A 72,089-nucleotide genomic window follows, 5' to 3' on the forward strand; every position below is an offset into this window, starting at 1 on the left:
TTTTTTTTTTACTCCTGCCTTAGTACCTAGCCACTGTGCCTGAGCAGAGGAGCCCTGCACCAGGACTGCAGTACCAGTATGGGCCTGTAGGTGTCGCCCTCTATCAAGCCAGGACCTGCTGGAGCGCAGCAAGCCAGTGATTCCCTTCTAGGTTAGAATTAACCATTGAAATCATAACTTGTTATACAGTGCACATGTCTGAGTATCTGCTTATCTTGTCTTGCCTGAGTTTGGCGCAGTAAAGAAGACGAGTTTATTCTGCAGCGGATTCCTAGACATGACTGAAAGTCACATAAGCATGTCCACCTTCACTGCCTCGCTAATTGTAATTACCAGGAGAACGTGCATCAGGATCGGCTGTGAGGGATTTGCGCTCCGCCATGTGGAACATTGCATCCCGTGCCCACCGCTATCGACTATTTGTACAGGGAAAGCCGCGGCGTATTAATCGCCTATAGGTTTCGGGTTCCGCCCCCTGATCCTGCAGCTGGACCTCCGCTTACTGATTGCAGCTAATGAATAGATCCTTGTGTGAGCGGACGGCGTTTTCCTCTACGGCGGAACAAATGTTTATGTTCTGATACGGGAGTGAGTGATATATGACGCGGCGTCGTGGAGCCGACAGCTGGCGTGACCGATGCTCAGGGTATGCGAGCGGACGTCGTGACCAGTCGCTGCTGAGCCACAGGTGAGGGGTGCCCGCCTGGGGGACGCTGCATGTGGGAGCGGGGGTGCTTGGCGCAGGGCCTGGAGCGGATCGGGGTGCCTGTATCGGGGTGCCGGAAGCGATCGGGAGTGCGGGCAGTCTCCATCGCAGCTGGGGACCGGCGGCACGCTCGGCAGCCCCACATGTTATACATAGCGAGACGGGTGTACAAGCCACCCTGCCTACCTAATCACCGTAGCGACGAGCCCGACGCAGCCGATCCCCCGATCCTCCAGTGACGCACGCCCTTCTCTGGCACCAACCCACAAGGCGATTCGAAATCGTTCGAACCGACAAGTGGGGGGAGGAGGGCCAGGGTTAAATAGTGAACGCCCCGCCTCCCCTCACACAAATGCGGCACTCTTAATTGCCTACCACTTGTCGATAAAAGCCTTTGAAACGTATGAAGTGCGTGTAATTAAATTTCACTACATCACAGAAACAACTGAAACAAAGATCTAAAAGCAGTTTAGCAGCAAACTTTGTGAAAACTAATATTTGTGTCATTCTCAAAACTTTTGGCCACGACTGTATATGAATTCAGTATAAATCATACATGTTCATAAGAAAATAAAATGTATATTAACTGTAACTTAAAAGTACATTTTAGCTAAAGCAGGAATAAAAAAATAAAAAAAGTTAAATAAAATAAGAAAACAAACACAGTCACATCATACAATTGAACCATCAGTCTAGATGGACGTTCCTCCATAGTTTTATATTTTTCCCTTTTTTCCTGACCTCTAATGACCGAATCCACTTGAGTTCTGACATGATGAGGGTTATAGCTGTGGTGTGATGGAATAGCTCAAGTCGTTATGGATGGACACTCTGGTTCTGGTTTGCCAGTGGTAATATTTGATGACGGTGATTATCAGATACATGGTCCCCCGGTCGATGTTATTCACATGTGACCCCATAAAGGATTTCTGGGTATTTTAGGGACTGTAATCACAGAATTTTTAGCTTGGCGGCTATGTCATGCCAGATTTTCCGTCCACTCCAATACTCTGAGATAAAATGAAGCATAGTCTCTTCCTGCTGAATACCTAAGGGACACATGCGATGTTACACACTGAGGAGTTTTAGATTCCCCTGACAAACAGTTTTCCCTGCAACGAGAGCCAGACTATATCACAGAACTTAGGGGGCAGCCTTGGTCCATTGAGAAACCTTAGACCAGGGGAGGGCTGGCAGCCTTAGTCCTGGGGGGCAAATCCAGTCAAGTGGCCCATTTTTAGCCCCGCCCATTATTAAAAGCCCCTCCTACATTTAATAGGCCACTCCCAACACACACTGTACAGCTGACATTCTATAGTTGAGGCCTGTCTACACATCATACGAAGAGGGGAGGACCTGTCCTGGCTGCACTGCCTGCTTATACAACAAGCTACAGCCAGGAAGCTCCTCCGCTCTCCTCCCTCCCCAGATCCTGCTTAAGGCTTGTGGTTCCCCCCCACCATCTGCCACCCGCCCGTGGCCTGCTGCCCCCTTTCGTCATCCTCACCCAGCTCTGAATCCTCCTTCTGCAAATGGCAGGGGGAGGAGCCGGAGCATCTCCTCCCCTACATAGCGCCACATACCTCTTACATCCAGTGATGTCACCTTTGTTGTAGACGTTCTTTTTCCTCATCTTCTCCATTCAGACCAGACCGCCATGATGATTTTTCAGCCATCTCCCGTCTCTGCAGAGATTGAGAAACAGACATTAGTTTCCTGCCACCCCCAATACTATACTGCAGAAACAGTACCCCTGGGAATACTACTACCACACAGATAGTGCCCCCTTAAACAATTATTGGCACACAGTGCTCTAAAAAATAACTGCGCCCAGACACTAATAGTATAAAGATAATGTCCCCCAAAAATAATTGTGCTAAGCTGATACTGTGCTAGGGTGCCCCCAAAGTAACAGTGCCCCCCAAAATCCCACCAATAGAAATAATTATCTGCCAGAGCACACTTAGTAGTAATAATGCCCCAATAGTGCCCTAGTAATCATGTTCCTCATAGCCCCCCAGTAGTAGTAAAGCTCACCATAATACCCCCTAGTAGTACTAATTTTCCCTATAATATGACAGTACATGAAATACCCCCGCTTAGTGCCCGCAGTTGAGCTAATGTCCCCATAATGTATGCCAGTATAAAATACCCCTATATAGTGCCCCAGTAAATGCACTCATACTGCTCCTCTCCCCCTTCCCCATAGTGTCCCCCATAATATGCCAGTAAAAAAATGCCCCTTAGTACCCCCAGCAGATGCCCCTATAGTGCTCCTCTCCCCCACAATGTGCCAGTAAAAAAATTTCCCTTCTTAGTGCCACCATATGCCCCAATAGTGCTCCACTCCCCCATAGTGCCCCCAAATAATGCCCCATAGTGCCGCTCTCCCCTATAGTGCCTGCCATAATGTGCCAGTAAAAAATGCCCCCTTAGTGCTACCAAATGCCATAGTGCCCCCCATAATGTTCCAATACAAAAGGCCCCTTTAGAGCCCCCACTTCCCCATAGTGCCCCCAAATAATGCCCCTATAGTAACCCCAGATGCCCCATAGTGCTGCTCTCCCCTATAGTGCCCCCCAGAATGTGCCAATAATTAAAAAAAAGCCCCTTTAGAGCCCCCAGATACCCCCATAGTGCTCCTGTCCCCCATGGTGCCCCCCCATAATGTGCCAGCAAGAAATGCCCCCATAGTGCCAGCTCCCCCTCCATAGTACAAGCCCCCCATAGTGCCAGGCCCCCCATAGTGGCAGCCCCCCCATAGTGCCAGCCCCCTTATAGTGCCAGCTCCTACCCCATAGTGCCACCCCCCCCCCCATAGTGCCAGCCCCCTTATAGTGCCAGCCCCTTTATAGTGTCAGCCCCCCCATAGTGCCACTTCACCCATAGTGCCAGCCCCCTTATAGTGCCAGCTCCCCCATAGTGCCAGCCCCCCCCGTAGTGCCAGCCCCCCCATAGTGCCATCTCCTACCCCATAGTGCCAGCCCCCCCCATAGTGCCAGCCCCCTTATAGTGCCAGCCCCTTTATAGTGTCAGCCCCCCCCATAGTGCCAGCCCCCTTATAGTGCCAGCCCCTTTATAGTGTCAGCCCCTTTATAGTGTCAGCCCCCCCCATAGTGCCACTTCACCCATAGTGCCAGCCCCCTTATAGTGCCAGCTCCCCCATAGTGCCAGCCCCCCCCGTGGTGCCAGCCCCCCCCATAGTGCCAGCTCCCCTATAGTGCAAGCCCCCCCATAGTGCCAGCTCCTACCCCATAGTGCCAGCCCCCCCCCATAGTGCCAGCCCCCTTATAGTGCCAGTCCCCCATAGTGTCAGCCCCCCCCATAGTTCCAGCCCCCCATAGTGCCAGCCGCCCCATAGTGCCAGCTGCCCCATAGTGCCAGCCCTATAGTGCCCCCCCCCCATAGTGCTAGCTCCCCCAAAGTGCCAGATTCCCCACCTTAGTGCCAAATCCCCCCATAGTGCCAAATCCCCCCCATAGTGCCAGATCCCCCCCCCCATAGTGCCAGCCCCCCTATAGTGCCAGCCCCCCCATAGTGCCAGCTCCTCCCCCATAGTGCCAGCCCCCTTATAGTGACAGCCCCCCATAGTGTCAGACCCCCATAGTGTCAGCCCCCCTATAGTACCAGCCCCCCCATAGTGCCAGCCCCCCCATAGTGCCAGCTCCCCCATAGTTCCAGCCCCCCCTATAGTGCCAGCTCCCCCTATAGTGCCCCCCCATAGTGCTAGCTCCCCCAAAGTGCCAGATCCCCCCCCCATAGTGCCAGATCCCCCCATAGTGCCAGCCCCCCTTATAGTGCCAGATCCCCCCCAATAGTGCCAGCCCCCTGCAAAGAAGAAAAAAAAAACAACACTAATACTTACCTCCATCAGCAGCGATGCAGCCTCTTCTGGCCTGTGTCCCTGCTGTGTGCTGGCTCAGGCGTCGCAATGATAATGACGTCATTGCTCTGCCTGAGCCGGCCTCTGATAGGCTGCAGGCATTAGTGCCTGCGGCCTATCAGAAGAACAGGGGAGGGACACGCCTCTCCCTCCCCTGCCCCACAGCACACAGCACGGCCGCAATGACATCCAGGGCCGCGCCGCCTGTGGTGATGATCGGCGGTGCGGCCCTGAAGAATAAAAAAAAAAAAAAAAAAAAAAAATTTTTTTTTTTTAAGACGGTCGGCCCAGTGGCCGTTTATTTCGGGCGGCCTGGGGGGCAATTGCCTCCCTGCCCCCCGGCCCAGCCCGCCCCTGCCTTAGACTGTCCTGAAAGGTTGTGGTTGGACAGTCTGTAAGTGCTAGCTGTAAACATACTGTGGAGATATTTCCTGGTTTTACTCTCAATGAAAGACTTGTCTATATCCCATTTCTTCAGACATCTTATGCCATAGTCCAGGTACTGGGGGAGGTAGTCACGAGTCAATCGGTCCCTCTTGAGACTGACGCCTCGCACCCAAGATTCTGCAAAAGGCAATATCCAATCCCTGATACTATTCACCTACAGGGGACTGTTGTTTGTGTCCAGGTCACCAAAATTAACTTTAAGAAACATGGAGTCAAAGAAAACCCTTGGATTTAACATATCCAGCCCGCCCTTTCTCCTCTGTAGGTAAGTGATCCCTCTTTTTACTGGGTTCAACCTGTTCCCCCATAACAGCTGGAAAAACAGGCTACCAAAGCCTTGCAAAAATATAAAGTAAAATAAACAAAAAATATATATAAAAAATCAAAATCAAGAGTTCACCACTGCGTTTCCTGATGTCAGAGCGGCTTCGCTGACCTCCGTGTGATGCAGGTAAAATCACAATAACCAGTCTTTATACAAAAAGGTGGTCGTGCTGCCACGTATACGTCCCCGTTCACAAGCTCATGAGAAGCGGCAATCTTCTTTGACACAACCAGCACACCTGAGTCCCGTGGATAGTAGCCTTTCCTCAAAGCAACCTTCCTACGGAATCAAAGTTTCGGGTACATAGCGAAGGGCCGCACAGTTGAGTAAATGGAACTTTTTTTATTATTCTCACAAATAAAATCGTGATTAACACGCCTTATAAAAGCTTACAATCAGGTCCATAAGGTCCATAAATTCAATGCCTGACCTAGGTTTCGCTGATAAGGCTTCCTCAGGGGCGATCGTGCCACCTTTCTCTACACACTGCGTTATATAGGGTTAATCCTATTTTGTGGTAAAAATTTATTACATTTTGCTTCACCATATACTAAAAGCCATAACTTTTTTTTTTTTTTTTTACCAATGTAGATTTGCAATGTAGATGTGTAGGGGCTTTTTTTTTGCAGGACGGGCTGTAGTTTTTATTGGTATCATTTGGGTTACATATAACTTGTTATTTATTTTTTTTTGGAGGTGAGGTGACAAAAACATCAATTCCATCATTGTTTTTTGCATTATTTTTTTTACGGCGTTCACCGCGTGGAATTTGTGACATGATACTTTTATACATCAGGTGATACCAATTATGTGTATTTTTTTTATTTTTTTCATGTTTTAATGACATAAATGAACGTATATTAGAAAAAACATTTTTTAAAATTTTTATAAATTTTTATTTTTATTTTTTAACCCATGGATGCCTCGGGCAGCTACTTTTACAGGTGATGAGGGTGTTCACTTTGTGTTGTATCCCTCCAAACCTTAAAATGTTCCATTGGGGATTCAACCTACAGCACGAACAATGTCCACACCTGCGGTTCCCTTTCGGTCCCCAATTCTCCAACCATGTGATAGGTTTCTTCTTTAGGAATCTGCTGTGGACTAACTTTTCCCTCAAGATGTGGCATCTCCTGAAAGCTATAATCGGTGCCACGTTTTTTATCTCCCTTAATGATTTGTCTCTTTCAAGTATGGACCAGTTGTCCTTAATGACCTTCTTGATATGAGAGGCCATGGGTCCATACTTGAAAGAGAAGACAAAGGGATGGGAACCCTCATCAGGCACTACTCTCTCTGTCTGCACACTCCCAGTGGGTACAGGGCAGATTTGGGGTTTAATGTGATCGGCCTTCTTCATGGCCTGATTCAGTAGTCTAAGGGGGTACCCCCTGGCCAGTAGTCTATTCTTTAGCTCCAAAGCCTGCCGGTTGCAATCAACCTCAAACCTATTGATCAGTTTTAATCGGACAAACTGGCCATAGGGTACCGCTCTCTTGACACTGGGTGCATGGTAACTGGAGAAATGTAGAAGCGAGTTGGTGGCCGTCGGCTTACGATAGCACTCGGTCACCAGCTCGCCATCTCTCACGGAGATCTCAACGTCTAGAAATTCCAGGCGGTCACCACCAAATTTATACGTGAACAGAATGTTCATGTTGTTCACCTGGTTAAGATACTGTACAGAATTGGTAAACTCCACCTCTGTCCCTGTCAATACTATGAGCACATCATCGATGTATCTCAAGTATGTGTGGATACATGAAAGAAAGGGATTGGAGAGTGCATACACATACCTGTCCTCGAATCTTGCTAAATACAAATTCGCAAACGTACATGATACCGGCGTACCCATGGCGGTACCGCATTTTTGCCTGTACCAAGCATCCCCAAACCTGAAGGCATTGTGCAAATGGATCTTACGTGCAGACGCAATGGGACCCCTGGGGTTAAACGACAAAATCTATATGGGGGTATTCCTATAGGGACCCGATCTCTCCTACCAACAAGTTTCATATATAATTGAAAAATTATGGTACTTTTTTAAAGTTGTGTGTTATTGTTTGTCTTTCAATTGTGACACGGTTTACTCTGACGCACAGGGGTAGGCGCCGGGCCGGTGCAGTACCTGTTGGGCGCAGGTAATATCGCGTCACAGGCTGAATCTCTTAAAAGAGCAGGTGAAGGGTTCACTTGATTAAGGGCCAGATGAAGCACTAAGGTGCGAAACGGCCGTCGCCTTTTCAGCTGGTATACACTTGTATATGTTGTCCGCTCTCTACCGAAAATAAAGGGAAGATTGTTACAGCGCAAAGTGGTGAGTGCCGTCCATTTGTCTCTACTTGTACAGTCGTGGCCAAAAGTTTTGAGAATTACATAAATATTTAAAATTGGAAAAGTTGCTGCTTAAGTTTTTATAATAGCAATTTGCATATACTCCAGAATGTTATGAAGAGTGATCAGATGAATTGCATAGTCCTTCTTTGCCATGAAAATTAACTTAATCCCAAAAAAAACTTTCCACTGCATTTCATTGCTGTCATTAAAGGACCTGCTGAGATCATTTCAGTAATCGTCTTGTTAACTCAGGTGAGAATGTTGACGAGCACAAGGCTGGAGATCATTATGTCAGGCTGATTGGGTTAAAATGGCAGACTTGACATGTTAAAAGAAGGGTGATGCTTGAAATCATTGTTCTTCCATTGTTAACCATGGTGACCTGCAAAGGAAATGCGTGCAGCCATCATTGCGTTGCATAAAAATGGCTTCACAGGTAAGGATATTGTGGCTACTAAGATTGCACCTCAATCAACAATTTATAGGATCATCAAGAACTTCAAGGAAAGAGGTTAAATTCTTGTTAAGAAGGCTTCAGGGCGTCCAAGAAAGTCCAGCAAGCACCAGGATCGTCTCCTAAAGAGGATTCAGCTGCGGGATCGGAGTGCCACCAGTGCAGAGCTTGCTCAGGAATGGCAGCAGGCAGGTGTGAGCGCATCTGCACGCACAGTGAGGCGAAGACTTTTGGAAGATGGCCTGGTGTCAAGAAGGGCAGCAAAGAAGCCACTTCTCTCCAAAAAAAACATCAGGGACAGATTGATCTTCTGCAGAAAGTATGGTGAATGGACTGCTGAGGACTGGGGCAAAGTCATATTCTCCGATGAAGCCTCTTTCCGATTGTTTGGGGCATCTGAAAAAAAAGGCTTGTCCGGAGAAGAAAAGGTGAGCGCTACCATCAGTCCTGTGTCATGCCAACAGTAAAGCATCCTGAGACCATTCATGTGTGGGGTTGCTTCTCATCCAAGGGAGTGGGCTCACTCACAATTTTGCCCAAAAACACAGCCATGAATAAAGAATGGTACCAAAACACCCTCCAACAGCAACATCTTCCAACAATCCAACAACAGTTTGGTGAAGAACAATGCATTTTCCAGCACGATGGAGCACCGTGCCATAAGGCAAAAGTGATAACTAAGTGGCTTGGGGACCAAAACATTGACATTTTGGGTCTATGGCCTGTAAACTCCCCAGATCTTAATCCCATTGAGAACTTGTGGTCAATCCTCAAGAGGCGGGTGGACAAACAAAAACCCACTAATTCTGACAAACTCCAAGAAGTGATTATGAAAGAATGGGTTGCTATCAGTCAGGAATTGGCCCAGAAGTTGATTGAGAGCATGCCCAGTCGGATTGCAGAGGTCCTGAAAAAGAAGGGCCAACACTGCAAATACTGACTCTTTGCATAAATGTAATTGTCTATAAAAGCCTTTGAAACATATGAAGTACGTGTAATTATATTTCACTACATCACAGAAACAACTGAAACAAAGATCAAAAAGCAGTTTAGCAGCAAACTTTGTGAAAACTAATATTTGTGTCATTCTCAAAACTTTTGGCCACGACTGTATATGAATTCAGTATAAATCATACATGTTCATAAGAAAATAAAATGTATATTACCTGTAACTTAAAAGTACATTTTAGCTAAAGCAGGAATAAAAAAATAAAAAAAGTTAAATAAAATAAGAAAACAAACACAGTCACATCATACAATTGAACCATCAGTCTAGATGGACGTTCCTCCATAGTTTTTATATTTTTCCCTTTTTTCCTGACCTCTAATGACCGAATCCACTTGAGTTCTGACATGATTAGGGTTATAGCTGTGGTGTGATGGAATAGCTCAAGTCGTTATGGATGGACACTCTGGTTCTGGTTTGCCAGTGGTAATATTTGATGACGGTGATTATCAGATACATGGTCCCCCGGTCGATGTTATTCACATGTGACCCCATAAAGGATTTCTGGGTATTTTAGGGACTGTAATCACAGAATTTTTAGCTTGGCGGCTATGTCATGCCAGATTTTCCGTCCACTCCAATACTCTGAGATAAAATGAAGCATAGTCTCTTCCTGCTGAATACCTAAGGGACACATGCGATGTTACACACTGAGGAGTTTTAGATTCCCCTGACAAACAGTTTTCCCTGCAACGAGAGCCAGACTATATCACAGAACTTAGGGGGCAGCCTTGGTCCATTGAGAAACCTTAGACTGTCCTGAAAGGTTGTGGTTGGACAGTCTGTAAGTGCTAGCTGTAAACATACTGTGGAGATATTTCCTGGTTTTACTCTCAATGAAAGACTTGTCTATATCCCATTTCTTCAGACATCTTATGCCATAGTCCAGGTACTGGGGGAGGTAGTCACGAGTCAATCGGTCCCTCTTGAGACTGACGCCTCGCACCCAAGATTCTGCAAAAGGCAATATCCAATCCCTGATACTATTCACCTACAGGGGACTGTTGTTTGTGTCCAGGTCCCAAAAATTAACTTTAAGAAACATGGAGTCAAAGAAAACCCTTGGATTTAACATATCCAGCCCGCCCTTTCTCCTCTGTAGGTAAGTGATCCCTCTTTTTACTGGGTTCAACCTGTTCCCCCATAACAGCTGGAAAAACAGGCTACCAAAGCCTTGCAAAAATATAAAGTAAAATAAACAAAAAATATATATAAAAAATCAAAATCAAGAGTTCACCACTGCGTTTCCTGATGTCAGAGCGGCTTCGCTGACCTCCGTGTGATGCAGGTAAAATCACAATAACCAGTCTTTATACAAAAAGGTGGTCGTGCTGCCACGTATACGTCCCCGTTCACAAGCTCATGAGAAGCGGCAATCTTCTTTGACACAACCAGCACACCTGAGTCCCGTGGATAGTAGCCTTTCCTCAAAGCAACCTTCCTACGGAATCAAAGTTTCGGGTACATAGCGAAGGGCCGCACAGTTGAGTAAATGGAACTTTTTTTATTATTCTCACAAATAAAATCGTGATTAACACGCCTTATAAAAGCTTACAATCAGGTCCATAAGGTCCATAAATTCAATGCCTGACCTAGGTTTCGCTGATAAGGCTTCCTCAGGGGCGATCGTGCCACCTTTCTCTACACACTGCGTTATATAGGGTTAATCCTATTTTGTGGTAAAAATTTATTACATTTTGCTTCACCATATACTAAAAGCCATAACTTTTTTTTTTTTTTTTTACCAATGTAGATTTGCAATGTAGATGTGTAGGGGCTTTTTTTTTGCAGGACGGGCTGTAGTTTTTATTGGTATCATTTGGGTTACATATAACTTGTTATTTATTTTTTTGTGGAGGTGAGGTGACAAAAACAGCAATTCCATCATTGTTTTTTGCATTATTTTTTTTACGGCGTTCACCGCGTGGAATTTGTGACATGATACTTTTATACATCAGGTGATACCAATTATGTGTATTTTTTTTTATTTTTTTCATGTTTTAATGACATAAATGAACGGATATTAGAAAAAACATTTTTTTAAATTTTTATAAACATTTTTATTTCTTTTTTAACCCATGGATGCCTCAGGCAGCTACTGACCGCGACATCTATGGGGTTAAACGGCCGAGTACAGATTTCGGCCGTAGCAGCAGAATATCAGCTATAAATTACAGCTGGCTCCGTTCCTGAGCCTCTGCTATCAATGCTAGCACAGAGGAGCAGGGGGCATCGGGGAAGGGTAAAAATGGCGGCATCTGGGGGCATTATCAGGGGCACTGGGGAAAATAAATCACTGGGGCCACGGATATGATCAGGGGCACGGCAGCACACAGGGGGTCTTACCCGATTTTAGGCTGCAATCTCGAGAGTGGAGATCCCAGCCTGAAACTGGCATTTTAACTCTGAAGTGATCCGATCGGTTAGCCTGCAGAGACTAACCAATCAAAGCGTTTGCCGACAAGGGACCACTTTGATTGGTCCCTTGCCGGCTTCCCCGGTGTCTCTGCTCTCTTGGAGAGTGGAGACTCCAGGGCAGTGACACTTTATAGTGTCACTGCCCTGGTAAGCAGTTTGGACGTGACTGTTCGTCCAAATGCACTAAATCACCTGTGATTTGGACATACAGTTACGTCCAAATGTGCAAAGAGATTATAAGATATCCATGATGCTTGATGTTTTATTCTATTATTTTTTTTAATTCAATTTAAGGCTCATTGTATGAGGCTTAAAAAGTCAGTGCATATACATTAACTTTTTTAGTTTAATTAGTTTGAATGGATAGGTAAGCACTCGTGGAGCAGGCACAATATTTAATATAGGGTATAGGTACAATAAAATGGAATAAAATACATTTTAAAATATACTAAAATAGAATAAAACTCGAACACACTGTAAAACTAGATGGGAATAAGGTGCAAATTCACGTTACAACAGATAATGTCCTTTTCAACTGATATCAGTGTTGAATGGCCGGCATCTGCATCCTTTGATGTAACGTTACATCCGAAAAATCGTGAAATAAATCTCAAGTTGCAATAGTCTTATATTCAATTGGTATATAACAAGTCAGTGGTTGCTACTAGTGTGCATTCCAATGTATTTTCGGGTGGGTAGTTACTTATATTGGCGGCAACCTTTACAATTGGATATAACGTTGCATCCACCAAAATCGCATCCGAAGGGGGCAGAAATGATTATATTGCCGCACTATGATGGTGTTATGCGGATAATCGATTGCTCACTGAGCACTCACCCCACCTGTTCGCATATCGCATATCTTTGAAAATTCGCATTAAAACCGATTTTGCCTCTTTTTCGAAATCCATTAATCCAGGATTTATCTAAGACCAAATGGCTCTCCTTGGAATCTGGGATCTAAGCACACAGAGTATAACCACTGAGGAAGAGGTCAGCAAGACTTCGAAACGCGTCTGGTGCTGGATACCGATGCTATGAAAGATTCCACAAACAATTGAAGCGTGGCCATGCGACTTTAACTCTACGATTATCTAAAGATACGATCTTTCAATAATCTGAACAGCAAAGGCAAGGAGAGACCTGAATCGGTGAACCTGTACTCCAACTCTCGCGAGAACTCCATGCAGAGTGAGACAGAGAGGCATTGAAGGCAATTGTAAGAAAGATTTCACCGGAACACAGGTACAAATCCACCCTGAGAATATACACTGGAGCGCACACCAGCCAGTGTGAAGACTACACATCAACAGGTGGGGTGAGTGCTCAGTGAGCAATCGATTATCCCCATAACACCATCATAGTGCGGCAATATAATTATTTATGCCCCCTTCGGATGCGATTTTGGTGGATGCAACGTTATATCCAAACGTAAAGGTTGCCGCCAATATAAGTAACTACCCACCCGAAAATACATTGGAATGCACACTAGTTAGTGTGAAGATCGCTTACCAACAGGTTAGGCGGGGGTCTAGTAGCAACCACTGACTTGTTATATACCAATTGAATATAGGACTATTGCAACTTGCGATTTTTTTCGCGATTTTTCGGATGTAACGTTACATCAAAGGATGCAGATGCCAGCCATTCAACACTGATATCAGTTGAAAAGGACATTATCTGTTGTAACGTGAATTTGCACCTTATTCCCAGTTAGTTTTACAGTGTGTTCGAGTTTTATTCTATTTTAGTATATTTTAGAGTGTATTTTATTCCATTTTATTGTACCTATACCCTATATTAAATATTGTGCCTGTGCTTACCTATCCATTCAAATTTGTTTAGTGTTTATGTATCGAATAGGGTGATTCAATCTTAGGTTTAAGCAGTAGCACCTATCCATAGCTATAGGGGGGTGAGCCACTCTATCGACTTCCTTTCAAAAAAATTTAATTTAATTAGTTTTTAATTTTGGGTAAAATGCAAAAATGGTGTACTAATTCTTATAAATAATACATGTATTGTATTGGTAGGTACTGTTGCGATGATAAAATAGAAACAAAGCCTTCAATAGACCCTTGATTGTCTACCCAAACAACATATAGGCTCTGCTCAGGTGATAGGGAGACAGGGAGTGTTTCCCTTCATCTTAGTAAATTATCTGATCTGAACCTTTAGAAGCGGTCTGCATCTTTGGACTATTGTGCACTGTCTGCCAACATGACAAGTGTGCTCTTTATGATGTGATATTATGTTATCAAGTAATGAAGAAGTTGTAATTCATTCTGAAAAACCCACAGTTCAGGGTAACACATTGTGACATCACAACACATTTTTCTAAAATGTCAACTCCTGACATCTGTGCCAACCTTATCATCAGTAATGTTGCATATACAATGGCTAACAAGGTCAAAACTACACAGCTTTTAGAGCAAATTTTGATTTCATTAGATATTCTCTAGTGTTCTTCTGAGGTCTGAACAATAATATGAAGCATTTAGGAAGAAACATGCAGATGACAAGAGCCCAACTGGAGGCAAGGATACCAAAAATTTCCATTGCTATGGTGTATTTGCCTTGGGCACTTAAAGAGGCTGGAATATAAGATATCCAGACACTAAGGAAGGCCATCATGCTGAATGTAATAAACTGGGCTTCATTGAAGGTATCAGGAAGTCTACGAGCCAAGAAGGCAACAATAAAACTTATAGTGGCTAGAAGGAAGAGATAACCTAACATGATCCAGAAGGCAATGGGTGAGCCTTCATTGCACTCAGCAATGATAATGGATTGCACTTGAAAGTTATATTGTGGGAATGGAGGGGTGAGAGATAGCCAGGTAATGCAAAATATCAACTGAATTGAAAAACACATAGCAATAATCAAGTAGGTTACTTGAGGACTTGCCCATTTCTTCAAACTAGTTCCTGGTCTGGTAGCCATGAATACAAAGACAACCAAAATGGTTTTAGCTAAGATGCAGGAGATGCATAACGTGAAAACTAGGCCAAATGCAACTTGGCGCAATAGACATTTTTCAGATATAGGGTAACCAATGAAAACTAAGGAACAGAGGAAACACAAGGACAAAGATGTCAGAAGAAGACAACTTAAAGACAAGTTGTTGGCTTTAACTATTGGGCTGTTTTTATGCTTGATGAACAGTCTCAAAATCAAACTAGGGATTAAAGATGATGCAGTGCTGGAAATCATCAAGGTGGTACCCAATGGTTCTTCAAAGGACAGATAGTCTATAGGCTTTTGAAGGCACTGGGATTTCTGAGGATTTGGCCACCTGTCCTTTGGACATTTGAAGCAATCAACGGCATCTGAAACATACAATCAACAAGCCAGAATTCAGGGCAAACCGTCTAAAGTTCTACAGGAATTAGTTCAAAGTTTTAAAATTATAATGTCAAAGTACCCTGTTGTCAGTTTTTAAAAAATATATAATATAGTGTAGGGATTTGTCCCGATGGTAGCCCTCAGATAAGAACACAGCAGCAGCCATTTAGCGGGGAAAGCAAAAGAGTTGTCTTTTATTCTTGACAAAACAGTAAGGCAGTAAACGGCAGTGACCGGCTTGCTCTAGCCGCCCTTAAAGAAACAAAGTCCTGTTTCTATAATACAACACAGGTATGGTATCGCACAGTACCATAACCCCATGGGCTGTATGTGGACCTCGCTTTGTCCTCAGTCTTACAGGCACTGCAACTCCAGCTCAGACTCTAATCCAACACAGCACTCCACAGAGCTCCACTGTCAGAGAGGTAATCACCACCACCTGACACTCCTGGCTGTTTTTTAGGCCAGTCAAGACCCAGCCTGGAACGTGGGGAGTAGTCACCCACCCAGCACTATAACTACTCGCAAAAAGAGCCGTCCCAGATCAGCTATTCACAGCTATACTAAATAAACAAAGTGTCAACCACCTACTGCCGCTGACACATCTGAAATACTGGCTCCTACTTCACCGAGGCCAGGAACCTCGGTGACACATATCTACCATCAATGATGGTCCCTTTTGCCTTCCTACAATTGGTACATATTCAGACAATTTAATAGAGTATTATTCTAGTACATTAACTTATTCCATATGTCCTTTGACTTTTGATTAAGGGGATACCTACTGTTCCATTGATAGGCTCATGAAGCCAATATGGGGCCTTTGGAGAGAAGCATGGTTGGAATTAACACTATTAATATTAGCAGGAACCAGTGTAGGACTCCCCTTTCTACAAAAACTACATTGTTAGTATGCAATGGGGTGGGGAACTGGCATAAGGGCTATAATGAATCTCCTCTATATCTCCACTTGAGCAGCCAGATTGACCCTACTTTTCACCAGGAACCAGGAAGGTGTGGACATTCAGGTTCTAGGCCTCAGAGCTACTTCTCTCGGTGACAGCTAAAACTAATGAATATGAAACAAACTGCAAAACAAATTTCAGCAGGTAAATTGGTATGGTGGGGCCCCTGAAAAAGAAATCAGGGAAGTCTATGAAAGGTTCCAATGGAAATTAACACACTGCCTAAAGATATCAACCGTGAGAATGAAAACCCACCTGCATCATATAATCAGAAAAAACACATTTCATGTAGATAAGGAACCACAAGGAGGAAAATCAAGGGGTGAGTGATATATAGGTCAAAAATCAACTCACGGTCACCTGACCAAAGCTCCTTTTAGGGGTCCTATCTATATGTTAAAACTTAAACCTTTATTATTTAATTTTAGAACCCAATAAATTTTCGGACTAAGGCCTCTTTCACACTTGCGTTGTTGGGATCCGGCATGCACTTCCGTTGCCGGAGGTGCCTGCCGGATCCGGAAAAACGCAAGTGTACTGAAAGCATTTGAAGACGGAGCCGTCTTCCAAATGCTTTCAGTGTTACTATGGCACCCAGGACGCTATTAAAGTCCTGGTTGCCATAGTAGGAGCGGGGAGCGGGGGAGCGGTATACTTACAGTCCGTGCGGCTCCCGGGGCGCTCCAGAATGACGTCAGAGCGCCCCATGCGCATGGATGACATGATCCATGCGATCACGTGATCCATGCGCTTGGGGCGCCCTGACGTCACTCTGGAGCGCCCGGGGAGCCGCACGGACGGTAAGTACACTGCTCCCCCGCTCCCCACTACACTTACCATGGCTGTCAGGACTTTAGCGTCCCGGCAGCCATGGTAACCACTCTGAAAAAGCTAAATGTCGGCTCCGGCAATGCGCCGAAACGACGTTTAGCTTAAGGCCGGATCCGGATCAATGCCTTCCAATGGGCATTAATTCCGGATCCGGCCTTGCGGCAAGTGTTCCGGATTTTTGGCCGGAGCAAAAAGCGCAGCATGCTGCGGTATTTTCTCCGGCCAACAAACGTTCCATACCGGAACTGAAGACATCCTGATGCATCCTGAACGGATTACTCTCCATTCAGAATGCATTAGGATAATCCTGATCAGGATTCTTCCGGCATAGAGCCCCGACGACGGAACTCTATGCCGGAAGACAATAACGCAGGTGTGAAAGAGCCCTACGTCAGTTAATTTATGTCTTTTTGGTGCGCTGTCGCTTGCTCTACATTCTATTTACGAGGTGGTTAACCTCATGGATACTCTGTGGCCATGTATCACCACAGGTTAGCAGGTGTGTTTTCAATGGTGAATTACCCCAACTCCCTTGACGAAGCCGCATTTTAGACAGGTTACAGTATAAGGCAAGATTCACAACCAGTAGGGTCGCAATCATTGTCGCAGGTTAGCAGGTGTGCTTTCAATGGTGAATTATTTGGTGTAGTATAGGAGTTTCTATTGTAAATATATGAGATGTATTCCTATATCCCTATGCGACAGACATTCATCATTCCCTCACACGCTAGGAGATCAGGCAGTTTGCCTCCGAACATTTTCACAATATGTATTGAGCTGAACAATGATTGCGACCCTACTGGTTGTGGATCTTGCCTTATACTGCAACCTGTCTAAAATGCGGCTTCGTCAGGGGAGTTGGGGTAATTCACCATTGAAAACACACCTGCTAACCTGTGGTGATACATGGCCACAGAGTATCCATGAGGTTAACCACAATGTAGAGCGAGCGACAGCACCCCAAAAAAGACATAAATTAACTGACTTAGCCCGAAACTGCAACCGGATATTTTTAAATTACCTTATAGTATTGGTTTCTCTGAGTATTTTGGTTTTAAAAGTAAATAATAAAGGTTAAAGTTTAACATATAGATAGGACCCCTAAAAGGAGTTTTTGGTCAGGTGACCATGGTTTGATTTTAGTTACAATCTCCTGAGGGCCCTATAGGGACAAAAATCTGGTTCTTTGAAATTTAGGTCAAGGAACATGGCTTTTTCTCAAGAACATTAGAATGGAGATACAGATATTGGTAATAGAAGAAAATTCCATGTGTTTATGATTTGCTTGACTCACCAGTATAATTTGAGATCTCTCCTTGTGAACAACCAACACATTCAAAACAACAAACAGGTTGTCCTTTTATATGAGCTTTTCTGAATCCTGGTGGACAACTTTCACTGCAGACAGAGGGAGGAACCTGGGAAATGATCATATCATTTAAAACATTTTTGAAGATACTATGATCTTTTAACATTTAACTAGTATTAGTGCCCAAAATGTCAACTTCAGATAAAGGCTGGATATGCCACAGAGGTAGCCCATTAGGTGCTATGAGGCCTATATCTTCATGAGGATTATTTATTTTCCAATACTCTCTGTGGCACACCAGAGGCTTATCCTTGACCCCATTCACAGCAATGCTAGCAAACAAGTTTGAGGATAATACTACCCTACTTTTTCTACAAGATGGGAAGGAGGTGGTTGATATCAACGAGCAACCACGTGTCCTGTAGCACCAGCTTTAACAGGGCACTTAATTTAGTCTTTTTGTCATGCATGGGATGACATTGATAGGTAACAATATTAAATTGATCATTCAGTTCCCAATTAAAATTTCGCAATAAATGCATCATTCATAGTTAAAAAAAACGGGTGCCCTCTATTTAATCCTTCTGGCCCAGTTTTTCTGATTCTCAAACCACTCTTTACTTCTGTAAAATGATGACCAACTTGTTGAACTACTCAATGTACACAGTGCTTTGGACTCCCGAGGCACCCCTTACCACAAACACACATAGACAGAGGTGGAAGGTGTCTCAGACTACCAAAGCACATCGTACACAGAGTAGCTTGAGAAGCTGGTGGCCATTTTACAGAAGTAAAGAGAGGACTACAAATCAGAGCAACTAGACCACAATGATTGAATAGGAGAGCACCAGGTATTTTTTAATACGCATTGTGCATGTATTGTGAAATTTTCATTGTGAACCAGAGGGTCTCCATCACTATTAATGTATTTCATGTATTTTTCCAGCAGAAATACCTAGAAAAGATCAGTATTATCAGTGTGAATAAGAAACTGTAGGATTGATCTCCAGGTTTGATTGATTAGCAAGACATGCCATAACAAATTTATAAATCAAAGATCTACCTGTTAACTCAATATTTATCTTGGATGCCTTTTTTTTCCATACCTGGTGGTCTTTTGTCGCCCATACTAGGGCACTTGAGTTGATGGTAAACACCTGGCCATCTGGAGCAGTCGTATCGTAACTCCCAACTCTGACCTGGAGCAAGGTTCCTTCTGGGCTTAATTGCCAGTTCACAATGTCGTAGACTGCTGGAGGGTCCCCATTCTCATCAAAGTAGAATTGTTTCCCACTGTTCAGAGTCATTCTTACCCTTTTCAAATAGCGTAAAAGCTGGAAAAGGTGGAAAATGTCAGAATCATCTTTCATCTCATGACTGTAGTTATTATAGTTAAAATGTTCCAATATCATATTATTACAAAATAATAAAAAATAAAGGTAATAATTTCAAGCCAATAATGAAAATTCAGGTATGGTTTAGAATAATAAAACTTTTTCAAAAATTCGATTTGACTGTTTGCTGAACTTCGACAAGAAATTTGCTTCATTACAAATTACTTTGTAACTAATCGCATTCCATTGTACTGTATGTAGCAGGCGCAATGACGGGAAACGGTGATCACGCTGCCTCCCCTCATTTAACCCCTCAGATGCCGCATTTAATGCTGATCGCAACATCTGAGTGTCACATTCAGCCTATCAAGGGGTTATCAGGGATTAAAAGAAAAAACTACATACCCACCTCATCTATTTGATCTCTGAGAAGCCATTGTGCCCATCTTGATTGAAGAAAACACGCCAATTCTCTCTCCCGCTGACAGGTTGACGTCATCACGCCTGCCCAGCGTGATGGACATGGTGACATCACACGTCAGCACACTTGAATTGCTGCATTTTCTTCAATCAAGATGGACACGACTGCCATTTCAGGTAAAATGGATTTCTTAACACAAACTGCCAAGAAATTTGCAGTCCTGGTGAATAAAATTTTTCCTGAAATTCAAATAAAATTCCACTTTGTGAACTTCTACTCGCTCAATACTAAATAAAACAATTGAGGAAGTATTGTATGTGAGCAGTTTCACCATTGGAGACAGGGGATGACTGGGAACTTAAGGTGGCCCTGGAAAAAAATAAAAATAAGTGGCCCTATGTTGTAGGTGGGCAACAAAAGTAGGCGGGGTCAGCAATACCATAGCGCAATATACCATCCCAGCTAAACAATATACCGCAGAACAGCACAATACACTGATCAGAAAGCTGTGCATCTGCCCCAAAATCTGTGGTGGCCATCAATAGATGCTACTACTTCTAAAGTTGTCTCTGATTAAGATACGGTGCAGGGGGCTTAGCAGTTGAGATGCGGATCATAGCAGTTGAATTTAGTAGGGCATGTGCGGTTACTGGTGGAATACATGAGTACCTGATTCTCACAGCATTAATTATCATTGGCAATTTCTTATATACCCAGCCAACGACAGAGAGGAGGTTTGGGCTGCCCCTGAGGCATCGGCCCACCAGGAAATTTTTTATAAAAAAATAAATTACAAAAACAGAGGAGCGTGCTTTCTACACCCGTGCAACAAAATCGTGCCACACAAAAAACGTGCACTAGGTACGGTCCATCGCAGGCCCTCTTCCAAAGAAGAAGAGCCCTCCCATAAACCTTTCCCAGTCCCTCTGGGCCAGAAGGCTCCCACAAGGGACCGAGACAAAACAGGCAACCCCCAACTGAAGCCAGGGGTACACCCAGGCAACCCTCAGCCAAAGCCAAGGGTACACCAAGTCTGTGCTCCGGCTTCCACCTAGGCTGCCACCCAAGGTGTCGTCACGGAGTTTTAACTACTAGGCTGGGGGGTACCCATAAGGTCGCCATACCCAAGAAATCTTACTGACAAACAAACGTGGAAAGTGGACACACAGTGAACAAAAAATAAATAAATAGTGGATGAGTGCTTAGGCTCAGCCCGTACATCCGGCTGGAATTATAAAAATTCCTCCTCCTTACGCCAGGCCTGGCAGCCGGGCAAAGAATAGAGGTGTGTGCGCTCAAAATGTGAGAAAGTGAAGTGCGTGAAAATGTGCCATCACTCAGTGGGCTCCCACCCCCAGTGAGTTTAGGCACCCCAGGGCCACCACTCCTGGGGCACTTCTGCACCTCGGGCTTTCAAACATCTCAGCCCTTGGTCACCTAGCATAGGGGACTAATGGCCTAAGGCATCGGTGTGAGGAAACTTATAGGCCATATAGGCTCCTCTGGAATTCTGGGCAGAAAGGGATGCAAATGAGCTCTTATCAAGCTCTGCCTCTAATGCCACCAGATGTAAGGCAGCTATTCTATAAGTCAAAGTCCGACCCTTTAAATAGGCCTTAAGACATGACTCAGAGAGGTTTAAGCCATCAATTTTTTGTCAGGTATGGCTGGAATGCTTGTTCTTGTTCCCCTACTTCTAGGGCTGCTTGTATAAGGTCTCATATGCAGGAATAAAATCATTTCATAATAGAAAAAAAATCCCAATGTATTACTATTAGTGTGCCAAAGTATATTGAAGTGGAATTTGATCGGAATTTTCAGGAAAAATTCTATTTGCTGTGAAGCTGAATTTCCTCGCCCTTCGTGGTGATGAAACAATTTTCCCTGAAATGGCGTTAAAAACAAAACAAAAAACATACTCATCTAATCCATTTGCGTGCAAAGAGGCTGACGTGGCCATCTTGAACGAAGATACCATGTGGCCTCGTGACTACATAACTACATAACGTCACTATGCAAGATTTTACAAGGTGTCTTCAATCAAGATGACCATTTTGCCCTTCAGTGTTAATCTCATACGCTGCGATCTGTGATGAACGCAACATCTGAGAGAAATGCGCTTTGTGACGAAGAAATTCAGCACAAAGTAAATTTCCTTGTGAAATTCGGCGAAGCAGTAGAATCAAATTTTACCATGATCATGTGTCTGTATATGTGAGGAATAGAAGTTATGGAAACAAGATATACAGTTGACCACTGGAAGCAGCACTAAGCTCTGAAAACATTGATCACCAGTAGAAACACTGGACTATTGTCTACATAGAATATAATATTACACTGCCTAGCTATTAGGGGATGTATATTACACTTGTACATACAGATGTGGTTTTCCTTTCGTCTTATCGCAAGAAATATCACTTCAAGTGGCAACAGATGGCCAGTTTTGGAGAGAAAATAAAACAAAAGTTCAAGCTAAAAGAAATATAAAATGTATTATTATTATTAATAATAATAATAATAATAATAATTTCAATAATAATAAGCCATTGTTCAATTTCACTCTCCTGTTGAAAAGTGCCACATACGGCAGCTCTTGACCCTTGAAAAATGCATATACTTTGTTTCATACATATACAGTGGGAGCAAAGTTATAAACTTGTCAACAAATTGATAAAAAAAATGTTTATACATAATATCACCATGAGGAGCTTACTGACTCATGTCTTGAGCCTTGTTCTATCAATCTAACTTTCATTCATTGTGCTGATGAATTTTCTCTAGATTTTTGCATTGTTGCCATTGATTACTATTACATCGAGATAAAGCCTCGACAATGTATCTTATTCGCTCTTAGCATTGTTTTACCTGCCATGGTTTGAAATTCCGAATATCTATACACATGCCTCTCTGCAATAATAATGTATTATCCCTGCATCTTCTAAGCTCTTCCAGAGCTTTGGCTAAAACATGAACTGCAAGGTAAACTTTGTTGGTAGTCCTTAAGTTAGAAACATCAATGTAGCTGTTCTGGACACTACGTAGAGTTTCTGTCCCGCTGCATTGTTTTTGTAGACCCTCTAAAGAACTTATATGAGTTAGGTTGTCTATAAGGGTACAACCAAATGTGTCTTTCCAAAACAAGTTTGCTGAAGTCTGTCCTAAAGACATTAATGGATGGACTTTAGAAATAAATTCTTGAAATTCCGGAATCATACCACTGAAAAAGGACAATCCAATGGTACCAGGTAGAAGCTGTGAAAATTTCTTATACGAAAATAGGGTTGATGTGGACCATCCTTCACTAGCTACAAAGCTTTTCCCTGAAATGTTCTGCTTGATCATTTCTTCCAAAATGGGAGCCAGGTCAAGTTCAGTGGAAAAAATAATCACCACCTTTACAGTTGATTCCTTTATTGTCTTCACTACATGTGGAGCATTTCGGTCTGCTTGACTTATTAAAATATTTTCTGTGAAAGCCACACAAGCTCCTGCTTTGGTTATCTCATGCTTGACCACCTGTATTCCCTGCTGCCCATAATCATTATCAACAGCCACAAGACCTACCCAAGTCCATCCAAAATACAACACAAGCTTGGCCAGACCTTGGGACTGAAAGATATCATTAGGAACTGTTCTGAAGAAAGATGGAAATTTTGTCCTGTCACTCAGAAGACGACTAGTAGAAAAATGACTGATCTGAAAAGAAAAAGAGAAATCATTATTAAACTCATGTGTTTAGGGTAAGTGGTACCAATCTCAGTCCTACCTGAGGATATTTGTACAGTCCCAAGATGTGAGCTAGAAGAATGGAGTGAGTAGAGACAGCAGGTCCAATGAAACCAGAAAGAAGATTATCCTGGACACATCTGTAGTTAGGGATGGCTGTGCTGGATCCAGTCAGTATTTGTAAGGCACCCCTTAAATCAAAATGAAGCACATTGCAAGAGTCATAGACCTGGAACCCCACTGTCATGTTGGGTAGAATATTGATGTTATTGTTTATCTCTTGCACGGCAAAGATCAGAACTTGGATTTGCTGATAAGTTTCTAGGTGAAACCTTAAAACAAGAGGATAAATAACATTTGAATATTATAACTGTGTTAGATCCCCCCTTGTGAATCATATGTACTGACTGAAGACAGAGATGACTGTCCACCACATCAAAACCAGAAAGTTGGATCTGTAATTTATAATTTAGCTCAAATTACAAAATACAGATAAGATTCATAAAGAAACAGATGTACAGAAGCAGAGGATGACAGGTCATGTGTATCAATGCCAAAATAATTCAGCTTTATAGATTTAAAAGGGGTCCACAATGTTCTATGAACTTCCCATTCCTTTATTATTATTTATACAACACTCTTCTTGAGACTTTAATCTGAAAAGTATTAATTTCTACTGTATATCACAGCTACATATGTACATACTTGGGCCAATGGGGAGTTAACTGACTGAACCAAAGGTGCATGGGGTATGAGAGAAAATTTGAGACCCTAATGATTGCCAAGCAGTGGATCTTATCTCCAGACCCTAGTAAACCCCCAACATAATGGCCCCTTGGCTGTTACATACAGTACTTATTAGACCTGATATTTTATTAGACAACAACCATTGTGATATCATGACATGTTCTTTAGAGTTACTCAAGTTACCACAGTCTGCAAGCATTGTAAGTTCTCTTCTTACGCCTTTGTATGGTTCTTCCATGAAACATGCTAGCCTCAAAAGTGACCACATAACTGGTAGAGAACCAACAGAGGAAATTCTACGGAAAATATTTACATCATTTTAGAAACATCATTTACATTGTACAGGTAGTCATCGGTGGTCTTTGTTGAAAAGAAACACGTTGGTAAACCTTGTCCAAATGAAGAGGCAACATGGCTCCGAACATAATATCTCCACTTTGTGATAAGCTTTCCAACTGCTTGACGTCCAACCTACAACTATGATCATTAGAATGAAAAACTGGAATGAGTTGGCAAAAGACCATGGTCCACATGACTTTTGGTAAAGTGATTGTCATCCTTTCAAGAGTGGTGAAGATCCCTGTGGATGGAATTATTCAAAGGAAGATCAATAAAGGCAAGTGATGGAAGAGTGATAATCCATGATATATCACCTGGTACTTACAATGTTAAGACTCTTCCTTGTCATATTCCAGACACTTATTACTGTATCTCCTGTAAAACAGTTCAGCTTTATCTGCACAATCACTGCTGACCTCCTTATATTTCTTCCTTATAATTGCACAATTCCCTTTTAGTGAAACTTCTCAAACGCTCCCATGAGAAAATATTAATGCATTGTGCAGATGGGTCCTCCATTACATGTTTTCATATGCATATTATGGGTATTTATGACTACACACTCTTCTATCCCACTTCTATTCCATATCTCTAAATTCTATATTTTATTTTGTGTGACATTTTCCAGCAAGTTTATTTCTAACAGTTCTCCGATTTTTTTTCTATTGATCCTCTATTGTCTTTGTACCAGATATGTAGCACCAACGATATCTCTTTTTCTTCTCCCATGATCCAAACTTGCATGTTGTTGTGAGAAATGGAAACAGTGATGGAAATGAATATAATCCAAGATATTCTGTACTTCTATGGCCTCATTACAGGTCATTGAGCCAGTCAAGACTTGCCTCCTCTTAGATTTAGCTTCTGGTGTACATGCATTTCGTTTTTGTTGCTATCATGTCATACCTTAGAGCTTTGTTTTCTACTTAAGTTTTTCTTAAATGGGTGTAAACAGGCTAAAACAAAGCATATGATGGGATGTTTGAAACATGATCTGGATGGAAGCAGAAATTCTAAATAGTGATATACTGTATTAGAAAGTAGAACAACATGGCATTAGGGTACTATGGGTAAAACTAAATCCTAAAAACCCCTTTAAGTGTAGAGTAGTGTTGGACAACTCAAAGTTGATGAAGTGGACTTTGATCTAAATTTCAGGAAAAATTTTATTCGCCGTGAAGCTGAATTTCTTTGTGCTTCATGGTAACGAATCAATTCTCCCTAAATTAGCGATAAAAAAAATTATACTCACCTCATCTATTTTCTTGTGAAGAGTCAGCTGCAGCCATCTTGATTGAAGATCCAGCACCAAATCTTGTGAATGGTGACGTATGATGTCACCACGCCGGCCAGTATGATGACATCATCACACACAGTGTAAGATTTCTCACTGGATCTTCAATCAAGATGACCGTGGCGGACTATTCGCGTTCAAATGAATAAGGTGAGTATTTAAGCCCTCAATGGTCTGTATGCCGCGATCAGTGATGAAAGCTGCATCTGAGGGGTTTAATGACGAGGGGCGGCACAATCGTTAAACCCATCATTGAGTCCCCGCTACTCACAAAGAAATGTGCTTTGCGACAAATTTTTGAGAATTCTTGGTGCACTGTAGCCCTCCTTGCATTTACATTACAAGAAAAATTTCTCGTTAACAGCAGCACCAATCACCATAATAAAGCATTAGATCTGCAGGATCAACCCAAGCAGACACACCAACTGATTTGATGGGGTTGATTCTGCTGATCTGTGCTCTTTAATTCTATGGGAGATTAAAAAAAAATGCCAAGTGAACCTCCCAGTTATTTATATAATCATTATAATTGAGACCCCTGTTCATGAGATCATTATTGATTCCAGTAGTTAGACTTGTAAAACATATATGACAGATATCACATAAATGAATATAATGGGGGAAGCCACCACTGATAACAATGGCCACACAAATTAAAAAGTCACAGTTCAAACAATAAAAATGTTCATTTGTGGGGTCTGAAGAAAGATAGAACCTCTGTACAGTCAGAGATGGATGAAGGTGGCTAGAGTCACCAGGTGAACACCAAGAAATTGCCAACGGCTAATTATATTCAGTTCACTGAAACCAAATAACCATATACTATAGAGTCACATATATAGGTTGCCACGACGGCTGGCTATAGGAGTACGCTATCTGTGTGGGCACAATGGGAACTCCCACATCTAAAAAGGGCACAATAAATGTCCGGGAACCCAAGAATTGCAATCACCCCAAATGTTATAGTAGTATTATTTAGACATTTGTTTTATGTATGGAGTATTTATTTGGTCACTCTATGTTGGTATATTGGTATCATTTAGTCACAGTATAGGCAATGCTTCCTATTTCATATTCCTTAGAACACAGGTGAAACTGATTAGAAGTACCCAACATGTATACAGAAGTAATAGCTCTCACTTTTACAGTAGAAATGTCACACTAATGGAAGCCTGCTCAAAGAGACTTGGCATAAGAACAAAAAATTAAAGCAACAAACCTCAACTAGAACTTGGGACTTCCCAAAAATGAAAATAGTTGTCTGTTAATATAACGTTTATCCCTATTATAGTCATGCTTAGTCAATGTTATCGACCTGAAGACTCCTTCTAAAAGGGGTATTCTAGCATAAAGCATCTATCACTTATTCAATAAATGATAGATTGGTGAGGATCCGACTGCTGGGATTCCCATCAATTGCCAGTATGAGGTATTCTTGTATCCCTTTCCTCCAAAATGCTAGGAGAGTAGAAATGGTGCCATATTCAACCATATGTCCTACCACTTCATTAAAAGTCTAGGGAAGCAGCTGAGAAATGTGTTAAACTGCTTCCCCACAGTGCCACAGACTTTTAATGTAACTGAAAGGTACATGCTTGACCACCACGTGGACATTGCTGGCGATACCGATTTATGATTTATCACATATCCAAAAGAAAGAGTACAAATGCTTAATGCAGGAATATCCCCTTAAAGAGTTTCTCCAGGGCTATATTATTAATGGTCATCAACATTATGGTCCCAGACAACCAATTCAAATCTTACCCAGGGTATAGGTGGTAAAGGCTCCCTTCTGCAATACTCAGCTGGAGTCTCCAAGATTATAACTTTGATGGCCTATCCTTAGAAAAGGCCATCAACAGTATAGATCCAGGATAGTTATTGTCCTGGCTGAGATCGGAACCCCCTCCATCTAGTATTTATCACTTATCCAGTGAGATAGATGGTAAATGCTACAGGCTGGAATACCAATTTTTTGTGTATTCCAATGGTAAAAATGTTTGAAATCCCATATAATGGCTCATTGTGGTCATTGAGGTCTGAGGTCTCCAGGCTCTAGAGGTCTCCAGTTCCTTTGACAGTCAAATTGACTGTTTCACTTCACGAGTTATGACATTTTATAATTTTAAAAGTTTTCTTTTTAATATATTCAACAATAAAAAATTACAAAGAGGTCCTTTATTAAGTCTTAATCTCTGTCTTTCTTCATGATATTAACTTTGGAGTTTAAACTTGGTTGGAACAGTATTATAAAACATTTGGGGAAAAACATGCAGATTACCAAAGCCCAACTAGATGCCAATATGGCAAAGATTTCCATGGCAACTGTGTATTTGCCCTGAGCACTGAGAGAGGCTGGGATATATGAAATCCAGACACTGAGGAAAGCCAGCATGCTGAAGGTAATGAATTGGGTCTCATTGAAGCTGTCAGGTAGTCTACGAGCCAAGAATGCTACTATGAAACTAATGGTGGCCAGAAGAAAGAGATAACCCAACATGGTCCAGAAGGCAATGGGTGAACCCTCGTTACATTCAACTATGATGACTATAAACTGGGTATGGGTGCTGTATTGTGGGAATGGAGGTGCAAGGAGCAACCAAGTGAGGCACAAGGCAAACTGTAACAGGAATCCAATAAAAACTATCATGTAAGATCCTTGAGGTGTTGCCCATTTCCGTAAACTGGTGCCTGGTTTTGTTGCCATAAATGCAAGCACCACTATGACGGTTTTGGCTAAAATGCAGGAGATGCATAGAGCAAAGACCATGCCAAATATAGCCTGACGTAGCAAACATTTCTCAGGCTGGGGGTAACCAATGAAAGCTAAAGAGCTGAGAAAACCAAAGGACAAGGACACCAAAAGGAGACAACTCAGGGAGTAATTATTGGCTTTAACAATTGGGCTGGATTTATATTGAACAAAAAGTATCAAAATAAAATCGGGGGCCAGAGAAGATAAAACACTAATAGCAGTCAAGGATGTTCCAAGTGGATCTTCATAAGAGAGGTACTCTATGGACTTTGGAAAACATCTGGACTTCTCTTGATTTGGCAGCTGATCCCATGGACACGTGATACAGTCAACAGAATCTGTAAGATAAGCAACATGGTCTGTGGGTGATGACAAATGAAAAACTCAAATCTGCTGCAGCTTACATGGTTACATAGATCCACAGTAGGTCTATCAAGTTCAATCTTATTATACTTAAAAACCCCAGTTGATCTAGAAAAAGGCAAAGCCATAATTTAAATGGCAGAGACACTATTACCATAGAGTGGAAAAAAAAATACTTCCTGACCCTTGTGGGAATTGGAAAGATCCATAGATGAATATTCCATGGAATCAGCATTTCAATTGTATTACTTACATTAAAAAGTATAGTCACAAAATGTCAACACCTTAGTGACATCTGTATATGGTTTGTTAGTGTTCGAATAGGGGACTTCATCTGGTGCATCTCTTTTTCATGGTGGAGCTTCAGAAAAAGAGTTTTGTGCTATGCACTGTACAATACTGATACCTTAGCTAATGCTGACGGGCTCAAGACATGGTTTGTAAGATGTTTGACACAAGAAAGGGATACCTTCTGTCAGCCCGTTGATTCTCCACAACTTAAAGGATAACTTTTTTTTTGCTAAAGTGTAGGGCAAGTTATAGGTAACAATTTTGCAATAGACTTTATTTAGCCAAAACGTTTATTTTTTGTAGAAAACTGGGGCTGAAATGGCCCTTAGCAGCACTCTTCAAAAGAGCGTTGCTAAGGGCCATCCGTCCATTAGAAAAGACGGGCAAAATTGTTACCTATCACTTGCCCTACATTTTAGCAAAAAAATAAAAAATAAAAATATGACAGTTATCCTTTAATTGCAGATGGGTTAACATGTCAGATGGGGGCTAACAAAGGTCCCCAGATGTGTCATGAGCTTCTGCCTATTAGAATTTGACAGAGACATCCCCTTAAAAATTGCTTGTCAGGTTAATATTGACAAGTAGGGATAAGCGGAACCGAATTTCAGGATAAATTTGATTCGCCACAAAGTCGAATTCTCTAGAGCTTCATGGTAGGGAATCGATTTAACCTGAAAAAGTACTTTCCTGCTCCATTTGCTCACGATGGACTGCCCGTCACCATCTTGCTTGAAGATCTCGGCTCGGGATGCGCGAGATTTCACGGCAGACCTTCAAGCAAGATGACAGCCGCCGGCCCATTGCGGTCGAATGGATCAGGTAATTATAATTGTAATTTATTTTACATTTTACACTCTTTTATTTATGAACATAACCGCTGCATCTGAGGGGTACAATGATGGGGAGTGGCGCAATCGCTAAACTAATTAATCACAAACCCAATTATTTTTTCTTTATTCGGCGAAGCAGCCTTATTGAATGTTCCAATATATTGCATATCTCTACGGACAAGCATTAATGCTGTGGATACTAGTGTATGTATTCTAAAACATTATGTAAGTGGCCAAGCACTCACTGCTGTAAGTTCCCCAAATGGACAAAAAAGTTAAACTAGGGATGATACATTTTAATAAAGTATTTGGTACGGCAATATTTGTACCAATCCATAGAATAACAGCAATTTGTTATGTTTACCTCACGTTAACTAGAGAAAAAGCACAGCGCAAAAAAACTATGTCACAATTTCTAGGTGTCTTGCATCCCAAATTCCTAAAATATAATAAAAAATAATGCAGTGTCTCCACTGCAAGTGGTTTAAGCATTATTTCTTGTATTGTGTGTACCCCGTAAGTTGTGCATTGAGAAGGAGGTTCCCTAGTGGTTGGACAGGGCTGGCACCACCCCTTCCTCTCTAGGAGGAAGTGACACAAAAACTAGTAATGAGCGGCAGGGGCAATATTTAAATTCATGATATTTAAAGAACATTTTGTAAAAAATTCATCATATATTCGCAAATTCGAGAAGTGCTGATATTTGCGATTAATATTTGCGATTTGAATATTCGCGCCCAACACTAACCACAACTCCTCCCTACATTATTACTTCTACTCTCTCTCTGCATCTCCATTGGGTCACTGCAATAGTATGTGCCCCAACATGTTGCCGATAAATATAAAAAAATGAAAATGCGATGACTCAAAATAAAAAGTTAGATGGGACCCCCACCAATCACGATAGAATGCCTCATACCTCAAAATGAATGGTGTGTTGGGTCAAGCATGCGCTGTGCAATTTCATTCATTCTCTATCTGACTTCCAGTGTTTGTGGAGTACAGAGCTTGGCTATTTCTGGCAGACCAAAAGAAGATAAATGTAGCAGCACCATGAACACTGGACCAGATACTCCGTTAATTTCAGGGTACAAGGCTCCCTTTCTTGTGATTGGTGGGAGTCCCAGCAGTTAAATCTCCACTTATTTGATAGTTATCACTTATCTAATGGATAGGAGGTAACTAATTATAACTGGAAAAATTTTTTGAGGCTTACATGTGTTCTACTGTCGAGTTATTGTGCACATTTCTGAGAAGATATCATGGTTGGTGAGGTTGGAGAAGAAAATAGTTTGTAGAAATTCTTTCTCCTTTAGTTGCTACCTTTCCACAAAGAATAGTTGTGTAGAAAATTACATACAGGGTACCTGTTTTATTAGTGATCTCTCCATGAGGACAAGGAACACACTCAAAGCAGCACACAGGTTCTCCTCTTCGAACTGCTTTCCAAAATCCTTGTGGACAGCTTTGACTACATACCGACAAAGGGACCTGGAAAGTGGAGATAGATGATAGATAGATAGATAGATAGATAGATAGATAGATAGATAGATAGATAGATAGAGTAGATAGTCTTCTGCAACTACTATTTGGAACTAAAACAGTCTCACCTGACTATCTTCTGTTGCCCACCTTAACAAACTTGCATTTATGATAAAGAATTGACCAGCGGCTGCTGCGGTGTCATAACTGCCAACCTTGACCTGTTGTATGCCGCTGTCTGGGCTCATCTGCCAGTTCACAATGTCATAGACTGCCGGAGGGTCTCCATTCTGATCAAAGTAAAGCTCTCTGCCACCATTTAGTTTCAACCTTGCTTTCTTTATATAGTAGAGAAGCTTCAAAGGAAAGAAACTAAATTAGAAGACTTAGATGATATAGATTATATAGACATTATTGTACCTACGGTATAAGGTACACGGAGATAGCAGTTTTACTAGAGTGCTTGTGTCTGAGGGGACCCATAGGCCATGCAAGAGGACAACAGTACTATAAATGACACATGGAAAGTGGAGGACCTGTTACAGATTTGCATGCAATCAAGTTATGTCTTTTATCAACAGAAAATGCCTAATAAAGCTGAGAGGTTTGTACAATATGAGAATTGGAAAAAAAAAAAGGTGTGTGGACGAGCACTCTACCAATTGACACACATTTATTTGAGAAATTGATATGATTAGCTAGCAATATAAAATTGATAATACAATTCAATAAAATAGTACAATAAAATACAATGATACAGCCACAATGGGGTGAATGGTTATACTCAATGGTATACAATGTACAATGATCCTATGACCAAAGTGATATAAAGGCCTATATGTCCATAGGAATCCAATGAGGCCCTAATAGGTAGGAATAGTGTAAGTATAACTCCACAAGTTCCGGCAGTCTACCAGTATTAGTGTATCAGGTATTAGTCCCGTAACATACAGTGTTGTTGATAGAATAGAAATGGACTTGCCGGCTTTTTAGCCGCTTACCTCCCCTTCGTATATAACTTCAGTCCTGCGGTTTGTTCAGACTGGATAAGTGGGGCTCGTCAGTGCGGCGTCTCCCGTCACTGTATTCAATGACCGGGCTTACCTCTTCATGTGGATAATGTGCTTTGTTCTTGCAGTGCGGGTACAGCACGTGGAACGTCCCGGTTAGTATGAAGGGCCGGCGTCTCACAATGCTATGCGTTGGTATCCGCGTCGGATACTTGCGGAGTGACACTTACGTCACTTCCTGTGGATTCCGGTAGTGACGATTATTGCGTCCGATGATTCCAAGCTGCAATTTTCGAATATTTGGTATTGCAGATATCAAAGTCCTTTTTGCATGGCCATGCAATTGAAGAGGTATCGACAGGTATATGGCGTGAAACCCAGACGCGTTTCGGGAGTTGTCACTCTCCCTTCCTCAGTGGTTGCGCCATACCTGTCTAAACACGCCTTATATACTTCTCTAGGTTATCTTCAAAGACTGGAACGGACCTCTGGATTTGTTCCTTCCATTTCTGCACAATTTAATGTCTGAGACTTCTAGTTTTCACAGTCTGTTGTTTATTGTATATATATCTCAATTTTAGGTATCGGAAAGTCTCAGATCACCTTTCAATCATTGATATGTATAATAAATTTCCCTTTCTTGCAAATATCAAAAGAGAAAAAACGTAACAAAATTCCATTCAATATATACCCCATTGATGGATGCATCCTATTATTTAAAACCAGAGTAGTAGTTTATACTAAATAATTTATGCTAAATAAAATATTTTAATAAATATAAATATATAAAATGTATAAGTAAAAATGAAATGGAAATGGATGTGGATAATTCAAAAAGGTGTATCGGTATAGTGGGTCTATATCACAATATAATGGATATTAATCAAAATCTAAATTACCGATAGCGGATATAAATCCATTATTCCTATCGTCAATATCGCAATACATGCCCAAGCACATGTGATATGCCCAAGCACATAAAGACCTGCATAAAAACCTGCAGTGACACCAAGGCAGGCGGCACTATTGACTCCATTAATAGAGTAAATGATAGGGTCAATGGGGGACCTCCATTTGAGAACGGCCACAGTATAAAGACATAGTTTGGCCTATAACCCTACATCAAATAGAGGGCATCCTCACAGAAAGCCAAAGAGTTCCAACTCTGAATTTAGTCCCGACGGTAATAAACTCCCAAATTCGTATATTCGTCGGGACTCCCTTCTGGACATGTGTTTAATATAATTGCCTCCTCTCCAGTGTTGATCCACCTTTTCCAGTGCCATAAAGACGAGACCGGCCGGGTCACTATTATGGACCTCCTTGTAATGCTTGGACAAGGAATGTTTATCATAGCCTTTCTTGATATTGGCTATGTGTTCAGCCAGTCTCGTCTTTAATAACCGTTTGGTTCTGCCAATGTATTGTCTATTGCAGGGGCACTGGACCAGGTAGACAACACCGGTAGAGTTGCATGTCAGGCAATCTTTGATGTCCCAGACAAAGGTATTCTGTGTGGAAGGGACTGTGGTGGTCTTACGGGGTTTGTTATTGATTCTACATGCAATGCACTTGCCGCATTTGAAAAATAGAATAGAATAGAAATAGTTTTATCCAATATTCCAGCTGTCACCTCCCAAGATGGCTTGGTAATATTCCGACTGGTCAGTTTCGTAGGATCAGGAGGAATTGTACGGAGGACCAGCGTTTTGAGGAGGAGGCGGCGGGAATGTGGCAGCTATTCCGGGAGAAAGATTATCCGGACGAAATAGTGGAAAAAGCTTTGGCAAATGTTAGGAAATTAGACAGACAAACCTTTTTTGACAGTCAAGTGGAAATCAAGAAAAAATCCCAGACAAGTGAAGAGATTAGTAATAAGATTATCCTCCCTTTTAATGACGATCATAGAAAAATACAACAAATAGTGAAGACACACTGGCACCATATATTAAATGATAGGGTGATAGGCCATCTCTTACCTACATCCCCAAAAGTTATATTTACTAGGGCACCCAATTTGGGCATTAAAATAGCTCCCTCTGTGAAATCTAGAGAGAAAAAAAGATCATTGATGGGAACTTGGATGGATTTGAAAGGGTTTTTCAAATGCGGCAAGTGCATTGCATGTAGAATCAATAACAAACCCCGTAAGACCACCACAGTCCCTTCCACACAGAATACCTTTGTCTGGGACATCAAAGATTGCCTGACATGCAACTCTACCGGTGTTGTCTACCTGGTCCAGTGCCCCTGCAATAGACAATACATTGGCAGAACCAAACGGTTATTAAAGACGAGACTGGCTGAACACATAGCCAATATCAAGAAAGGCTATGATAAACATTCCTTGTCCAAGCATTACAAGGAGGTCCATAATAGTGACCCGGCCGGTCTCGTCTTTATGGCACTGGAAAAGGTGGATCAACACTGGAGAGGAGGCAATTATATTAAACACATGTCCAGAAGGGAGTCCCGACGAATATACGAATTTGGGAGTTTATTACCGTCGGGACTAAATTCAGAGTTGGAACTCTTTGGCTTTCTGTGAGGATGCCCTCTATTTGATGTAGGGTTATAGGCCAAACTATGTCTTTATACTGTGGCCGTTCTCAAATGGAGGTCCCCCATTAACCCTATTATTTACTCTATTAATGGAGTCAATAGTGCCGCCTGCCTTGGTGTCACTGCAGGTTTTTATGCAGGTCTTTATGTGCTTGGGCATATCACATGTGCTTGGGCATATATTGCGATATTGACGATAGGAATAATGGATTTATATCCGCTATCGGTAATTTAGATTTTGATTAATATCCATTATATTGTGATATAGACCCACTATACCGATACACCTTTTTGAATTATCCACATCCATTTCCATTTCATTTTTACTTATACATTTTATATATTTATATTTATTAAAATATTTTATTTAGCATAAATTATTTAGTATAAACTACTACTCTGGTTTTAAATAATAGGATGCATCCATCAATGGGGTATATATTGAATGGAATTTTGTTACGTTTTTTCTCTTTTGATATTTGCAAGAAAGGGAAATTTATTATACATATCAATGATTGAAAGGTGATCTGAGACTTTCCGATACCTAAAATTGAGATATATATACAATAAACAACAGACTGTGAAAACTAGAAGTCTCAGACATTAAATTGTGCAGAAATGGAAGGAACAAATCGAGAGGTCCGTTCCAGTCTTTGAAGATAACCTAGAGAAGTATATAAGGCGTGTTTAGACAGGTATGGCGCAACCACTGAGGAAGGGAGAGTGACAACTCCCGAAACGCGTCTGGGTTTCACGCCATATACCTGTCGATACCTCTTCAATTGCATGGCCATGCAAAAAGGACTTTGATATCTGCAATACCAAATATTCGAAAATTGCAGCTTGGAATCATCGGACGCAATAATCGTCACTACCGGAATCCACAGGAAGTGACGTAAGTGTCACTCCGCAAGTATCCGACGCGGATACCAACGCATAGCATTGTGAGACGCCGGCCCTTCATACTAACCGGGACGTTCCACGTGCTGTACCCGCACTGCAAGAACAAAGCACATTATCCACATGAAGAGGTAAGCCCGGTCATTGAATACAGTGACGGGAGACGCCGCACTGACGAGCCCCACTTATCCAGTCTGAACAAACCGCAGGACTGAAGTTATATACGAAGGGGAGGTAAGCGGCTAAAAAGCCGGCAAGTCCATTTCTATTCTATCAACAACACTGTATGCTACGGGACTAATACCTGATACACTAATACTGGTAGACTGCCGGAACTTGTGGAGTTATACTTACACTATTCCTACCTATTAGGGCCTCATTGGATTCCTATGGACATATAGGCCTTTATATCACTTTGGTCATAGGATCATTGTACATTGTATACCATTGAGTATAACCATTCACCCCATTGTGGCTGTATCATTGTATTTTATTGTACTATTTTATTGAATTGTATTATCAATTTTATATTGCTAGCTAATCATATCAATTTCTCAAATAAATGTGTGTCAATTGGTAGAGTGCTCGTCCACACACCTTTTTTTCCAGTTCTATTTTATCTTGAGAGGTAGGGTGTCCTCTCCCTGGACTTGTAGCACCATATCATAGGCTATATAGGAGAGCAGCCACCACCAATTTCAATCTTCTACAATATGAGAATTACCTGCCAGGGCTTCAGTTGAAAAATGTCTACACAATTATTTTGAGGCAATGGGCTTTTGGATAGTCTACAATTGTTCAGATCCTCCAGTGCTTTGGCCACAACATAGACTGCGGTGTACACATTGTATGTTGTCCGTAAGTTGGAGACATCAGTAAAGCTGTTCTTGATATTTTCCAGATTCTCTTGGCCTGTACATTCATTTAAATAGTTGTCCAAGGCATCTGTCGAGTTCTTGTCACAAATGAATTTGCAGTAAAAAGTTTGTTCCCAAAATATATTTATCCAATCCCTTTCCATAGATGAGTTTGGATGAACTGCTTTTAAGAACCTGCTAAGTTCTGGAATACTTCCACTGTAAAATGCTAGACCAATGGTGCCAGTTAAAAGCCTAAAAAATTGACCAATGGAATGAAGGCTAGAGGTAGACCAAGCTTCACTGGCTACAAAGGTTTTGTTTGTGATGTTATGCCTCAGCATCTCTACTAGAATTGGGATTAGTTCTACATCTGTGGAGAAGACAATGATGACCTGGACAGTAGACTCTCTTATCACCTTCACAATGTGAGGAGCATTGCGATTTGGTTGATTCATCATAATGTTTTCGGCAAAAGCTACGCATGCTCCCCCTTTTATTATCTCCTGTCTGACCATCTGAATCCCTTGTTGACCATAATCATTATCCACAGCCAACAACCCAACCCAGGTCCAACCGAAATGCAAGACCAGTTTGGCTAGTCCCAGAGATTGGAAGGCATCACTTGGAACAGTCCTGAAGAAAGATGGGAATTTTTTGTGGTCACTCAGTAGATGACTTGTTGAGTAATGACTGATCTGTTAAAAAAATAAAAATAAAAAACAAAGTTATATCATAAACTATACATCCACACCTCAGCAAAGTTGTATTTACCCACCATTTCATAGATGACCTCTAGTAGACCTTTTGAAACGGAAGTATAAGAAATAACTATGGTAGGCAGCTGAAGCATTCCTATGCTCCCTCTATGATTTTTAATGCTAGGGCTATTGGGTTATCATGCCACCATGGTTAGCTAAGGCATAGAAGAGGACAGTATTGGATCTCCAGTATAAAAGTACTCAGGTAAGAGAAACAAAGATGTAAAAACCCATGAAATTTTTTTGCCACATTTCCGCAATAAGCATAACTACTATAACATACAAAGTTATAGCTTTAACTTTGATAATTTCACTGAGAAATGTCACCAAGGTTGTCATAACCCTTGAGTTTGGTTTGGAATTTGGTAACCGAATAACAACAGTAAACAAGAGCAATCAAATTACCCTACTACATTTGATTTACTGTTTAGTGAAGTGGAGTTTTTTGTAGCCTCAATGGTGGATTTCTCAAGGGCAAACTAGCACACTACTTAGTACAGGCTAGTTCAGCATCAGCCTTAAAGGGGTTCTACTGTTACATAATAAAAATTCTATGCATGTGCCCAGAGTGTCCCAGACACTGCTTGTTTCCCCAATATATCTCTTTTTTTCAAGACAGCACTTTCCTTCCCCTTCTCTCAGCTTCACTACATTCTGGTCGGTTGTGTACATTCAGAACTTCCGGTTTTCACTATCCTCCAGCTTGGTTTTCTAATCAATACAAAAATACTTTGCTCTGTAAAGTTTCATAGGCTTGGTCCACCTACTACACTGTTGTCTCTGCAGTAGCCAAGATGCTGAGGTATACAGTACAGACCAAAAGTTTGGACACACCTTCTCATTCAAAGAGTTTTCTTTATTTTCATGACTATGAAGGCATCAAAACTATGAATTAACACATGTGGAATTATATACATAACAAACAAATGTGAAACAACTGAAAATAAGTCATATTCTAGGTTCTTCAAAGAAGCCACCTTTTGCTTTGATTACTGCTTTGCACACTCTTGGCATTCTCTTGATGAGCTTCAAGAGGTAGTCCCCTGAAATGGTTTTCACTTCACAGGTGTGCCCTGTCAGGTTTAATAAGTGGGATTTCTTGCCTTATAAATGGGGTTGGGACCATCAGTGGCGTTGAGGAGAAGTCAGGTGGATACACAGCTGATAGTCCTACTGAATAGACTATTAGAATTTGTATTATGGCAAGAAAAAAGCAGCTAAGTAAAGAAAAACGAGTGGCCATCATTACTTTAAGAAATAAAGGTCAGTCAGTCAGCCGAAAACTTTGAAAGTAAGGGCTATTTGACCATGAAGGAGAGTGATGGGGTGCTGAGCCAGATGACCTGGCCTCCACAGTCACCGGACCTGAACCCAATCGAGATGGTTTGCGGTGAGCTGGACCGCAGAGTGAAGGCAAAAGGGCCAACAAGTGCTAAGCATCTCTGGGAACTTCTTCAAGACTGTTGGAAGACCATTTCAGGGGACTACCTCTTGAAGCTCATCAAGAGAATGCCAAGAGTGTGCAAAGCAGTAATCAAAGCAAAAGGTGGCTACTTTAAAGAACCTAGAATATGACATATTTTCAGTTATTTCACACTTGTTTGTTATGTATATAATTCCACATGTGTTAATTCATAGTTTTGATGCCTCTTAGTCATGAAAATTAAGAAAACTCTTTGAATGAGAAGGTGTGTCCAAACTTTTGGTCTGTACTGTATGTGTCAGCAGCTTACCTGTCTGAGCTTCACGGGTTTGCTCTCGAGTTGCAGTGCAGCCATGCCATGTGAAACACAATGCCGGGCCATGCCCCCTGCGATGCGCTGTCTAAGCCACACGCCCTGGTAATGTGAGTGTGTTCAAAGTTATGGAACACTCGCTCTGTTTCTCCCCCAGTGTGCATTCAGATTAAGCTATTGATGGTTTAGGTGTGTTTGATTATTGCAGGCTGAATGACTGCTCAGCCTGCCTATCATAAACGCAACTAGGGTTCTGGTCCAATGGGGCATCGAGTCCCTAGACCTATCGTTTCTGATCCAGGGACTCGGCGCTCTGTTAAAATCCCATGCTGGCAATACACACTTGCCAGTCATAAGCTTTACCCCTTTGCTGTGCTCCCAGTTCCGTCCTGTTCGTATTGGACTGCGATTGGCCTTTGACCCCTCTCTGCCTCGTGATTTGGTACTATGACTCTCGTCTGCTTCTGACTTCTGCTTCGCTATTCTGACTACCCTCTGTTTTCTGATTTAGTACTGTAGTGTCCACCCAGTTTCTAACCATTGCCGTATGACCAAATTTTTGTGTTCTCATCTGTCTTGCACTTAGCAGAGCAAGGAACATTGACCAGTTGCATACTTGCCACTTAGGGCTTACACTGCATGAGGGCAGGGAAAGCGGTTTGGGTTCCAATCAGGGCTCACTCTCTCTGTGTTTCCTTCCTACTGTGCTTGCTATATGGGGCAAAAATATATAGTGCTTGGGGAACTCTGGAAGAAAAAAAATAATCATTATGAAAATGGAGAACCCCCATTAAAGACAGGGACATAACTACAATACTGCTGCCTCCTATGAACAATCAAATAAACTAATATAATACTGCATCATACGTATAAGAATATAACTACTATAACACTGCTCCTACGTTCTGTACAAGAATATAACTAGATTCGAAAATTATAGGAAAATCCAGCTCAAGAATGGTGGAAAAATTCGTAGCTTTATTGCGGCATAAAATCTTCGACAGAAACAGGAATTGTTCGGTTACGCGTTTCAGACCACAAACAAATATCGGTCCTTCCTCATGACATAAAGGAAGGACCGATATTTGCAGCAATAAAGCTATGAATTTTTCCACCATTCTTGAGCTGGATTTTCCTATAATTTTCGAATCTACTATTACGCATTCGGGTGCATCATCTGTGCTCGACTGGTGAAGGGTAAGGTGAGAGCTGCTGTGTGCTTAATAAGAATATAACTACTATAATATTACTTCCTATTTATAAGTCTATAACTTCTATAATACTGCCTCCTATGTACAAGAATAAAACTACTATACTACTGCTTCTATGTGCAAGAAAAAAAAATACTATAATACTGCCTCCTACGTACAAGAATATAACTACTATAATACTGCCCTTATGTATAAGAATATAACTACTATAATACTGCTACTATGTACAAGAATATAACTACTATAATACTGCTCCTATGTACAAGAATATAACTACTATAATACTGCTCTTATGTACAAGAATATAACTACTATAATACTGCATCCTATGTACAAGAATATAACTACTATAATACTGCTCCTATGTACAAGAATATAACTGCTATAATACTGCCCCTATGTACAAGAATATAACTACTATAATACTGCCCTAATGTATAGCAATATAACAACTACTCCTAATATAACAACTACTAATACTGCTCCTATGTACAAGTATATGACTACTATAATACTGCCTCCTATGTACAAGAATATAACTACTATAATACTGCCTCCTATGTACAAGAATATAACTACTATAATACTGCCTCCTATGTACAAGAATATAACTACTATAATACTGCTCCTTTGTTCAAGAATATAACTACTATAATACTGTCTCCTATGTACAAGAATATAACTACTATAATACTGCCCCCTATTTACAAGAATATAACTACTGTAATACTACCTCCTATGTACAAGAATATAACTACTATAATACTGCCCCTATGTACAAGGATATAACCACTATAATACTGCCTCCTATGTACAAGAATATAACTACTATAATACTGCCTCCTATGTACACGAATATAATTACTATAATACTGCCTCCTATGTACAAGAATATAACTACTATAATACTGCCTCCTATGTACAAGAATATAACTACTATAATACTGCTCCTATGTACAAGAATATACCTACTATAATACTGCTCCTGAGTACAGGAATATAACTACTATAATACTGCTCCTATGTACAAGAATATTCAGTTGCAAGAAAAAGTATGTGAACCCTTTGGAATTATATGGATTTCTGCACAAATTGGTCATAAAATGTGATCTGATCTTCATCTAAGTCACAACAATAGACAATCACAGTCTGCTTAGACTAATAACACACAAAGAATTAAATGTTACCATGTTTTTATTGAACACACCATGTAAACATTCACAGTGCAGGTGGAAAAAGTATGTGAACCCCTAGACTAATGACATCTCCAAGAGCTAATTGGAGTGAGGTGTCAGCCAACTGTAGTCCAATCAATGAGATGAGATTGGAGGTGTTGGTTACAGCTGCCCTGCCCTATAAAAAACACACACCAGTTCTGGGTTTGCTTTTCACAAGAAGCATTACCTGATGTGAATGATGCCTCGCACAAAAGAGCTCTCAGAAGACCTACGATTAAGAATTGTTGACTTGCATAAAGCTGGAAAGGGTTATAAAAGTATCTCCAAAAGCCTTGTTTATTAGTCCACGGTAAGACAAATTGTCTATAAATGGTGAAAGTTCAGCACTGCTGGCTCTCTCCCTAGGAGTGGCCGTCCTGTAAAGATGACTGCAAGAGCACAGCACAGACTGCTCAATGAGGTGAAGAAGAATCCTAGAGTGTCAGCTAAAGACTTACAAAAGTCTCTGGCATATGCTAACATCCCTGTTAGCAAATCTACGATACGTAAAACATTAAACAAGAATGGATTTCATGGGAGGATACCACAGAGGAAGCCACTGCTGTCCAATAAAAACATTGCTGCATGTTTACAGTTTGCACAAGAGCACCTGGATGTTCCACAGCAGTACTGGCAAAATATTCTGTGGACAGATGAAACCAAAGTTGAGTTGTTTGGAAGAAACACTAAACACTATGTGTGGAGAAAAAGAGGCACAGCACACCAACATCAAAACCTCATCCCAACTGTGAAGTATGGTGGTGGGGGCATATTGGTTTGGGGCTGCTTTGCTGCGTCAGGGCCTGGACGGATTGCTATCATCGAAGGAAAAATGAATTCCCAAGTTTGTCAAGACATTTTGCAGGAGAACTTAAGGCCATCTGCCCACCAGCTGAAGGTCAACATAAGATGGGTGTTGCAACAGGACAACGACCCAAAGCATAGAAGTAAATCAACAACAGCGTAGCGGTATGACGTAGCGGAGTAGCTGCGTGGGCGTACCGCACGTCCACATGGGTACCGCCCCCTTATCCACCCGCCTCGGCCCAGCGTCTCAACGTCTCGGCTCTCCCGCCTGCCTTGCTTCATCCAGCACGGCCTATTGATTTTGGGCCGTAGCTGGGACCGCAGCTGTGTACTTTTGGGGCTGCGCATTACTGACACCGCCGCGACATCAGCCGTGAATGGGGTGAGAAACCGAGACCGAGCGATCGAGTATCGAGTAAAGATCCAGGTGCATTCTTGCCAAGTTGCCGGGCGGCCGCCCTGCTATGCCCCTGCTATGCCCCTGAAAGATCCGTCATGGACTGAGGTGGCCTTTGGGAATAACGCTCGATACCCGTCTGAAGCCTGCTTGTGACCCGGGGAACACACCTAAAAGACCGCCGAAAGTTGGCATCGTCGATGATAAGATGACCGGTGGCGGATACACAAATGTATACTGGCGATGAGATATCTGGCCGGCTGGCTGAAAATTGGTGAGACTGCTCCTGTGGTAAACTCCCCACCCTCACTCCTTGTTACTAACCAACGTCTCATATACTAACCCTGTGTGCAGGGAGGGTCGCCGCCCGCCTGATCCGGTCCCTGACTGTTGGTTGCTATATCTGAGGGGGGGCATGATTGTGGTGCACCCTGAGAAAATGGCAAGTTGGGACTGTACTGAACTGTAGCGTTGGAAATGGATGGCTGGTGAACGAGGGTTGGAGCCCCGACACATCTCTGACACAGCTGGGTGATCGGCGTTCGGTCTCTATGTGACTCCACGTGATTCTCTTATTTTTTTGGATGTTCTAATCCTTCATGGTTAAAGTTTACACATATATTCCCCCATGGTGTTGTACATGGTCTATGTGATCATAGGAGAGTGGCGTTACAGGGGATTGCAGGGGACCACTGCTGATTACCTCCCCCTATAACAAGTTAACAGGGGCTTCCTCTTCTTTTTATGCAGTGGCGCCGAGACTGACTGAATTGGCTGGATTACCCCCGTAACAACTTATATTGGGGACTATATTCCATTACCTTGGAACCTTAGGGAAGCACACTTGTCATTGATTCCAATCCGGGGTTTAAATTGTTAACTGGTCAAACTGGGGATGTAAATTGCTGTAAACAGTGGTACACGTGGAGAGCGGTGAAGGGGTCCGTGAGCCATTTTTATTACCAACTCCTCCTGTACCATTGATGTGAACAAGTGCTTAGATCCTGCTGGCACCCCCTTCCGCATGCTGCTCTTGGGCAGAACTCTGACACCTATTAACTTTATACTATATGCATAATTGTTTTTGCTTTTGTATATGTATGTGTCCCAAATAGGTTGATATATTGCTATACCCCTTCTAGTGGGGTTCCGAAAAACCAATACTGGGTATGCATACAATTCCATTCTGTTACTGAATATACACAGCAGAAAATTAGTCTTTGACCTTGTGTTAGGATATTCGGATAGGGGGCGACACTGTGAGAGTGTTCGCTTCTGTGCTACCCTATCCTTCTTATTTCTCCCCCACTTGCGCTATACGGCGTACCCCCGTTCTATAGGATTGAAATATGCCTCCTAAATATAACAGGAGATCTGGGAGTACGGGATCCCCTAGGGCGGGTGATGGTAATAGTCCACAGGCGAGAATGGATAAATATTTGAAATCACCTCCACCCAAACAGAGGGGGGGGGGGGGAAATACTTGACCCGGTGGAAGCACAGGCAGACCCACCGGGACAGACAGCACAGTGTTTGAGATTTGATATGATTGAGAATAAGCTGGCGGACATATTGTCGGTTGTGCAGACCACCAACCAATCAGTTTTGGATATCTCTACCACCATACAGACACTGCAGACTGAGCTCACTCTCATTAGAGATGACATGAATAAAGTTAGGGCCGGCATCTCATTTGTAGAAACCGGGTTATCCAAGGTCCAAATAGAACAGCGACAGATGACTATAAAAATAGATGAATTGGACAAAGAAAATAAACGGATTAACGCGAGATTAACAGATATGGAGGATAGAGCACGCCGTAACAACCTCAGGATAGTGGGTCTCCTAGAGGGGGTAGAGGGGGGGAACCCTGTGGCGTTTATGCAAAAATGGCTGATTGATGTGCTGGGACCCTGTGGGGATACTCCTGCACTATGTGTGGAGAGAGCGCATAGAATGCCTGTTAAAAAAACCTCCGCCGGGTGGCCCCCCTCGACCCCTCTTAATTAGGATAGTATCCTCTAGTGATAGAGATTGGGTGCTTCGACGTAAGAGGGAATTAGCAGAGATTGCCTTTAATGGTCATCCGATACAGATATACCCCGACTTCTCCAAGGATACACAAAATAAGCGTAGGGAGTATTTCGATATTAAGAAAAGACTATGGGATGGAAACATCAAATATTCTATGTTATACCCCGCAAAGCTAAGAGTGGTTTATAGGGATACTGTAATGTTTTTCCACTCACCTAGATAAACCTTGGAATGGTTAGATACTGTCAGGGATTAGATATTGGACTTTGGCCGATGCGGTAGGAGACTGATCTAATGAAGGGGGTGGGGGAATAGTGGGGGCGGCCCATGGACGGATGGGCGAAATGTGAGAGGTTGACAACGATGCTTTGCATCAGTGAACCAGTAAGGGGGATACGATGGGGTGGGGAAAAAGGGGGGGGTGGGTGGGGGTGGATCCTGGCCAGGCTGCGGTTGCTTTTGGGGGGCGACGGACGTCTCTTTTATAGCGTATAGTATGACTAATAACAGAGTGATGATATGGAATGTGCGTGGACTGGCTGATAGAACGAAACGGGTAGTGGTGTTTGATCTGATTATTCGTCACCTCCCCGCAATAGTGGCCCTACTCGAAACGCACGCTGCACCTGACATCCCAGAATATCTAACAAAGAGATGGGCAGGACATCAGTTCCACTCCGGCTTCTCGTCATATTCCCGAGGGATAAGTGTGTATGTACACCAAAGTATTGACTTTATCTTATTAGACCAGTCGATTGATAGAGATGGGAGATTCATCTTCCTCTATGCCCAATGGAACGGGAGAAAGTGCGTCCTTGCTTTCTTGTACATCCCGCCACCTTTTGCAATGACAGTCCTAAATCAGCTGATGGTTTTTATGCATAATAGAGAGCGGTCTCCGGTATTAATATGCGGCGACTTTAACTGCGTGCTGGACCCGGCGCTGGATAGAATCTCAGTCGGGGGAAAAGTGCGCAGGGAAAGCACGCCTTATTCCGAGGGTTTTGTGAGGAGTTAGGACTAATAGATGTCTGGCGATGGCTTTATGGTAACAAACAGGTGTTCTCTTGCTTTAGTAAATCATATAGTGCGATGTCCAGGATTGATATTGCCCTGGCCAATGGCGAGATGCTCGACTCTATTTTAAAAATAACATATGAGATCCATGGCATCTCTGACCACTCACCGATTTTATTGGTGATGAAGACCGGGCAACAATCTGGTATTAGTAGAACAGTAGTTCAGATTGAACGAGCACTGGCTAACCATATTAAATGATTCAGTAGGGATTGATAAAGAACTCATACAATTTTGGCAAGAGAATATTGGTACAACACACGTTCACTATGTTTGGGACGCCATGAAGGCGTTTATTCGCGGGCTATATTTTTCCAGAATAAAAAAAAAAAGAAAAGAATTCTTTGAGGAGCAAAAAAAGTTGGAAGTAAACATTGCATATCTGGAGGGCTGTATTAGACTACAGAATGACGCGAGCAGACGCACTAAGTTAAAATCCGCTAAAGATCACTATATAACTTTTATGAGGAAAAAAGCTCAGAATCAACTATTCTTTATGGGTTATAAAGATTTTTGTGAGGGTGGCACTCCGGGTAGGGTTATTGGTTTCTATCATGGCGAATCAAAACCCCCCCCATAAAATCAGACAAATACTGATGGATGATGGGCGCAGATTGGAAAGAGGAGTGGAGATGGAGGGAGAGTTTTTAAAATATTTTGGCAATTTATATTGCTCCGGTGTGGATGATACAGGGACTAAGACAGACGACTTTTTAGAACAGGTTGAGATTCCGGTGCTGTCGGACTCGGCTTCGGCCCCCCTGAGTGCCCCAATTTCTTTAGATGAGCTACAGGTGGCTTTACATGAGACCCGGGGTTCCTCGGCGCCTGGATCGGATGGACTCCCGTTTGGCATATACAAGAGCCATGCGGGGGTGCTTCTGCCCGGGTTGCTGCAGGTTCTGAATGAATCTAGCAAATGCGGAAAGCTGCCCCCGTCCTTGACAGAGGCAACGGTCACGCTGATCCTTAAGAAAGGGAAAAATGGCAATAAAGTTGAGGATTATCGTCCTATATCGCTGCTTAATGCAGACTACAAAGTAATTGCTAAAGTCCTTTCTAACAGGCTAAAAAAAGTAATAACCGGCCTAGTCCACATAGACCAGACAGGGTTTATCCCCGGGCGACAGATCCAGACCAATATACGCCGGACCATCCTTAATATTTAGATTGGCGGGGGGGAGGACCGCTCCATCCTGTCTCTGGACGCCGCTAAGGCGTTTGATCGGGTGGAGTGGTCCTTCCTCTGGCGTGTTATGCACAGGATGAACCTGGGCCAGGAATTTATTGGATGGGTCAAATTGCTATATAGTGAAGCAACGGCCAGAATTAAGGTAAATGGGGTGATTACCCCTGCCGTCTCCCTAATGCGGGGGACACGACAGGAATGTCCCCTCTCTCCGCTCCTCTTTTCAATCTTTATGGAACCCTTCGCCTGTAGGATACGGGCTGACCCCTGCATAGTGGGTTTTGGGGGGAGAGGGATGGACGATAAGATCTGTCTATATGCAGACGATGTATTGCTTTATCTGAATGATGGATGGAGAAGTGTCCCAGACGTTATGCGGATAACAGAGGGATTTGGTAGAATTGCCGGATACGAGATAAACTGGGGAAAGTCTGTACTCTTCCCCCTGAACCGGATGCCCCCCCCGAATGATCTCAGGGTCAGAATCATCGCTCCGACAGATCACCTAGACTATTTAGGGATAAAAATTAGCAATACCATCAGGGACTATAATACACTAAATATCACCCCTTTGGTTGGGAAAATAAGGGAAAAAATAAGGGTTTGGCAGAAACTTCCGCTTTCACAGATTAATAGGATCGCGCTGATTAAAATGGTCCTGCTGCCTTGGATATTGTACACGGTGAGCTCCTGCCCTGCCTGGATTGAGGATAGTGTTTTCAATCTGATTGATCGATTGATAAATGATCTGATATGGGGCAGAAAAAGGGTCCGTATTAAGTTACAATATTTGCGAATGGCGGTAGCTAATGGTGGCCTAGGCCTGCCCCACTTTCAAATTTATTACTTGTGCTCACAACTACAGTGGTGCGTTAACATCGGGGATGGAGTATTATTATCCCATATTCTTGGGCAACGTCAACAGCATACATATAATATATTCAGTATACTGGAATCCGGGCTTCTCGAGCGTGCGGATGGTTCCTGCCCCATTGGGGCTGCGCTACAGAAGACCTGGAATAAAATCAAGGTGCTTATTCAGGCCCCTCAAGTTCTGGATTTTTCCCCGTTATGGGGTAACCCTGTGTTAACTGAATTCTTGACACTTAACGAAAATTATTATTGGACTCGAAGAGGTATCACGTTAGTTTCACATATATGCACGAAAGGGAAAATTAAATTAATAGGGGAACTGTTTCAACAGACACCAATAACGGCACTACAACACTATAGATATTATCAATTACAACATGCACTAGCATGCACGCTCAAAAAAATACCCTTGACAACAGTCATTCAGCGGTTTTTATTATTTTGCTATAATATAGTAGGGAATAAAGTTAAGATCTCACTAATATATAGGAGATTTATTGAGGAACTAAGCACTGTCACTAAATTTAAAAGTGTAGACAAATGGAACGCGGATATAGGGGAATGCAACCCTTCACAATGGCGGGAAATATATCTCAACATTAAGAAGGCCTCCCTCTCACGACAACACCGGTTGACACAATTCAAAATAATACACCGTTTGTACGTTACCCCGAGTCTTTTATCTAAAATGTATAGTAATAAGGGTCAGGATTTTAGTTGTTCGAAATGTTCCCTTGTTGCCGCAGGTTTCGTGCACATGCTGTGGGACTGCCCAGTTTTTAAGAGTTTTTGGGGTAGCATATTTCAGGCGATGATGGTACAAAGTGGGAATAACCCCCCCTTAACTATCCAAGTAGTTGTGCTAGGACTTTTTGGCCCCGAGTATAAAAAAAGAACTACCAAAAATGAACAGAATTGGTTAAACAGCAGAAAATACGCCTTCTGGACCGGCCTAGTCAGAGTCCTGACCTAAACCCGATTGAGATGCTGTGGCATGACCTCAAGAAAGCGATTCACACCAGACATCCCAATAATATTGCTGAACTGAAACAGTTCTGTAAAGAGGAATGGTCAAGAATTACTCCGGACCGTTGTGCACGTCTGATCTGCAACTACAGGAAACGTTTGGTTGAAGTTATTGCTGCCAAAGGAGGTTCAATCAGTTATTAAATCCAAGGGTTCACATACTTTTTCCACCTGCACTGTGAATGTTTACATGGTTTGTTCAATAAAAACATGGTAACATTTAATTCTTTGTGTGTTATTAGTTTAAGCAGACTGTGATTGTCTACTGTTGTGACTTAGATGAAGATCAGATCACATTTTATGACCTATTTGAGCAGAAATCCATATTAATCCAAAGGGTTCACATACTTCTTCTTGCAACTGTAACTACTATAATACTGCTCCTATGTACAAGAGTATAACTACTATAATACTGCTCCTATGTACAAAAATATAACTACTATAATACTGCCTCCTATGTACAAGAATATAACTACTATAATACTGCCTCTATGTACAAGAATATAACTACTATAATACTGCCCTAATGTATAGCAATATAACAACTACTCCTAATATAACAACTACTAATACTGCTCCTATGTACAAGTATATAACTACTATAATACTGCCTCCTATGTACAAGAATATAACTACTATAATACTGCCTCCTATGTACAAGAATATAACTACTATAATACTGCCTCCTATGTACAAGAATATAACTACAATAATACTGCTCCTATCTACAAGAATATAACTACTATGGGGCGGAGCCTAGCCACGCTGCTTAATGGCCGCACGAGCTTGAGCTCCTCCAGCATTCTGGCTCATTCGCCCTATATAAGCTTATAATTTGCTTGATTATGGGGAAACCTGGCAGAGAAAAGAACAGAGGAAGTTCAGAGTCTACCCAACTGCGCTCCAAACAGCCTGAGATGGAGAAGTTTCTTCAGAAAACGTCGAGGTTTACCGAGCAGAAAGGCCCCAATATGGCGACGTTTGCTGCACAAGATTCCGACGCTGGAGAACTATCAGATGCAGGCAGCGGCTCCGATGTCTCGGACAAGAGACCTAGAGACCCACCTCTCTCAGAGCGGACCCTGCGCCGGGTCCTTGAATCTGCCCTCTCGCCTCTGAAACAAGACCTGTCTGATATTAATGACGACATAAAGCAATTGGGGGCAGAGAGTGGTTGCGCTGGAGGCCACTCAGGAGGCCATTATGACCTACGAAGGTAGAGCGTCGGAGGTACTGGCGTCTCATAAGGCTTTACTAAACTATGCCTTCCTGAAGTTGGAAGATCAGGAAAACCGTAGCCGCCGGCGCAATATCCGCATCCGCGGCCTACCTGAGTCGTTTGCAGCGGAGGCCTTACCGTGAATTGTTCTCTAAGCTGCTGGATCATGATAGAGCGGCGGGAATCGTGGTGGAACGCATACACAGGGCGTTACGCCCCAGGCCTAAACCGCAAGAACCGCCACGTGATGTAATACAGTGGTGCGTTAACATCGGGGATGGAGTATTATTATCCCATATTCTTGGGCAACGTCAACAGCATACATATAATATATTCAGTATACTGGAATCCGGGCTTCTCGAGCGTGCGGATGGTTCCTGCCCCATTGGGGCTGCGCTACAGAAGACCTGGAATAAAATCAAGGTGCTTATTCAGGCCCCTCAAGTTCTGGATTTTTCCCCGTTATGGGGTAACCCTGTGTTAACTGAATTCTTGACACTTAACGAAAATTATTATTGGACTCGAAGAGGTATCACGTTAGTTTCACATATATGCACGAAAGGGAAAATTAAATTAATAGGGGAACTGTTTCAACAGACACCAATAACGGCACTACAACACTATAGATATTATCAATTACAACATGCACTAACATGCACGCTCAAAAAAATACCCTTGACAACAGTCATTCAGCGGTTTTTATTATTTTGCTATAATATAGTAGGGAATAAAGTTAAGATCTCACTAATATATAGGAGATTTATTGAGGAACTAAGCACTGTCACTAAATTTAAAAGTGTAGACAAATGGAACGCGGATATAGGGGAATGCAACCCTTCACAATGGCGGGAAATATATCTCAACATTAAGAAGGCCTCCCTCTCACGACAACACCGGTTGACACAATTCAAAATAATACACCGTTTGTACGTTACCCCGAGTCTTTTATCTAAAATGTATAGTAATAAGGGTCAGGATTTTAGTTGTTCGAAATGTTCCCTTGTTGCCGCAGGTTTCGTGCACATGCTGTGGGACTGCCCAGTTTTTAAGAGTTTTTGGGGTAGCATATTTCAGGCGATGATGGTACAAAGTGGGAATAACCCCCCCTTAACTATCCAAGTAGTTGTGCTAGGACTTTTTGGCCCCGAGTATAAAAAAAGAACTACCAAAAATGAACAGAATTGGTTAAACAGCAGAAAATACGCCTTCTGGACCGGCCTAGTCAGAGTCCTGACCTAAACCCGATTGAGATGCTGTGGCATGACCTCAAGAAAGCGATTCACACCAGACATCCCAATAATATTGCTGAACTGAAACAGTTCTGTAAAGAGGAATGGTCAAGAATTACTCCGGACCGTTGTGCACGTCTGATCTGCAACTACAGGAAACGTTTGGTTGAAGTTATTGCTGCCAAAGGAGGTTCAATCAGTTATTAAATCCAAGGGTTCACATACTTTTTCCACCTGCACTGTGAATGTTTACATGGTTTGTTCAATAAAAACATGGTAACATTTAATTCTTTGTGTGTTATTAGTTTAAGCAGACTGTGATTGTCTATTGTTGTGACTTAGATGAAGATCAGATCACATTTTATGACCTATTTGAGCAGAAATCCATATTAATCCAAAGGGTTCACATACTTCTTCTTGCAACTGTAACTACTATAATACTGCTCCTATGTACAAGAGTATAACTACTATAATACTGCTCCTATGTACAAAAATATAACTACTATAATACTGCCTCCTATGTACAAGAATATAACTACTATAATACTGCCTCTATGTACAAGAATATAACTACTATAATACTGCCCTAATGTATAGCAATATAACAACTACTCCTAATATAACAACTACTAATACTGCTCCTATGTACAAGTATATAACTACTATAATACTGCCTCCTATGTACAAGAATATAACTACTATAATACTGCCTCCTATGTACAAGAATATAACTACTATAATACTGCCTCCTATGTACAAGAATATAACTACAATAATACTGCTCCTATCTACAAGAATATAACTACTATGGGGCGGAGCCTAGCCACGCTGCTTAATGGCCGCACGAGCTTGAGCTCCTCCAGCATTCTGGCTCATTCGCCCTATATAAGCTTATAATTTGCTTGATTATGGGGAAACCTGGCAGAGAAAAGAACAGAGGAAGTTCAGAGTCTACCCAACTGCGCTCCAAACAGCCTGAGATGGAGAAGTTTCTTCAGAAAACGTCGAGGTTTACCGAGCAGAAAGGCCCCAATATGGCGACGTTTGCTGCACAAGATTCCGACGCTGGAGAACTATCAGATGCAGGCAGCGGCTCCGATGTCTCGGACAAGAGACCTAGAGACCCACCTCTCTCAGAGCGGACCCTGCGCCGGGTCCTTGAATCTGCCCTCTCGCCTCTGAAACAAGACCTGTCTGATATTAATGACGACATAAAGCAATTGGGGGCAGAGAGTGGTTGCGCTGGAGGCCACTCAGGAGGCCATTATGACCTACGAAGGTAGAGCGTCGGAGGTACTGGCGTCTCATAAGGCTTTACTAAACTATGCCTTCCTGAAGTTGGAAGATCAGGAAAACCGTAGCCGCCGGCGCAATATCCGCATCCGTGGCCTACCTGAGTCGTTTGCAGCGGAGGCCTTACCGTGAATTGTTCTCTAAGCTGCTGGATCATGATAGAGCGGCGGGAATCGTGGTGGAACGCATACACAGGGCGTTACGCCCCAGGCCTAAACCGCAAGAACCGCCACGTGATGTAATCTGTGGCTTATTGAGCTATGTTGACACCGCAGCCATTCTTAAAAGACAAAGAGAGATGGAGGTGTTGGAGTACGAAAACACCCCGATCCAGATGTTCCAGGACATCGCGCCATCCACTTTGGCCAAGCGGCGCCTATTCAAGCCTCTCCTGGAAATCCTGAGGAAAACCTCGACCCCATTCCGCTGGTTATACCCCTTTGGGCTGGCGATCTCCAGGAATGGTAAGCTACTCACCATGCGCTCGCCTGCTGACCTGGATTCCGTCTGGCGATCCCTGGACGTTCCTCCGATGGAAATCCCCTCATGGTTACCGGCTGACCAAGATGGCGCCTTTCCCATACCACCTCGTGTGACCGCCTGGCAGACGGCGTCTGCGAGCAAGTCGGATCGTCCGAGACGCGGCAGGATGGATAGAGCTCCCACCTGATCAGAGGTGCTCGTAAGCATACCTTGCTGCTATTTCTACCTCCCCAGAATAGGAGATGACTGTCTCTCACCTCCATGCTATACGGGTTACTAAAGGCGGACTTGGCCTTTCTACATTTTCTACATTTTCAATGTTTTATTTTTTCGGCCTATCTCTTATTTGGGCTTAATGTTCTCATATGATGTTTAAACGGCTCTAGGCCGTCTTACTGTTGTTACTGGACGCTGCCTCTAGGACAACGTATTCTGATCCTCATTTGCAGGGCGATGACCGGACGGATTAAGATGCTGGACGCATTTTTTTTTGTTTTTGGTCTCTTTTGTCGAGACCATAGGTGCTTTACTTGCCCCCTCGCCAGTCCAACCCTGTCTTGGCTGGTGATAAGTAGAGTACAAACCCCTCCTCGGAAGGGTGCTTTGTCTGAGATATTCACTTGTCAGCTTGACATGTTTAATGTTCTCTCATTAATTTTTTGTTCTTTTGTGTTTCCCTCACATTCTTTCCCTTCTCCTGCTCATATCATCTGTGTGCTTTTCCATACTTCCATGGACATCCTATGCTTTTATTCACCTGACTGTATGCAGTAATGTCCTCTATAGTAGTCTACCTATATAATACCTATATGGCTGCCAAACTCATACTTTTCAGAGGTCCGCCGAGTGTTCACGCGCTTTCTCTGGAATGGCAAGTCACCACGCATTGCCTATTCTGTCCTTACAAGAGATAGGAAGTTCGGAGGCTTTGGGATGCCTGATGTAAAGTCATATTATACTGCTGTTCAGTTATGTAGATGTGTAGCTGCCCTGACCCGCAAATCTAGCTCCCTTTGCTCACGTCTCGAATCGGTACTGCTCACCAACCAAGACCAGCTTACTCTATGGGGTGTTAGGCCCTTTTCAGCCAATCATTACGCCTCATCTCCGGTTTGGAAGGGAATGCTAGTAGAATGGTCTAAAATGGTCCAATCCCAGCAGTTTAGCTTTCCTAATCCCTGTATGCCTCTCAAATTGTTGCAAAGCTATATTCACCCTTCTGTGTCAAACCCCTCTGGGATTTGGTCTAGGCTCGCTGGCTTGTCCCTGCGGGATGTCCTTCTCCCAGATGGTAGTTTGCAATGGGACTTAATAATGGCCCGCCCCGAAATTAAGACAGCTCCCTTTTTCCATTTGGCGGATTTTAAGAGGGATACCCAGTTATGCGTTGGTCCCTTTGCTAGCAGCAGCTCCCCTTCTTGGCTAGAAAAGAAAGTCCTGGCCCATAGGCCTCCTCTTAGGCCATTATCCCAGATGTATAAGGAAATGCTTTCCTCTTTACCACCAGAGCTCGGTTATGTGACTTCATGGGAACGAGAGCTTTCTGTGACCCTGACGGAACCGGAGAGAGCCTTTGTTTTGGCCCATTCACACGGCTTCAGTCGCAGTGTGAGAGTTCAGGAAAATTATTTTAAGCTGCTAAGTAGATGGTATAAAACTCCTGAATTCTTACACAAACTTAACCCTGAAATCCCTGAAGTGTGTTGGAGGTGTGGCATAGAAACTGGTTCATTATCACATATCTGGTGGCTCTGCATAATACTGCTCCTATGTACAAGAATATAACTACTATGATACTGCTCTTATGTACAAGAATATAACTACTATAATGCTGCCTCCTATGTACAGGAATATAACTACTATAATACTGCTCCTATGTACAAGAATATAACTACTATAATACTGCCTCCTATGTACAAGAATATAACTACTATAATACTGCCTCCTATGTACAGGAATATAACTACTATAATACTGCTCCTATGTACAAGAATATAACTAATATAATACTGCTCCTATGTACAAGAATATAACTACTATAATACTGCTCCTATGTACAAGAATATAACTACTATAATACTGCTCCTATGTACAAGAATATAACTACTATAATACTGCCTCCTATGTACAAGAATATAACTACTATAATACTGCTCCTATGTACAGGAATATAACTACTATAATACTGATCCTATGTACAAGAATATAACTACTATAATACTGCCTCCTATGTACAAGATTATAACTACTATAATGCTGCTCCTATGTACAAGAATATAACTACTATAATACTGCTCCTATGTACAAGAATATAACTACTATAATACTGCTCCTATGTACAAGAATATAACTACTATAATACTGCTCCTATGTACAAAAATATAACTACTATAATACTGCCCCTATGTGGAAGAATTGGTTCATGATGATGTTACCTGAGGATATCTGTAGAGCCCCAAAATATGTGCAATGAGAATTGAATGGGTGGAGACTGCTGGCCCAATGACTGCAGTGAAGGGGACCTCTAAAGTACATCGGTAGTTGGGGATGGCGGAGTTGATTCCTGTTAATACTTGCAATGAGCTCCCTAAGTCCAAATGGAGAACATCACACGAATCGTAAGCTTGGAAGCCAAGTGTAACATTGGGCAGAATATTTGGGTCTTTGTTGATTTCCTCCACGGCAAACATCATTGCCTGAAGTTGTTGATAGCTTTCAAAGTGGAACCTAAAATTTAAAGGGGCATTAAAACTTTAAACACATAAAAAAAAATAATCAAATACAAGTACTGTATAGAAGATGTCCATCTTCAACAGCAAACAGTTTTTCTGAAATCTTGCAGGCAGAGAGCTGCCCTTGTCTCCCATTCTCCACCATCTTTGAATGGAGACCGACTGTGCACCAGCATGAAATCTCCATACTTGAAGTTCTGGGTAATGGGGCTTAGTCCTTATTGACTGTAATGGACTGTGTAGCCTGTGTAGTGCTGAAAGATCTGCAGGAGCGGAGCAGAGACTCTCCAGGACATAATTTAGACCAGGGATATGTGAAATTGTCTACATTTACTTTCTCATCAGATCATTTAGAATTTTAGTGTGAAAATTTACAGGAAAAAAAAAAAGACCTGCATTGAAATTGTTCAGAAAATGCCATTTTTAGAACCAATTGAAGTCAATTACGTTATTCCTTTGCCTATTCGGATGAATTGGATTGAAATAAATCTTGGGAATTTCTCTCATCTCCTAATGTATTTCTTACTATTGGTAACTAGGAGATTCCTTCCAACAAATTGGCTACTCTTACTGGGTAGACGTCAATTATGTAGCCTAAACCAAGCCCCCTCCGCCTTAACTTCCTGGCTCAGCTGCACTAGAATCAGAGGGGGAGAAAACATGGCTGCAGCCCAAGAAAAGAATATAGCGATTTTCTATTTAATTTGTCATGGTCTACAGTTGTGATATAAGATAAAAGAAGAAAATAAAAAAAAGGAGATTATGTTAGGTTTTGTTGGTTGTTCTTTTTTGGGTTTAAAGTCTGTGCTGAGTGTTACTTTAAGGCACAAATTCCTTATAATATGGACAAATACAGTAATGATACCCATAGATTTGCAGGGTCCAATTAGTAACAATGTCCACTTAGCAATGATGTCTACAAACTATAGTAACAATGTTGTCTCCATCACAATTTCTTATATTTGCATATGGGTCTATTTCATGTCTGATGTTCGGTTGGGTTTTAATTTAGAAAATGTTAGGTTATGGATATTATGGATGTTATGGCCCAAACGTCATGGTAATTAGTACAATTACCCCTACCAAACCTTTGTTTTATGTGTGTGAATTACTGTTTGAATTGAACCTCACAGCAAACTGTGGCTCAGTAGGGGTTAACTCCCTCTTGCTTTGGGTACAGGTGTTTAGCTGTGTGGTGCTCTATGTCCCAACCCTAGCCTGTGCAATAGGTCTCAATAGATCTGTAGGTGTCAATAGATCTGCCAGGTCACTCTGCCTATTGGAGGATATGCTAGAGCTATAATCCGTTTCTCCGTCTGATGTAGTTCCGTCTGTCCTTTCCCTGGACTGTTCTTAGACTTGCATGTATTATGTTTGCCTGACCTCAACTTAGTTCTGTCTGCGTATCTTGCCTGTTCCTCTGGTGCTTTGGTGTCTCTGACCTCTGTGGTTGAGATGCCAACTACATCAGGACTTTTCCAAAAGAAAGAAGCCTGTTGGTTCCCCTGCAGCAAAGATCAGATGCCTGTATGGTGGTTAAAGGGTGAAAAACAGGGTACCACCAGGAAAATGCCCCCAGGAATAACCTGTTAGTTGGCACAGTGGTTCCACAACCATTGTCTATAACATTAAATAGTCAAGTTTGCTCTTGGGACCCATGAATCAAGGCCATGTAGGTGGTTGATATGTCTCAGGCTAATGAGTCCAGAAAGGAGTTCTGCTCAACTTTCAGCTGCTACTCTTCAGCCAAGAGTTCTTGCTTAAGACACACTGTATTACTTAGATGATGCCCTCTTCTATTCCCATTGGAGCATCATGCATAATGTGTATGTACAGTATATGCATGTGTAAAGGATATTTGTAATGGGTATAATAAGGTACCGTACAACACAGATGATGTGTATTGGGTTGTATGGTGCAGAGCTATGCCAAATGGTGGTCCAGGAGTGAATACTCAATGATTTGGAACTGTTCAAAACCTTCAACCTACCACCCCTCAAAAATACTAATTTGTTCTTCTACCATTTCCCAGCTAAAGTCAAAAGTCTTAATAGTCTTAAAACTTTATGAGACAAGCAATGTTTACAGCCCCCGTTACACATACAGTTACACATTCCTACTTACATTGAGCAGGTTGTCCTGGGTGGTCTCTCAGTGAAAGACGTAGGGTGATAATTTGTGGCAAGATGAAGAGGAAGCACAACTCCAAGCATTATATGCCCTGGCTGTGTAACTCCATGAAGTTCTGAAATGTCCATTCTGCATTTCTGTCCATTGCAGTAGAGAATTAAAATAATGTAGGACATGGACATGTGCCATACTCCCCTGCAGAACCTGACCACCATGCTTTCATTAGACATGTGCATTTACTGTATCTCTGGGTGACATAAGAATGGAACAAGTAACTATAGAGTCATAGAAAAGTTTTCCACCTAAACACATGGCCTACTATTCATGGTTTGACTTATTGGTTTCAAATGTAATTGAAAAGGATGTAAATTTACCTGGTTTATGACAATTCCAGAATTTTGTAAATCTTTTGATCTGTCCTAAGAGCATTTCAGAAGGACATCAGGAGGCAATCCTTGAGTTCAAGCTCCCTTAAATTCTTATCTTTGGTTAAAGATTTCCATATCGTTGACCCAACACTTATGTTGCCAGAATTCTAAAAATCTAAAATCAGTTTCCAGGAGGTTTGAGGGTCCTACTTCATTTTGCAGACAGGTTTGCATTCCTATCTTCTATCCAGTCTAAAAGCCCTTAGAGCCATCTTTAGTCATCTCTTTCTCCAACGTGACCTTAGTTAACAACATACCATTGTCAGTCCAAAACAAGTACTTCGGACTACATCTGTAGGCTTTATGGGCTTCATCTGTTGATAGGACCTTAGGTCTGTAGTTGAGTTTGTGACATTATTTAAAAGAGAAGTATTAAGGTTTTATGTTGTATATGGACATATGATGCAATTATATTAATGATAGTGGATACAGTTAAATTGGCCTAAGACGGTGTCACCTAGGATTGTGTTGCTTCCTAGGAACTTGCCAGTAGCACATGGTGAAGACTGAAGTACTGAATGTCCTCTTTTTATGCACAGAGCTCACTACTCTCCAAGGTTTCTTATTAACTCCTTAGTTCTACCCTCGCCACCTTGTAAGTAATTCAAGGGGAAATGCACAGATATTTGGTCTTTAGACAGAAGGGTTAAGGATTGATGGATTCTCTATGGAACATATCTTATAGCACAAAGATTGGTCCCTAGAAATCAACTTACATAAATTGTCTTGTCTCGGGATTTCCCAGCTGTGGTCTCTAGATGAAAAAATGAAATCACTGTGATGGGAACTATGTGGAAGCAAATTGTTTAATTATGTGAGCTTCTCATTAAACCATCAATCATTGTCTTCAGACATTTCTCAGATATGAGAAAATATAAAAAACATATTGTCCTATATATTTGAAAGGTAAATACATCAAACCAGCTACCTCACATTTTTTAAATTTGCCCTTATTTGTACTCAATAGCCTGGACACTACTGAAGCCTTTCATGGCTGCCATGGTAAGTTCCCTGCTGCTGTGTGCACAAAGCACAGGGACAGTGTAAAGTCCTATTCACCCTAGTAGATCTCTATTAGGGTGAATAGGACAAGGGATTAAAAGATCTTAGGTTCTAGCTAATAGTTATTAAATAAAAAGTTTAAAAAAACAGCAAAATATTAAAAGTTTAAATCACCACCCCCTTTCTTAATTTTATATAAAAAAATATACAGGTATAAACAATAAAAAAAAATAAACATATTAGGTATCGCCACATCTGAAAAAGTCCAAACTATTAAAATATTAAAAAATATCATCTATATGGTGAACGCCGTAATACCGGCAATACCAACGATGCCCACTGAACCACATTGAGTGGTCTTCCTTGGTTCTGTTTTGATATCCTTTATTCTGAAGCTAAGAATAGTGGAAATTAATAAAAGATAGGGACACGGATATATCAAAACATGCAGAAAGGACTTGCCAATGGAATGGGACTTTAATCAACAGACATCACCACCTTTATCAAATAAAGGTTGAAGGCTACTTTGGGGATCACAACTTTTCGTTTGGAAAAGAGGAACAGTTACTATTCCCATGAGATGGATCGTGGGGTTAGGCGGGCTAGTTCCAAGAGGGTTCTCAATTTTACTTGTTACATGTGGTCCTCTCCTATCAATTTAGAACCTGGGAATAAGTGTGGAAGTGAGTAGACAAATCCATGGCATCATGATCCTGTCTCACAATGTAAAGCCATGCAAAGACTGCAATCAGGATAATTATTTAATTTTTTTTTCATTTCAAATTATTCCTTAATATATCGCTGAGATGTTCCTTGGAGTTGATGAAACATTTAAGAAAGAACATACATATGACCAAATCCCAAATGGAGGCAAAGATGGAAACATTTCAATAGCCACTGTGTACATGCGTTGGCCACTGAGAGAGGCTGGAACACCAACATGTTGGATGTAATGAGCTGGCATTCAATGAAGTTGTCTAGAAGTCTTCGAGTTAGGAAGGCAATAATGGTGGCAAAATGGAACAGATAACCCAGCATGGTCCAGAAGGTAGCAGGACAACCTTCATTACTCTCTATGACTATTATAAGAGGCTAAAAATTGAGTTTGAATTGTGGAAGTAAGAGACAACCAGGTAAAATATAAAATAAATTGCAACATGGAGTGAAATACAGTGACAGCAATCAAGACCTTGGGGTACGTCCACTTACAGAGAATTGGTTTAGTGACCATAAATGAAAACATTACTATGATTGTCTTGGCCAAAACGCAATGATGCAAAGAGCAAAAGTCATCACAAATGCCAACTGTTGGAGACTGGACTTAGATTTGGGATAGCTCATCAGAGGACAAAGGACACAGAAGGTAGAGGTATCAAGTCAAGACAACGTTTATGGTAATTATTAAAGTTGACTAGAGGGGAAATATTTTTCATAATGGCAATATGGGCTGAAAAAAAACTTATGGTAGTAAGTGGTGTTCCCAGTCTACAGTCCATGTCAGGTATTTGGATTTTTTTGTTCAGCCATTTATCCCATGGACACATCAGGCAAGCCACAGAATCTAAAAATAATCCCACATTGGTGGCTGCAATAAAATAGAAAAACATTAAAGCATAAGGTTAGACCATATGCTATCAGGACCATATGGATTTTCTTATTATTTTTTTCTCCAACAGTACCAGCAGAATCCACAGTCATGACGTGCACACTGCTAATTGGATGTAATTTACTCTTTTAATGAAAGGAAGGTGTTCAAATCAACAGCAGTGTGGAGTTCAATTAGTGAGGGCATTCATTCCATGAAGAAACAGCTTTCCTTAAAGGAGATCAGCAAATGTTGGACCTGCTGGTTTTAGTTCTTGCTCAATAAGTAAAATGGGTTGTTCCAGACCATGTACCAAAGAAGTAAGAACTTTGATCAAGAAGTTGATTGGAGAGGGGAAAACATATAAAGAAGTTCAGAGAATTGGCTGCTCAGCTAAGGATCTCCAATGCTTTAAAATGGCAAACAAAACCCGAAACATGTGGTAGGAAAAGAAATACTACCATCCGTGTAGATCATAGAATAACAAGAATGACAAAGAAGCCTCCAATGATCAGCTCCAGGGAAATCAAAGAAGATCTTCAGTTACCCGTCAGTAGACGCCTACGTGTAGCCAAACTATTTGCAAGAAACCCTCGTAAATTACCGTTGCTGAAAGGACTAGAGATGGCCTTGCGGTTTGCCCGGCGGTCGTTTAGCGGCGAACTTTGTGCGTTTGCGGTTCGCCGAACATGCGTACATATGGCAATGTCCGCCGGCGCCATATTCTTTTGCATTGCGTCGATTTTTGACCCATGACACATCCATCAGGTGGGACAGGACAGCCAATTGAGACGTTTCAGCACATGGACACACCCCCACCCTATCAAATAACCCAATCGGGCAGCCATTTTACATTCTGTGTTTTGCCAGTGTAGGGAAAGGTTGCTTTTTTTGAGCAGGGACAGTTAGGGACACCAAACGCTAGCTAATAGAGCCACAATAGTCCATTTAAGGACTGGTATAGATAGGAGTGATATACTGAGGGGTGTGATATATTTATAATATACTTTCTAACATAGAAAGTATATTACAGTACAATTGTATTGTGCAGCAGGTGTGTGCGGTTCTGCTGTGATACCACAGCTATATAGAGGGACAAGCGCTATTGGAACAACTAATTGCAACGGGTGTGATATTGCTGGAGGTAACTGTGAGTTTGCTGTCAGTCGGACCTTGTGCGCCTGTAATTTGACCACTGGCTCCTGGTATTGCCCATACGGCACAGGTAGGTTTAGCGTTAGGTCCCGAGCTACTTGAGACACCTTGGCGCAGTGCTCGGGCTCAGACATGTCCTCCACAGTAGGATATGTTTGCTAATCTCTCAATTTTACATCAGTATGAGGGTTTAGTAAGTCTGCAGAATGCACCTTTGATTGTTTATCACATCCACACATTTGCTATCCTGTGTAGGATGTCTATTGTGGTACTTGTGGTCCGCTGCGGGCATCCTCCATTGTATGGATTTTTGCTGGGGATTTCCATTAGCAGCGGACCACAACTGCAGGATCTATCCCCCCGTTATAGATGCACTACTGCATATGGGGTTGATCACTTCCTGCTTTTCATTACCACGCCAATTTATAGTTTATATATATTGTTTGGAGGTGTAAAAACGCCTAGTCTGAATGTGCCTTTATTTCCATCTACAGGCAACATTCTGGTGCACATGTGAGGCCTGGGCTATTTCAGCCAGTCTTGGGTGGGGCTTAGTGATGAGCGATCATGCTCGCCCAAACTGCTGTTTGGCTCGAACATCGTTATGCTCGGATCCGAGTGCTCGAATACAATTTATTTCAACGGAAGTCAATAGGAGAACCCCAGGCACCCCCTGCTCGGAAGAGAAGAGGGTGTCTGGTTCATAAAAAAAGGTTAGAAATTGTTGGAAACCCATGAAAATGGTTTGGCAACAGCATTAAGAGGATGGCTGGATGCGTCTTAGACTCCTATTATGTACGACATACAATAGACAACCACACAAAGGCTACAGTCAGGTCCATAAATATTGGGACATCGACACAATTCATTTTTGGCTCTATACACCACCACAATGGATTTGAAATGAAACAAACAAGATGTGCTTAACTGCAGACTGTCAGCTTTAATTTGAGGGTATTTACATCCAAATCAGGTGAACGGTGTAGGAATTACAACAGTTTGCATATGTGCCTCCCACTCGTTAAGGGACCAAAAGTAATGGGACAGAATAATAATCATAAATCAGACTTTCACTTTTTAATACTTAGTTGCAAATAGAGTTGAGGGGACACCTGGATGTTCGGGTTCGACGGGTTCGGCCGAACTTCGGAAAAAAGTTAGAGTTCGGGACCCGAACTTGACCCAAACTTGACCCCGAACCCGAACCCCATTGAAGTCAATGGGGACCCGAACTTTTGAGCACTTAAATGGCTGTAAAAATGTCATGGAAAGGGCTAGAGGGCTGCAAATGTCGGCAAAATGTGGTTAAGAGCATGGCAAGTGCTCTGCAAACAAATGTGGATAGGGAAATTACTTAAAATAACATAAAATACGTAAAAATAAAATATAATAATCTTGATCTAGGAGGACAAGGTCCATATGGAGTAGGAGGTTGAGGAGGTGGTGGATGCGGCGGTGTAGGTAAAAGTGGCAGTGGAGGAGGAGGAGGTAGCCTACACTTCTTTTCAGTCTTAAATGTATTTGTATTTTTTTAAATTAGGGTACACCCCAAAACATTGGGAAATGTAACTCTCCAGTCGTGCTAAACACACGTTCAGACAATACACCGGCTGCAGGGCAGGCCAGCACCTCCAAGTCGTAAAGGGTAAGCTCAGGCCATGTGCCCAATTTGGAGACCCAGAAGTTGCAGGGGCTGACCCCTGTCAGTCAGTTCGTGTAGGCGTGTGCACACTTACTGCCCAACCATGTCGCACGTCCCAACTTCCAATGTTTTTATATGCGCCTACCATGGTGATCACGTGTGGCGGGGGGATCAGGGTTCTAGGCCAGAGAGGGAGCGTGAGAAAGAGAGACCACATCCAAGGGAGGATTCATTTTTTCAAATTTAAAATTATAGAGTTGAAATAGGGGAGAAATTATTAAAGCGTAAAACTGTTAAAACTTTTCAAAGTTTAAGCATGTAATGTAAGGATGTTGTGCGCATTAATTACTGATTAATTTATTACATTTTATTCCCTGTCACCTATGCATAGCAGGTGTTTATTCACGTGTAAAATTGTATAATGTCAACCCAAAAATGCAAAAGAAAAATTATTGAAATTTATTAAGCTGTCAACTAGGTAGAGGAGGGTATATTACACCCAAAAATTTGTTAATTTCACCCAAAAATGTAACTGACAAAATATTATTTTTTAACCTGTCTACCAGGTATAGGAGTGGTACATCACACCCAAAAAATTTTGAATTTTATCAGAATATATAACTGACAATTATTATTTTTTGTTTAACCTGTCTACTAGGTATAGCAGTGGTACTATACACCCAAAAATTTGTTAATTTCACCAGAAAATGTAACTGACAATTTTTTTCTTTTTCTTTACTGGTCTACTAGGTATAGCAGTGGATCTATACACACCAAAATTGGTGAATTTCACCCTAAAATGTAAATTAAAATGTATTTATTTTTTAACCGGCCTAATAGGTATAGCAGTGGTACTATACAACCAAAAATTGGTGAATTTCACCCTAAAATGTAAATGACAATTCTTTTTTTTAACCGGCCTACTAGGTATAGCAGTGGTACTATACACCCAAAAATTGGTGAATTTCACCCGAAAATGTAAATGACTATATATTATTTTTAATCCAGCAGCATCCTCTCCCTACACTTGTAACAGCAGAGTGACGTGCAGCGCTACGTGACTTCAGCTTATATAGAGGCTGGGTCACATGCTGCTCCAAGAAAGCGTCGAACACCGAACCCGAACCGAAACTTTTACTGAAACGTTCGTGTTCGGGTCCGGGGTCCAAAAATCCTAAAGTTCGGTACGAACCCGAACTTTACAGTTCGGGTTGGCTCAAGCCTAGTTGCAAATCCTTTGCAGTCAATTACAGCCTGAAGTCTGGAACGCATAGACATCACCAGACGCTGGGTTTCGTCCCTGGTGATGCTCTGCCAGGCCTTTACTGCAACTGTCTTCAGTTCCTGCTTGTTCTTGGGGCATTTTCCCTTCCGTTTTGTCTTCAGCAAGTTAAAAGCATGCTAAATCTGATTTAGGTCAGGTGATTGACTTGGCCATTGCATAACATTCCACTTCTTTCCCTTAAAAAACTCTTTGGTTGCTTTTGCAGTATGCTTTGGGTCATTGTCCATCTGCAGTGTGAAGCGCCGTCCAATGAGTTCTGAAGCATTTGGCTGAATATGAGCAGATAATATTTCCCGAAAAACTTCAGAATTCATCCTGCTGCTTTTGTCAGCAGTCACATCATCAATAAATACAAGAGAACCAGTTCCATTGGCAGCCATACATGCCCACGCTATGACACTACCACAACCATGCTTCACTGATGAGGTGGTATGCTTAGGATCATGAGCAGTTCCTTTCCTTCTCCATACTCTTCTCTTCCCATCACTATGGTACAAGTTGAACTTGGTCTCATCTGTCCATAGGATGTTGTTCCAGAACTGTGAAGGCTTTTTTAGATGTTGTTTGGCAAACTCTAATCTGGCCTTCCTGTTTTTGAGGCTCACCAATGGTTTACATCTTGTGGTGAACCCGCTGTATTCACTCTGGTGAAGTCTTCTCTTGATTGTTGACTTTGACACACATACACCTACCTCCCGGAGAGTGTTCTTGATCTGGCCAACTGTTGTAAAGGGTGTTTTCTTCACCAGGCAAAGAATCCTTCGGTCATCCACCACAGTTGTTTTCAGTGGTCTTCCGGGTCTTTTGGTGTTGCTGAGCTCACCGATGCGTTCCTTCTTTTTAAGAATGTCCCAAACAGTTGTTTTGGCCATGCCTAATGTTTTTGCTATCTCTCTGATGGGTTTGTTTTGTTTTTTCAGTCTAATGATGGCTTGATTCACTAATACTGACAGCTCTTTGGATCTTATTTTGAGAGTTGACAGCAACAGATTCCAAATGCAAATAGCAGACTGGAAATGAACTTTGGACCATTTATCTGCTCATTGTAATTGAGATAATGAGGGAATAACACACACCTGGCCATGGAACAGCTGGGAAGCCAATTGTCCCATTACTTTTGGTTCCTTAACAAGTGGGAGGCAAATATGCAAACTGTTGTAATTCCTACACCATTCACCTGATTTGGATGTAAATACCCTCAAATTAAAGCTGCCAGTCTGCAGGTAAAGCATATCTTGTTTGTTTCATTTCAAATCCATTGTGGTGGTGTATAGAGCCATTGACTTTAATAGCAGGCTGTGGCGAAACCAACCTCGCCACTGGGTTTTGGAGGGGCCTGGCTACCAGCCTCTTGCCCCAGGATTATGGGCCCTCTCATCAGCCCATGCAAAACTTAAACTCCATGGCGATTTGACTGTGTTTGTGGCATCTGAGCGCTCAGATCCAAGCCATATGGGGACATGTGGGGTTTTGAGATGTGTGACAGAACCATCTGTCTGTGTAATTGTATTGTATGTTATGTGAGGGTACCCAGTTAGCTCATTTTATTGTATTCATGTTGTCTGAGTGCCATTCACCTAATAATATGCACTCAGACTTGAGCTGTCTGGGAATGTGTTAAATGTCTATGTGTATTGTAAAGGGTGGGACATTGTATGTTTGAGTAAGTGATGTCTGTTCCATTGTCCCTACGTGTGTATTGGCCATTCCCCTTTGTCCTGAGAGATAATTGAATTGCTCCTCGGGTGTCTCCAGGGCAGAGAGGAGGAAACCATGATGCATTGTGGGGATGTCTTGTGTCTGTGTATCTTGAATTGCTGCATATCTGTCCTGTGTCACAGTCTACATTCTGGTCCCCTAGGGGCGTGTCCACCAGATGGGGACCTGCATAAATACGGGCGGGTAGCCCTCAATAAAGAGTTCCTGTTTTACCCTTTATCATGTTGAGGCTGATGTTTGGGTAACTGATCGACGCTGGGGATTGCTATACGCTGGGAGATTTGCTATACTCCCCTGGCTATAACTACTAGCTCTTGTAAGAGCTTGTTCCTGGTTCCTGCTTTCTGGATGTAGGAGAGGTTCACCCACTGGAGCCTGGAGCCTTGTCGTAGGTCCAGGGTGGGTAGGAGATGGTGAGACCTCAACCAAGCTTCGGCGGTTCGTGTGGTCTGCAGTGCGTACGGTGTCAAGTGGAGTGCTTGGAGTCCTCGGAAAGCACTAGGAGCATCCATTCAACGGAGGTACCCGGTCGGGGTGCTAGGAGTTCCGTTACTTTTGGTGGCAGTGGGATGGCGTCCTAGTGTGAGGAGAAGCAGCTCGGAGACACCGTTCATAGATTTACTAAATTGAGGGCAACGCTAGTATCCGTACAGCGCCCCTGGCTACAGCAGGATGGAATCGGCTAGTCTTCTGACAGCGTTCTATGATGAGGAGGAGGAGGCAGCCGCAGACTACAGGGATGCAGACAGAAAGGAAGTCTGGTATGATGCCCTGGAAAATGCCCAGCGGCGGCGAGGTGAGAGTCTCCCCAGTTATGAGCAGCGGCTACAGAAGCGTGTGGCGATGCGGATGGGTCTCTTGGGAGAGCAGCCCCTGGATGACTGGGTAACAGCTGCAGAACCTGGTATGTAAGGAGCTTTGGCTAGAGGACGCTTACCAGGCCCTAAGGTGGCATGTCATTCAATATTCCCCCTGGATGGCTGAGAACGACAGACCCGAGGGTGAGGAGTTTGATGGACCGGGGTTACTATGGGATGCCTTGGAGGAGGACATTGATCTTGGCAGCACGGAGGAGTCTAGGTTTTGGGATATCTACGACTACCGGATGGGCATGCATGTTTATGCTGACGGAAGGGAGGTGAGCAAAGACATGACCCACCTGGTAACAAGGGAGTGGGAGCTGGAGCAGACCTACCAACACCTGCTCAGCTCCATTAATCCCCAACCTACTCGACAAGCAGAGCCAGATCTGCCCCACTACAACTGGGAAGACTTGCCGACGATACCCCCTGCTTCCCTACCAACTCCCAAAGTAGGGAACTTCATAGACTGGTTCTGGGAAGACCTCCCGATGGCAGGTGGAGATGGGACCGAGGTCTCTCCACCGGCTCTACAGAGATGCTGGACGGCCGGTTCAGATCCCCCACCAACCCTGCAGGAATGCCAGGAGGAGGAGGTAAGCGATTCCTCCTCTCCACAGCCGATCTGCAACAAGGTCCTGGGGATAGGATTCCCTGACCACATCCCAGTAGAAGAGCTGGCATCTGGGCAGAGCACAGTCAGCCTCTGCCCTCCCCTATCCTCTTCTCCAGAGCCAGACATCCCACAGGGTACCCCAGCGGAAGAGCTGGCATCTGGGCAGAGCGCAGTTGGCCTCTGCCCTTCTCTATCCTCTTATCCAGAGCCTAACTCCCCACAGGCTACCCCAGCAGAAGAGCTGGCATCTGGGCAGAGCGCAGTCAGCCTCTGCCCTCCTCTATCCTCTTATCCAGAGCCTGACTCCCCACAGGCTACCCCAGCAGAAGAGCTGGCATCTGGGCAGAGCGCAGTCAGCCTCTGTTCTCCCCTATCCTCTTCTCCAGAGCCGGACATCCCACAGGGTACCCCAGCGGAAGAGCTGGCATCTGGGCAGAGTGCAGTTGGCCTCTGCCCTCCTCTATCCTCTTCTCCAGAGGCTGACTTTCCACAGGCTACCCAAGCGGAAGCGCTGGCATCTGGGCAGAGAGCAGTCGGCCTCTGCCCTCCCCTATCCTCTTCTCCAGAGCCGGACTTCCCACAGGCTACCCCAGCGGAAGAGCTGGCATCACGGCAGAGCACAGTCGGCCTCTGCCCACCAAGTACCTACAGCTCCAAGCTAGAGAGCAACAAGGAAGCAAGGAGTAGCAGATGCCCCCGCAACAGCTGGGGACATTCAGAACAGAGCCAGGCCCCAAAATTCAACAGGTCCAGTATTGGGTTGTGGGTGGACTGCCAGACTAACTCAGGTACTGACCGTGAGGTCAGGTATCTGGTTAGTCTTCACTGGGAGGGGGAGATATGTGGCGAAACTAACCTCGCCACTGGGTTTTGGAGGGGCCTGGCTACCAGCCTCTTGCCCCAGGATTATGGGCCCTCTCATCAGCCCATGCAAAACTTAAACCCCATGGCGATTTGACTGTGTTTGTGGCATCTGAGCACTCAGATCCAAGCCATATGGGGACATGTGGGGTTTTGAGATGTGTGACAGAACCATCTGTCTGTGTAATTGTATTGTATGTTATGTGAGGGTACCCAGTTAGCTCATTTTATTGTATTCATGTTGTCTGAGTGCCATTCACCTAATAATATGCACTCAGACTTGAGCTGTCTGGGAATGTGTTAAATGTCTATGTGTATTGTAAAGGGTGGGACATTGTATGTTTGAGTAAGTGATGTCTGTTCCATTGTCCCCACGTGTGTATTGGCCATTCCCCTTTGTCCTTAGAGATAATTGAATTGCTCCTCGGGTGTCTCCAGGGCAGAGAGGAGGAAACCTTGATGCATTGTGGGGATGTCTTGTGTCTGTGTATCTTGAATTGCTGCATTTCTGTCCTGTGTCACAGTCTACATTCTGGTCCCCTAGGGGCGTGTCCACCAGATGGGGACCTGCATAAATACGGGCGGGTAGCCCTCAATAAAGAGTTCCTGTTTTACCCTTTATCATGTTGAGGCTGATGTTTGAGTAACTGATCGACGCTGGGGATTGCTTTACGCTGGGAGATTTGCTATACTCCCCTGGCTATAACTACTAGCTCTTGTAAGAGCTTGTTCCTGGTTCCTGCTCTCTGGATGTAGGAGAGGTTCACCCACTGGAGCCTGGAGCCTTGTCGTAGGTCCAGGGTGGGTAGGGGACGGTAAGACCTCAACCAAGCTTCGGCGGTTCATGTGGTCTGCAGTGCGTACGGTGTCAAGTGGAGTGCTTGGAGTTCTCGGAAAGCACTAGGAGCATCCATTCAACGGAGGTACCCGGTCGGGGTGCTAGGTGTTCCATTACACAGGCGAACCTGAAAAACCTTCGGGTCATATTTGCAGCCACCAAATACAAACTATGATTGCACAAATCGTACCATAACATCGACAGTGACATATCAGAGGGGGATCATTGGCAAAAATTCACACAAAAAATTTCTATTTTAATCAGGGGCCATCTTTATGCGTCTTAAAGGGAAACTCTCAAAAATGTGCCCTGCTGGAGCCTAGAAATTTTTTATTTCCAATTGGTTTAATGTATATAAATGTACAGCACTCCACGTTTTTGTATCCTTTTGAGTCTATTAAAAGAATGCATACGTTAACGTAATTTTTTTATTTTTTTACCATGGAACTGTATGGTGAACGGACGCCACTGTACGGCATCAGTCTGAGGCATCTGTTAACGCATCCATTTTTAGTATGCATTAAATGGATTGCAAAAATAGGATGTGAACCCAGCCCTAGTGTCATAATAAGCACCAGTACACATCGGAGCAGCGTGGTGGAGAGGGGAGGCCGCCATGGTCCTGGTGGTCAGGGATGAGGTCTGTGTTTCCCAAAGATCATTTTCTACTGGAAAATACAGGGCACAGTATAATACACAAGAAACTATATAATCTAAAGATAATAGCCCTACACCGAATGATAATACAATTAGGTGTTCATTTATTATATAGAAATACATCTATGTAGGTAGGATTAGTACCCGCACCTGTGTCGCTGTGGGTGGAAATTCCTCTGCCAGCGCCCGCAACAGCTGAAGGCAGCATATATCGCAGCAAGGCTTGGAAATGCTGCATTCTGACATGACCGCCATTTTGTGTTTGTACCGGGGGTCTACATACATTGCCACCCAGTACAGGTCCTTGACCTTTATGCTTTTTATACAGGGTTCCCTCTTCAAACACTGGAGCATGAAGGCCCCCATTTGCATTAAATTGGAAGTGGTGGAGTGCCCTGGATCCTGCTCATTGCCCAGGAGAATGTCGTCCTCAGTCTCCTCCCCCCAGCAACGGACAACACCAGGGATACCAGAACTGTTTAAAGTCCCCCTCAAAGCCTGCTCTTCTTGCTCCTCCTCCTCCCAGCCACCATCCTCTTCAGACTCCTGCTGACTTGTCTCAGATGTAGTAGCCCCCCTGGGAATTTATTCAGCATTGCAACTTTTTCATCTTCCAGCTCCTGCTCCTCGACAGCTTGATCAATGACACGACGCAATGCATGCTCCAGAAAGAAGGTGTAAGGTACGATGTCACTGATGGCGCCCTGGCTGCGACTGACCAGTTTGGTGATCTCATCGAATGGCTGCAGAAGTTTGCAAGTGAGCAGCCACTGGCGCAGTGAAAAAAAGCCAAGTTCCCCAGAACCTGTCCTGCTGCAGAGTTTGTGCAGGTAGTCGTTAACGGCACATTTCTGCTGGAGCAGCCTATCAAGCATATACAAGGTGGAGTTCCAGCACGTCGGGCAGTCACAAATCAGACGTCTGACGGGCAAGTTGTGTCGCCGCTGAACGTCAGCAAGGCGAGCCATGGCCGTGTAAGATCTTCTAAAATGGCCAGATATTTTCCTGGCCTGCCACAAGACGTCCTGGACCCCGGGGTATTTGGCAACGAATCGCTGCACAACAAAGTTCAGGACGTGTGCAATTT

General features: G+C 42.7%; 2 protein-coding genes across 2 annotated transcripts; both read right to left on the reverse strand.

The window, feature by feature from the left end:
• Nucleotides 1-13,991: 13,991 nt before the first annotated feature.
• On the reverse strand, nucleotides 13,992-25,337 carry LOC120988807 (extracellular calcium-sensing receptor-like). The gene is made up of 7 exons (XM_040416531.1): nucleotides 25,238-25,337; nucleotides 24,591-24,834; nucleotides 23,548-23,839; nucleotides 22,647-23,477; nucleotides 19,151-19,360; nucleotides 18,012-18,135; nucleotides 13,992-14,905 (listed from the first exon to the last, which is right to left on the reverse strand). The coding sequence occupies exons 1-7, from the start codon at nucleotides 25,335-25,337 to the stop codon at nucleotides 13,992-13,994; spliced, it is 2,715 nt and encodes a 904-aa protein (XP_040272465.1).
• Nucleotides 25,338-28,075: 2,738 nt separating this feature from the next.
• On the reverse strand, nucleotides 28,076-58,482 carry LOC120988815 (extracellular calcium-sensing receptor-like). Its single transcript, XM_040416545.1, has 6 exons — nucleotides 58,349-58,482; nucleotides 55,928-56,219; nucleotides 36,808-37,638; nucleotides 31,740-31,967; nucleotides 31,497-31,620; nucleotides 28,076-28,980 (listed from the first exon to the last, which is right to left on the reverse strand). The coding sequence occupies exons 1-6, from the start codon at nucleotides 58,480-58,482 to the stop codon at nucleotides 28,076-28,078; spliced, it is 2,514 nt and encodes an 837-aa protein (XP_040272479.1).
• Nucleotides 58,483-72,089: the final 13,607 nt, after the last annotated feature.

The sequence above is a fragment of the Bufo bufo genome, chromosome 1 (genome assembly GCF_905171765.1).
Source record: "Bufo bufo chromosome 1, aBufBuf1.1, whole genome shotgun sequence".
Classification (NCBI taxonomy): Eukaryota; Metazoa; Chordata; class Amphibia; order Anura; family Bufonidae; genus Bufo; species Bufo bufo.

Excerpts from the sequence above, each read along its gene's own strand:
- LOC120988807 (XM_040416531.1), bottom strand. The coding sequence starts at position 25,337 with ATGCAAGTTTGGATCATGGGAGAAGAAAAAGAGATATCGTTGGTGCTA. Across the intron at positions 23,840-24,590 it reads CCGATGACTACCTGTACAAT|GTTTCACCTAGAAACTTATC; the intron begins GTAAATGATGTT and ends TCTTGTTTTAAG. Across the intron at positions 19,361-22,646 it reads GGAATTTCAAACCATGGCAG|CTTTTACGCTATTTGAAAAG; the intron begins GTAAAACAATGC and ends CACCTTTTCCAG.
- LOC120988815 (XM_040416545.1), bottom strand. The coding sequence starts at position 58,482 with ATGGACATTTCAGAACTTCATGGAGTTACACAGCCAGGGCATATAATG. Across the intron at positions 56,220-58,348 it reads CCCAGGACAACCTGCTCAAT|GTTCCACTTTGAAAGCTATC; the intron begins GTAAGTAGGAAT and ends TTTAAATTTTAG. Across the intron at positions 28,981-31,496 it reads AGAGATCACTAATAAAACAG|ATTCTGTTGACTGTATCACG; the intron begins GTACCCTGTATG and ends CTTATCTTACAG.